This window comes from Podarcis melisellensis (assembly GCF_964234715.1).
Source record: "Podarcis melisellensis genome assembly, chromosome: 7".
NCBI lineage: Eukaryota > Metazoa > Chordata > Lepidosauria > Squamata > Lacertidae > Podarcis > Podarcis melisellensis.
Genome location: NC_138539.1, coordinates 40,062,837 through 40,134,925, shown reverse-complemented (window position 1 = coordinate 40,134,925; position 72,089 = coordinate 40,062,837). Strand labels below are relative to the sequence as shown.

The 72,089-nt window shown below is 41.8% G+C and overlaps 2 long non-coding RNA genes across 2 annotated transcripts; one reads left to right on the top strand and one right to left on the bottom strand.

Annotated features, from left to right (window-relative positions):
* Positions 1–15,437: 15,437 nt before the first annotated feature.
* On the bottom strand, positions 15,438–40,729 carry LOC309373460. Its single transcript, XR_014170053.1, has 4 exons — positions 40,567–40,729; positions 21,605–21,720; positions 17,544–17,634; positions 15,438–15,571 (listed from the first exon to the last, which is right to left on the bottom strand). It is a non-coding gene; the product is annotated as an uncharacterized lncRNA (long non-coding RNA).
* Positions 40,730–48,605: 7,876 nt separating this feature from the next.
* Positions 48,606–54,106, top strand: LOC309373457. The gene is made up of 3 exons (XR_014170050.1): positions 48,606–48,654; positions 50,340–50,383; positions 54,024–54,106. It is a non-coding gene; the product is annotated as an uncharacterized lncRNA (long non-coding RNA).
* Positions 54,107–72,089: the final 17,983 nt, after the last annotated feature.

Genomic DNA, 72,089 nt, shown 5'->3' with positions numbered 1-72,089 from the left:
ATGGGTCTGGTGGCTCCTTGTCTCAGGCAATGATGCTGAGAAAGCACAAATGAGCCGCAGTGGTGAACTCATGCAAATGCAATGCCCCTCAAGGCCACAGGAATTGTGGAAAGATTTGTGTAAATATCTCATGCATTCTTGTGCTGTAAGGTTTATGGAAATGAAAACCACAGTTGAAAAGCCAATGCCACATCCATTCCCCCTCCTCACTGCCTTTTAAAAAAATGACTAGAATAAGTTCACAGAAGATGTGATGAGTAGTCAAGAAAATAAGTTGTTCTTATTTCAGTACCAGGGAGGTAAAAAAAGAATGGAGTTTGCCATACATGAGGCAGGACAGGATGTGAGAGTGTGGAAGGAGGAGGCCATTTTGTATGTGTCGAATGAACTTCTGCCGAAGGCATGGAGAGAAGAATCGGGGCCACACACACACAAAGTGGAAAAGTTGTTTGAATGTGGATCACATGTATATGTCATTGTACTCTTATTCAGCTTAACGTAGGGTTAGTCCAAGACATCTTCCTGCTTTAGGCAGAGCATCAAGTGGTGTCCATTCCCTGAATCTCTCACCTCTCAAGTGAAGATTCATAGTACTCATGACTGGTCAAGTTACTTTGGTGACTGAGGCATAAAATTCTACAAGGGCCTCTCCTAGCAATAAGATATACAATAGTAATACATTAAATAACAAGTGGCTGCCCTTCCATGATAGAATTAGTGGTTGACGTGACCACTCCACATAAATGTCTCCTAAGAAGTAAGCACCATTGAATTCAATGGGGCTTATTCCATGGAAAGTGGGTAAAAGTTTGCAGTCATATTTCGGATAGAGTAGCCACTATTTTGTTGTTTGCTTTGTGTTGGCTAAACAAGGCCAGTGGTGTGACTGGTCAAGGACACATGGGACTAAGGGTAGATAAAATTGCAGGTATTTCTCTATGATGGGGTGCTGCCCAGATAAACAGGCCCAGAGTTCGGTAACAAATGGCAGTTATGGCAAACCCAGGACCTTGGGCAAGTCTGTCTTGCAGCAGTTAATCAATGGTACTGCACCTGAAGCAGGAAATACAAGTTTTAGTGGTGTCTTGGAGCAACTGACATTCCCTTCTAGTCTGAGCTACGTAGTCAAGGTGGAAGTAGACAGTTTGGACTACAGCTACAACTATATATCTGAGTTCAATGGCTGTTTTTGAATGACATAATTTAAAGTGCTTCACATGTATTTCGAAATCTACAAAGCTGCTCAGACAAAAAATCTAGGAAGGTCATCAGCAGTGAGTTGCATTATTTGTGGTATGAAGCAACTGCAGCAGACACTCTTTCATTGACCTCAGTTACATCACCTGGTTGCACAACGACTTTGATTAAACCAAAATAAGGTTGACAGCTCAATATAAGTATGGTCAATCAAGTGTCCACAGTGCATGTCTTAGTGGAGAAATGAAACAAAAGTTGTTCAAAGAACTCATTGGCAGTTTCTACGGCAAATATACTCCAGGGTCTGCTTATCATCTCTGAATTTTTCTCACCTGTTTGTTCTTCTGTGTCTGAATTTGGTATGAGGGTGGTCAACTTATGCATCAACAAGAAAGAAGATACCACCATGAAAGATCTGCATAGAATTTGCATATGCTGATTTATATGTACAGATGCCAATATAGAAATTAATGCTGGTTCCTCATCTATGATTTTTAGCGCTTCTCAGTCTGTATGAAATGCCTTGCTATTTTCCCTTCATACTATGTGCTTCTTGAAAAGTGAGCTTGCAAGGATTTTTTTTTTAAATAAACCCCTTCTTTGAGAATTTGCTATCAACTGTCAAATGCACACATGTTTTCCCCCCTTCTCCCCTGCGCTCATCAGTTTCTCTGAAGGAAGCAGATCTCTCCTGACCCTCCTGGAATGCTCTGTGCTTATTTTATCTCTGAAAACAAAGCAAATTTTGTAGTGTTTTGTTCTATTTCCTACTTGATAGAATCCTTTGTTTTCATCTGCAACCTCTGCAGCTTCCAATATTTTACTTTATTTTTCACTCCTAGCAGCTTGTCGAGACACCAGGTTCAATAGTCTGCCACCAGGCCCTGCCTCAAGGTCGAGGATTCCCTCCTTTTCCTTCCCAGTATTGTCCTGCATCCTGGAGGGCCCTTCTTCATACAGTGCAATGGCTGCTGTGACAATAAGGACTGGCACCAGGCACGCTTGCTGCCACGGTATCGGTGGCTGAGCGCATGCCAAACTCCGGTGACAATAGCATGACTTCAGATCCTTTATTAGGAAAGGAAAGGCCTAAATGGGAGGGTCCACTTACGAGCACAGTGCCACCTTGGTTCTGCCTAGTGCATTGTTCTTGTCAGCCTACAGTGGAAACTCCCTCCTTCAAAGCTTGTAGAGTTTAGAGACATAGATATATAAGCTTGCAAAGATTACACGCGCGCACACACACATCTTTCTGTTGGGCCCCTTAACTCATTCTTGCATTCATGGGTAGTCTAATACACCTGCACATTTATTAAGAAACACTTTGGATCTAAGAAGTGGATTTGTTGACAAGTGTACAGAAGGTCTAAAGCTTAAATTTGTCACTGCAGCAAAATTGCCATTTGGTGTCAGGCGAATCTCTTATGGAAGGGATGGAGAAAAGGTAGACCAGGATCTTCTGGCAGTAATGGAAGTAGATCACCAAAATGTTCTGACTCTCAGTTGTTTAACAACAATAAAAAATACACCCAAAATGATACTGTTGCAGCAAAGAAAGCTGTGTGTGATTATTGCATGTGTTTAACCTGAGGTGGCTTTTTGTGTCGAAGGACTGTAAGCTCAATACAGTTTTGAGAGTTTCTGGGCTCAGAATTTTAAAATTCCAAGTATGTTTTCTTTAGAAATACTGTAGTATTTATTGAAATTTTCCAATACAAAGAAGAAAAACATACATTGTTGGCTGCCTTCTATGGTAAGGCACACACACACACACACACACACACACACACACTTGTAAATCTGTCTGTGTTTGGCTACCCAGAGCTTAAATACATGACCTTTCACAGACCCTTTCAAACACATGCACTTGGAGAGGATCCCTAACTTGGCGCAGAAAGAGAGAGAGAGAGAGAGAGAGAGAGAGAGAGAGAGAGAGACCTGAAATACAGGACAAAACTGTAGCAATACAGGACACAGCATTTTACATAGAAATACGGGACAATCCTGCACTAGGCAGCCCCGTCTTGTGGAATATATTGACTACAGAGCTTTTCTTTTGTCCAAGCCTTCTTGCCTTGGACAGAGAATGCAGATGCTTATTTTTGAAGGTTTTTGAAGTAATGTTTCAAATGTTTAGCTGATGTTAGGGTTAGTGGTTTTTTAAACCATTGCTTTTAGCTTGATGTACTTAAGTGCATTTCTGCTGAACAACCAACTAACCTGCATTGTTATTTATTATTATTGTAATCCATGAAATGCTGGTAAAACAATGCATGCCACTTTGAACAGATGCAGCAGCGATGGAGAACCTGAAGCTTTCTAGAAATTACTGGACTACAGTTCCCACAATCCATGACCATTGGCCATGCTGGCTGGGGCTGATGGGAAGCTGGAGTCCAATTACATTTGGAGAACAAGTTTTCCATCCCGGCACTTTAGGCAAGTCAGTATATTAGCAGTTATGGAGATAATTTTGGAAGGCACACCAGGTGAAGTGTATATTTAGAACAGATAATTATAGTTCAATGAATCATTACGTGCCTTGTCTAAAGTCAATGTGGAAATAGGGACAAGCAGTTCTGCATCTCCCTGAATTTAGGGCCGATGAACGTTAGCTGAGTAGCAGTAAATCTATCACTTTCAAAGCTTGCCTCCGCTGATGGGTTCTGCCTTCCTGTCACAAGGAAGCTGTATCACTGTGAGGCATTTGACAATGCTTTCATGTCATGTTTGCATGCAGTTACCATGCGATACTGTGTCCCATGAATTGGCAGTAATATAGCTGTCACACAGAGCTATAATCATTTTGCGCAAAATGGCTGATAGCTCCTAAAAGGCAAGCGGGGTGGAGCTGGGGAGACCCTGGCTCTTCTCAGCTGGTGATTTATCCCACCACTTCTATCCCCCACAGCTGGACCTGTGTTTGTGTATTAGTAAGCAATGGCCAGTTCCCATTTCTCATGGTATATATATGTTTATAGTTGTAATGGCTTGATTTATAGTGTATGATCTATTGGTCCCCACAGAGCTTTTCCTAAGCCTAGGTTCTGGTGTGTGTGTGAGAGAGAGAAATATCTGTGTTCCTTTTCCACAGACTTTCCCAGTGTGAAGTGTAAACAGTGAGTGTTAGGGAAGTAAACAGCTTACACTCTTCCCACCCAAGCTGCTTCACATGAATATGTGGATCCCAAGGACTATCACACTTCTGGGAATATGAACATCAACTTAAGTGTGTGTGAGAGAAGGTGGGGGTGGAGGTCAGTGTGGTTCAGGAGATAGAATGGAAGCTTCTGACCCAGTTTTGAAATTTGCTTCAGATCACAGTCTCCCTTGGTATCCCTGGGCAAGCAATTATCTTTCATCCTTCACTCCACCACTCTAAAAAGGGAATAACAGCACAAGGGTCTGGGAGGTAAAGGCTGCAAGTCCTTTAAAAGAATGTCCTATTAATTGTTTTAAAAGCAGAGACGGTGTGATGAAGTGGTTAGCATGTCAGACTAGGACCAGGGAGGCCATGTTTGAAATCCCCATTGAGTCATGAAGTTCAAGGGGTGACTTAGGTCCATTTAATGCCTCTCAGGCTAACCCGCCTCACAGGGTTGTTGTGGGGATTAAATGAGGAGGGGGAGAAGAACCATGTGCATCACCTTCAGCTCCTTGGAGAAAAAGGTGGGATACAAATGATGTTTTAATTTGCTGGAAGGTGCCCAAGCAACCCAGTCAGATGGGTGGCATATAAATAAATCGTTATTGTTGTTACTGTTGTTGTAAGTAGATAAGTAAGCAAGTAAGTAAAAAATAAATAAATAGTTATGCCTTTATTCTAAGAAGGAAATCTGCCATCATCATTTAAATATACTGGCTTCTCAGTTTTCTTAAGCTGTTTGACAGCCAAACTAGAAACTGCATTAGGGCATATAGTAGCTGCCACCAAAAAAGGCAGCAGCTGCATGTTTAATTTCCTTCCTTCTTTGTAATCTCTAGTGCAAAGCTCACATGTCCCGATCCTCAGGCCAGCAGTAGCTGACAGTGTCAAGTGGAGGCAGTGAAATACAGAATATTATGACATCAGGGCATGGATAAACTTTACTATGTACAGTGGTACCTTGGTTCTCAAACATAATCTGTTCCGGGAGTCTGTTCGACTCCCAATACCATTCGAAAACCAGGGCACGGCTTCTGATTGGCTGCAGGAGCTTCCTGCACTCAACCGGAGGCCACGTAAGCTGTATCAGAGGTTCAGCTTCCGAAAAACCAGAATGCTTACTTCTGGGTTTGCGGCGTTCGGGAGCTGATTTGTTTGACAACTAAGCCATTCAGGAACCAAGGTACCACTGTATATTGGAGGAAGACAGGCATTTTTCCTTTTCTTTTTGCAGTTGTGTGTTTATTGTAATGTCTTGCTTGGATCTAGTTTACCATTTTCATTCAGGCTCTCATTGTTCCAGTTTCCTCCTTTCAATATGCAGTGCTTTCCCCCCTAAAAAAAATGTTTAGGGGTACTCTCATTTTCCTACTCATATTGAAATACTGCCCCTCAGTGAGGCCAAATCTAGATTCAAAAAATGTTTAGGGGTGTGCATCCCCTTGCGTCCCCCCAGAAAAAAGCACTGTCAGTATGTATCCATTTCCTTCTCTCCATACATCAGTAAGGGCCATAGCTCAATGGCAGAGCATCTGCTTTGCATACAGAAGGTCCCGGGTTCAATTCCTGGCATCTCCAGCTAGGACTGGGAGAGATCTCTGTCTAAAATTCTGGAGAGCCACAGCCAATCAATGCAGACAAGACTGTGTTAGATGGACTAATGGACTATTTTGGTATAAGGCAGCTTCTCAAGGATGGGGAAGTATATAATGAAACGTGCAAATAAATTATAATTTGCCTAGCCAATTTTTAACAACTCATGTCAATTAAAGCTTAACCCATACAAATGCTGGCAAAGTAGAATGGGTGGGTATATATGATGCTCTTAACTTCTTGCATAACACAAATAATCGCAAACACATAAAGTCTGCATTCCTGAAAGAGATTCCTGATTGTGTGACAGCCACCAATAACAGCTCTATATGGTAAGGTAAAGGACCCCTGGATGGTTAAGTCCAGTCAAAGGCGACTATGAGTGTGGCTCTCTTCTCGCTTCAGGCCAAGGGAGCCGGTGTTTGTCCACAAACAGCTTTCCGGGTCATGTGGCCAGCATGACTAAACCACTTCTGGTGCAACAGGACACCGTGATAAGTGCCAGAGCACATGGAAACACCGACACAACATACATAAAATAATTAGCAGCATATTCTCAGTAGATTTGAATATCTCATTGGAACATAGGGGTGGGCTGGGCCATCCTGTGACATAATGCCTTCTTCTTCTAATGTTTTAGTACATTTTCATTACTGCATATGCAATAATGATGTTTGAGCTTTGCTCCTTAGCCCCAGCTGTGTTAGACTCCCCTGCCCCCCCATCTTCATTATTAAAAATGTGTTTGCGGAGTTTTGTTTATAGGGTCAAGATCCAAGCTTTTGGAGAAATAAGTGTTGTAAGAGCTGTACAGGAGATCTGAAGTAACGCTGCATGGAAATTTCTTTCACTTCCTCTTTGCAAGAAAAGGCTCCAGCACTGAAAGCTGTAGACTTCCCATCAAGCAGCCATCTGTGCAGCACTTGGGAACAGTGGTGAGTGCCTGAATCATCAAGTTTGGCAGTCATTTACCCACCACTCTCTTCCCTTTGGGCAGCTCTTTAGTGAATTTGGAGGAAAGGGGGAAGAGATGAGGCAGGACAAGGGAAGGAAGGATAGAAAGAGAGAGAGAGATAAACTGCCTTTTAGCTTCATGATTTATGTTTGGTCCAAGCGTAGCCCTGCTTTATTTTTCCCCTCTTGGAATTTATCTTGGACATGTTGTTTCAATATGAGACAATCAGCTGAGCTCTCCTTGGAATGTCCCCAGAGAGGAGAAACAGCCTCCCAGTAGGGTAATATGTTCAGCAGAACACTAAAATGCATTTTTGAACATCTGCGTTCTATTTATGCCTCCAGAGTACTTCCCATCAGCTTTAGGGGAATCAAAAGATGCTTTGAAAGATGCTCACCAATTCTTCATGCTTCACTGTAATTTGCAAGAGAGCTTGCTCTTTTAAGCTGGTTTACTTAAGGCATGTGATTGCTGTAGACCAAACATTACAAACCTATGGTCCTTCATAATGAAAGGAATCCTTTTATTGACCTGCTATTTGTAGATGTCTTAATAGGTTCTACTGATTAATCTTTCAGATACATTTTTTAGTTGTCACTAAGGAAAAGCTGTCACCAAGGAAAACACATCTGCTCAGGATGTTCAAGGAAGGAGTGATATATCAGGTTTTATTAAGAAGTGATAATAAAGGCCACACTACATGTTAGGTGGGGAGTTCTGCAATTGGAGTGCCTTGTGAAATTTCTTCTAAAAAGTTGTGTGTGGTGTTTGTGTGATTTGGATCATTGTGTGTGACTTAAATTGTTCCTTTAATCTGCTCTATTTCACAGAGGAGAAACTATACAAGCACAACTTTGTGGTTGCATGTTTTTCCTTCTGCACTTGAGCGCAGCTCAGGGAAGAGTGATTTGTCTTGGGTCCATGATGCAGATGGATATGTGTGACTAGTTTTTGGAGAAGAAAAGTGCACTGGGAGATCCAGCCACAAAGCTATAATGTAAGATGGAGTCTGAATAAAAGAATATACTGTGAAATGCTAAAGAATGACACCAATTAATATACCACAGGGATGTTAATTTGTGATGGATGAATCTTGATCTGAAGCAGGGTGATTCATAAGGACTTGGGGCTTGCTGGAAGTAAAGGAGCATCTGTACAAGGCAGCATAAGTCAAATTATTTCTGGTTACTTGGTGATTCTGACATAAGAAAATGTTGAAGAGAGGCAACTAGCAAAGAAAAATTAAATGGCTCTAAGCTTACCATATAAGGACAAACACCTAAGTCAAGCGATGAGATAAGGGGTGACAAATATCCAGTAGTGGGGTGTTGCCACTCACCTCACCTCTGGTCAGCTGTGTCACTGTAGCTTACTAGGAGGTAGAGTGGAAGGGGCAAGGCAGCTGTGAGGTTGGCATGCTGCAAATGCACTGGGATAGCCAGTGGTGATCCCACCGGTGCATCTACACTGACCTCACTCCCACCTTGCCCTTGCCCCTCCCCCTCTATGTCCCAGTAAGCAGCAGTGACAGAAGTGACTGCAGGTCAGGTGAGCAGTGCCACCCCATCCGTGCCATCCACTATTGCAAATACCAGACAGGGGAGGGAGAGATCTGTTATGGTGTGCAGGTCAACACTGTAATCCAAGGGAATAATTTTACCTAGAAAGTTAATCCTTTTTAGTTCTCTCCCCCTGCAAATTCCATCCACTTCTGTCAAAAAGGGGGAAAAACATGATAGCTGTTTTATAAATTTACCAATAGTAAATGGAGTGAGGGGTATGGAAATGAAGTGGGCCCTAAATTTTATGAGCTGCTGTTACAGGAAAATCACTGTGGCTATCTTTTTAAAATTTGGCAAGCTTCATTCTCTTGGAAGAAATGATGAAAGCACTTTAGATCAAGGTGGGCTGTTTCCCAAAGTGTTAGATCATGATCTAAACCAAATTTTGTGGTCTGTATACACCCCTAATATTCATGCAAAGTTTCATCTGCCCTATGAAGAATAATGAAATCTCATTGCTGAATTTATCAGTCTTGAAGGTAACATTAAAGTCGATGAGCCATTTTTCTATGCTTCATGGCAAGTATCTCAGCCAGGGTGTTGGCTAGTTTAATTCTGCTTGATAAAAGAAAAGAAAAACTGCAAAAAATGGATTTTTTAATATAAAAAGAATACATTTTCATTAATTCAGTCAAATGTAAAACAGACTATTAAACACACACACACACACCTTGAACAAATAACCAGGGCCTTGACTTGTGAAATTTCATTCTCATACGGGTGCTGAAGAAGTTCCCATAGTACTGTTATGACTTGTTATCTGTCTTCACAGGATATACTCCCACACTCTTTCTTCCAGGGTCCCTGCTTCCTGTGGGTCTTCCCACAGCTGCCAGCATAGACAGCTTGCGTCTGGAATAGGCTTCATGTAAGCCTGAAGATGCTTATACTCTCTCACTCAACTGAGTGAGTCAACACACAAATGTGGCAGATGTTCAGCATCAGGAGGCAAAAAACTTGCATTTTGCACCATGCAGCAAATTCTTTTTTCTCTGATACCTTTAATTTCCTCTCCGCAGGATGTGGAATAATTTTCCTCTGCTGCTGCCATTCCTGTGAACTCAGGGGTCTGTGAATTTTACAAGGACATTTGCATTGCCATGTCATGTGTGCTCAGACTTAATGAGGCTAAGTTCACTGATGCGAGCTTTTCCTTGTTTTATTTCTTCCCCTCCCCAAGGCTGAAAGATGAATGGCAACTCTGATAATATATGACAATTGTGAATTACTTAAGCACTTTGCGTATGTGAGGTGGCTAGTGACTGAGAAGGCAATTTTTAAGCACCAACAACCAATAATCTGTGGATATTAATGCATGAACCAGTGTTACAGAATCCCACCCACTGTACATGGAAACGCAGTCAGATAGGCGGTTGTTGTTTTTTTAAAATTATTATTTCCAGGTATTTGAGTACTATCCTGTATAAGATGCTAGCTTTGTAGTATAGAGAATTATACTATGTGCCATATGGCATCCCACCACCATGTTGCTGACCACTGTTGAAACTTAGTGTAAGCTGATTCAGCTGGACACAGCTTATGGAACAACAGGTTGAAAAAAAAGACACATCTAAACCAAGGAGCATAAACTTTGTCTTTTATTCTAGCTTATTATTTTAAGTAAAGTATTCAGACATAGATTTATCCTTTAAAACACAAGTGATATATCAAACCAATAATGTAATGTATGTTATAGTTTCTTTGGGAGATTCATGCTTTGTTATTTTTATTTTAAAAAAACACCCCCCCAAACCCACTTTACATTAATTGTAAAGCTAGCTTGATGTTATGCCTTGGAGAATGAGTACTGAGACTTGTGCAAAGCACTTAGACAGTGGCCCCGATCCAAGTCAAGTTCATTAAGACAGGCAGATCAATCATATGCTCCCACTACACCACCAGCAGCAGCTGTGCCATAACCACACCAGCAAAGTGTAATCACAATTCTATGCACTCCCAGCAGAAAGAAAGAATAGTGATGTCATGATGGTGGTGGTGATAAAAATAATACAAAGAAAATATGTGATTTCATTACTTATTCATTCATTTAAATTATTTAGATAATTTTAAAAGTGTTACCATGCCCCTAGCTTCAGGTGATGGGGGATTCAGGGCAGGGCATCAGGGGTTGATGTTAGTATTTGGGCAAGTTCTTGTGGGAAAAGACAGTGTGTTAGGGCAAGGGTAGCTAACCTGTGGCTCCCCAGGTTTGTTGGATTCCAACTCCCATCTGCCCTAATGAGCATGTCCAATAGTAAGAGATGATGGGAGCAGGGATCCAGCATCATCTTGAGGACCAAAAGTTCACCGCCCCCTAGTTTAATGCTCCCTAGGTTGAAATTGTGCTTGGAAATGGGTTAGGAGCCACTATAAGAGTCTCAGTTCAGTGTCAAGAGAAAATTTGATGAGCATCCCTTCAATTCCTTCATCCAAGTCATTTATGAAGATGTTGAACAACAACAGGCCCAGGACAGAACCCTGCAGCACCCCACTTGTAACTTTTGTCCAGGATGAGGAGGAACCATCAATGAGAACTCTGGGTTCGGTCAGTCAACCAGCTACAAATCCAGAGAACTCCCCTGATTTGTCTGGCATGACTTATTTTTGAGAAACCCATGCTGGGTCTTAGTAATCACAGCATCCTTTTCTAAGTGCTCAGAGATTGACTGTGTAATGATTTGTTCTAAGATGAGTTGGTAGTTACCTTGGTCTTCTCTCCCCCCTTTGAAGATAGGGACATTTGCCCACCTCCAATCTTTAGGAACCTCACCTGTTTTCCAAGAATTCTCAAATATTATAGTCAGAGACTCTGAGATTACATCTGCAAGCCTTGAACCCCCTCTCCAGCGCCACCGCCGAAATAAAAAAGCCATCATGAAGCCTACTGCCAGGGCGCCTGCCACCCTCTTGGGCCTGGCGAGGCGCCCCCCCTGCAAGCGGAAGCAGCGGAGGGGCCTTATGCCCCCTCCCCCGCACCACAGCCACTGAAAAACAATCAAAGAAGGCTGGCAAGCAGCCTGTAAACAAACAACACAAAAGACTTACCTCAACCTGGTTGCTCAATGGAACACATCCAGCAACCTGGAAGATGATCCTGGAAGGAAGAAAACCAAGTGAGGCTTGGTTGAAAGGGTCAGCCTCTTTTCTTTGGCCTTAGCCCCGTCCATTGTCCTCCCTGGCCAAGGGCGGGTCAAAGGCCAACCCAAGCAGGTGGGAGGCACCCGTCCAGGTGAACCCCCGCTCGGTGCCGCAAACCCCACCCACCTGTAGGGAAGGGAGGGCGGAAACTGCCCACCTCCAATCTTTAGGAACCTCACCTGTTCTCCAAGAATTTTATAAGATTATAGTCGGAGACTCTGAGATTACATCTACAAGCTCCTTTAGTACCCTTGGGCACAGCTGATCAAGCCCTGGAGATTGGAATTCGTTTAAAGTAGCTAAGTGTTCCCTTATAGCCTCTTTTCCTATCTTGGGTCGCAGTTCCCTCCTTACATCATATTTTATGTTAACACTAGGTTGGTCATTGCTTTCTTTTCCCCTTCCCATTTATTTATTGCAAGTTAGATTCTGAACAACTCAAAAGCTGCAGATATTTGCTTCCATTAACATTGGACCAACCTCCAAAATACTAAAACACATGCATGGTACTTGACCCTCAAATCTGAAAAGGGAGCACTTGGCAATCACTTCTGCCACCTTATTTATGCATAATGGCAACCTACCAATACTATTCTTGGGTATAGTGTACCTGTCTTTGGCCAGAACTCCATAATCCTTATTTGTCCAGCCATTTTACAAGAATACCAAAAAAGAATTTGGCTACTCACATTAAGAAGGAAAGGATGAATGGTTAGGCTGGTTTTCTTGTAGCAAAGGATCATATTACAGGTGGAATTTTGGGGTTGCCTGGTCCAAAATCAGACAATTATTCTTTATATCTAATCCTTCTAACAGAACCTTACATAAAGTGTACACTGAGGAAGAGCTTTGCCAGGTCAAGCAATAGTCTGTAAATCACACATGCATGGCTTGAGCTCACACTTATTTTACAAATGAGTGGACCGCATATTTTTCATGTGAATTATAAATGTTCCCTCATAGTAGAAAAACATTAGCTTCCATGAAAGGGCAAGTGATCTGCATCTAACAGAGGTCCCTCTAGCATATGCATTATTTTACATTCAGAAATTATTTGCATCCCAAAGATTAGCTGCTGCTGAAGCCGCTTTCTCTTCTCAAGATGCTCCTGCCCTGTGAAAAAGAGAGTTGTTTTGATGAAGTCTCTCTGTATACAGGAATGTGGGCATTAATTAAACACAGACAGCAAGAGGTCTCTTCAGGTGGCATTTGAGTGAATGGCTTCCAGAAAGATAATTAACAAACTTCACATAAAAAAAGAAACTGTTTTCTCACACGCTGAGCTAGATTAGTAGATGAGGGCAGTAATGTCCTGGAAAAGGAGGTATGTAAACAAGAAAAGGTGGCAGTGTTAGGTTTGTGGTGAACTGGGTTTGTTAGTGACATAAACAGCATGAAGAAGACTTCTAAACAAAATCTCCAACTGATCAGTGGAGCCGACCCACCACAGGCCTTCGATGGTGCAGAGAAAATAACTTCACATTTTCAGAGGACACTAGTGTGTCTGTAACAGCAGGGATCCTCAGATTTTATTGTCACTGTGTAATTGTCACTGTTATTGCCACCAGGTGTAATTTTCGGGGGGGGGTAAGGGCTATAGATACATTCTTTCTTTTCAGCTTGTATATTGGAAGCAGTTTGGTCTGGCTTTCATGCTGTCTCTAACACTGTTTTTGCTAGTGATAATTGAATCCATTTGGACATTTCCCATGCCTGTAATTCCAGTGTAAAAACTATATTGCCTAGAATCAACATTCAGGTTAAAAAACGGAAGTAGATTGAAATATGATTCTTTACCTGGGCTTCTGCTAACTGCTCCAGACTTTCATCCTTTTGCAGAGCACTTAAGCATGAACTTAAGCATTTCAGAAGTCCATCTGAAATTGACTAAACCACATCTTAGGCAACAGAATAACATAGATGCTTTAAATGGGTCATAGAAACACATATTTATGACTAAATATGTGGCCTGTTTTAGAGACATCGTGTCTCCGCAGTACTGATCCAAATTGGCATATTTGAACATTGGATAACAAGAAGTGACTTCCTAAATAATGGATTACATGGCTGAAGCTAGGCACCCGCCACCAGGAAACATATTTATTTATCTGTTTCAAACATTTACATTCTGCATTTTACTAATAAATTCAAGGCAGTCTGCCAAAATTAAAACAAATAAAGCAACAATTCATACATTTAAGACAAACAGCATTTAAAGCACTATGATACCATAATGGACATGGCTTCCTTCAAAGATTTCTGGGAGGTGTAGTTTCTTAAGGGTACTGGAAGTTGTTAGGAGACTGCTATTCCTTTCACAGAGCTACAGTTTCCAGAGTTCCCTGGGCAGAGGAATTGATTGTTAAACCACTCTTGAGAATGCCATGACTGTTTAAAGTGGTATCTTGGTGCTTTAAATGTACAGTGTGAAAGTAGCCTTAGATTTGCAATTTTACCTCCATAGCTTTATGTCCTGTACAACTGGCATGTTTGGTAGAGAACAGGCCTGCTTCCTGCAGGCATTGGCTGTGTGAGTTCCTATGGGGACCTCTCTAGCAAAGATGATCCAGCAGGATTTGGCTCTGCCAGCCAGCAGCTGACTGGCAGAAGACCGAAAGCCTGCTTTCCCTTGCCAATCAGGGAGTGCACTTTAAGGCTCTTGATTGTGCACTGGCAGCTGCGTCTTTACCTGCCTCACACCTGACATTGCATATGATGTTAGATGTGGGGCAGGTGAGTGTGGTTTGGGGAAAACAGCCTCATGGGCCAAATTTGAACCTTGGGACAGGGCATATTTGGTCCATGGATGAGAGGTTCCTCACCCCTCTTGGACATCAAGAGAAGCAGGCTCACCACATTTGATCTGATCCAGCTAACTGTCATATGATTGTGGGAGCATGCTTCTGTGCTTCTATCCCTAGCTGAATGGGCTATTGCAAGTGCACAGATGATTTCTGAGCCGCATTGACCAGCCCCAGGCAATGCACACCTAATCTGATTTAAATTGCAATTGCTGTTTGGATCAGGGAGCAGGGTTAGTCTCCCTGCTCTTTCCTTCCTGCCAAAGAGCTGATAAACACAATTCAGAGTATCTGCATCTGGGTTCTGGTGTTTTGTAGCTTGTTCTTAGTTTTTCTGTGTAAGGCTTATTCTCTGCTTAGTTACCAGCACTGAAGCTGATCTGGGTAGAATGAAACTTAGTTCTGTTATACTGTATAGCTACTTCTGTTATATAGTCTGAATGCATAAACATAGCGTGGTGGTATATTTTAACAACTGGGCTGCAAATATATTAGGGAGATAGTCTTCAGATACCTTTGACATAAACAAAGGTATTCTGATGAGACTCTGCAAGCCAAGCATTAGTGTAGCTTTTCACCACCAATAGAATTACTGTGCACTGAAATAACCAAAAAAGGGAGATAGTAATAGAAAGAAAGCAGGCACCATATGTGATGGATTAGGGGTGTGTGTGTGTGTGTGTGTGTGAGGGGGACCAGCTTAGGAAGTTTAGAGTTCCTATCAGAGCGAGACCAGGAACTGAATCGGAAGCTGAAATGACTGTGACACTGAATTGAACTGGGTTTCCCAGTGGTTTACTGGCAGAGATGGAGATAAGGTACTATGGATGATGGTTCTGGGTTTTGCAAGAAATAAAATAGATTGCATCCACTTCTCTCTGTCTCCAGTAAAGCTAGGGCAGAAGAAGCAGCTAATGAATATGAAGAACCATCTCAGGGTTACTTTTGAGTTGCTATACCACTGATTTTAGCCATAGAGAAATTTTTGCCTCATTTAGGAAATATAAAACCCACCATATTAATGTAGATTTTTATTATGCTGTTATTTTGAGGACTAACAGACTGAAACACTACTAGAGCCTAGTGGTTAAGAAACTGAGCAATGAACTGCATCCAGATTCAGCCACGAACCCGCTGGGTGGCTTTCGGCAAGAGTCTTCTCTCTGCCTCTGACTGCCATCTCTGAAATGTAGATCACAATATCAGCCTAGTTAGCAGTTTTTGTAGGATACTGGAGATAATAGATACGAAGCACCTGAAGCACTAAGGGTGTGTGTGCAAATAATAGAAAAAAACTTATTCTTAGTGTTACTTCCATGTTGCAAATCTTTGAAGGTTTCTATAAGGTTTTAAAGTTAAACCTTAAAAAGGAAAAACAAATCTGTATGAAAAAAAATGTGCAAAGAGAAGAAAGATGGGACCTTTGCAGTCAGGATGACTGTGTTTGATGGAAAGATCTGTTTTTGATTAACATGCCAAGAAGTACTTAGGTTGAAAAATTTACTAGATGCTTTGAAAGGCAAACCATTTAGAAATATGTCATAGAGTCAGTCCTGGGAATGATTTAAAAGCCAGTGTTCTCTTCCCATTCAAAAATAGAGGTGAGTGTTTCTACCTTTTTAGTGTGTCATTTGCTTAATAGAAATAATAACACCAGTGCTCTGAAAACCAAAATACTTGATAAGCATTTGGTGAAATTTGTTAGCCTAGGCCAGTGATTGCCAACATGGCACCCATTTGCCCACAAAGGCCTTCTCTGGGTTCAAGGAAGCATTCTGTTGTAGTAAACAGAGTATGCTCGGGTGTCTCCTTGGTTGCAGTGTGGTGTGGTTCCCCCAGCAGTTTCTCTGGTTTGCAGATGTGCCCATGAGCTCCAAAAAGGTGGTGTCCCCAGTCTAGGCATTATAAATGTTTGCAGCGGCATATGGCAGTATAATATATTGGCTGGTTTGGTTGGCATCCCTCTGCCTTGGGAGACAATGGGGGAGTGTGCCTTTGGGAGTGAAGTCAAAGGACAGTATAAACTGGCATTTGCCTGGTGCTTTTGCCAAGTGCTACCATGATCAGCTGATGATTGGCACTTGCAGAGCCCTGTGCCTCTTCAGCTGCACTAGGGAGTTCTTGAAGGGGAATTCCTGAATGCAGCAGATCCCAGTGGAACAATCAGGGGTTCACTTTAAGCTCCTGATTCTTCCTTTTGAGCCATGTCCTTACCTGCTCCACATCTGACATCACATGTGGGCATAGGTTTGGGGGGGGGGGGAAATGACCCCATGGGCCAAATTGGGACCCATGCTAGATCTAAGCAGGCCACAGGTGGGATGCTTCCACTCCTGCAGAAACACTTGCAGATGCAGGTGTGTAGCAAAGGTGGAGGTATGAAGGCACCATTTGCTGTTCACCTGAATGAGGTATGAGAGACAATTGAAGGAAGATCTCAAGTTCTGGCCCCTGAAAACCACTATAAGTCATGCACTAGGGCTCAGATGTAGACTCAGATTCTCTCCTGTCCTTAAGACAGTATTTCTCAATTCACTCTAGATGCATCTTTTCCCAGCTTGGGTTTCCAGACATTGTTGTGGGCTTGTCATCTGCTTTGGTACCTCATCAACCAGAGCAGCTGAACTAGTTTAAGTTCTCAGCAGCAATGAGAAGTTCACCAGAGACAATAAATCATTGACATAATGAATTTCTGGCTAGTGTGTGAGGTGATTCAGAAATATATATCTCAGCAGATTGCAGCAATCTGTGGCATTCCCATCAGGTGATGAATACTCTGTTGGAACACACAATTCACATGAAGAGAACAAGCAAATGGAAAATAAGACATGCAGTATGGAAAAAAAATAGCATTTTAGTATATTTTTAGGACATTAAAAACATATATCTGTTTGGATTGTTCATGAAAGATGTAAGTGGCAAATTTTCTCTCAGGAAACAAACATTCCTGCACATCCCATAAAGAAAAGAGCTGATTGCCAGTGCCACTTAATCCTGCCTGGAATTAATATCAAATCCATACATATCATAAGAAAACTTATTTGAATAGTGTGTTTTGAAGTATTTAAAGCAAATGAAGTACTACAATTAGTGATCCCACAGCCACTCTCCTGCTGAACAATGAGCTGTGATTTATTAAAGTTATATCTCACCTTTATTCCATTATGGAGATAATGGTGATACACAACCAGTCTCACATCAAGGCACTGACCAGACCCCGACTCCTTAGCTCCAGCATGCATGCTGTTTGTGTCATAAGAATATAAGGAAAGTCTTGCTGAATCACCTCAAATGCCAACCTAGTCCAGCATCCTGTTCTCACAGTAGCCAACCAGATACCTAAGGGAAGTCCACAGGCAGGACCTGAGTACAATAGGCTATCCCCACCTGACCCTTGAGAACATGCTGTTGAAAGCAACCTAACACAAACTGAAGGTTTTCAGCAAAACTAGTTATGGGCCACCTTCCTCCATTCTTCTAGGCTTGGCTTGTAATTAGTTTTTTAATTGCTTTTTGGGAGAATCCTGGAAAACCCCCCAACTCTTTGGATTTTCTGAGTTCTTTTCAAGAAATTTCATGAAACAAAATGAAAGGGAGCTCTTAAGATGATTTAGCACTGAAAAGAGAACCTGGTGTAAGCTTCTCCTAACCCTAACTGCTTCCAATTTAATTGTATTGCAAGGGGTTGGACTAGATGACTCTTAGGGTCCCTTCCAGCTCTACAATTCATAGAGCATGGAAAACTATGTTTCCCACACCAGTAAATGCCTTTTATGAATTTAAACATTTGGTAAAAGCATCACAGAATCTTGTGGCACCTTAAAAGCTACCAAATTAATCTACAGTGGTACCTCGGGTTACATACACTTCGGGTTACAGACTCTGCTAACCCAGAAATAGTACCTCAGGTTAAGAACTTTGCTTCAGGGTGAGAACAGAAATCATGCGGTGGCAGCAGGAGGCCCCATTAACTAAAGTGGTACCTCAGGTTAAGAACAGTTTCAGGTTAAGAACGGACCTCCAGAACGAATTAAGTTCTTAACCCGAGGTACCACTGTAGCTGCACCTGATAAGGCAAATTCTGAAATGATGGAACCTTCTTCAAAAGGGGGCATCTGGAAGTCTTAGCAATGGGAACAACAGAATGGAGCATCAAATGCAATCGTTTCAAAATAACTATCACCTTAAAAAGGGGATTAAAAGAATCAGTACAGCACAATTGGATTAATTTAAACACACTTCTGGTTAGTCCTTAGCCCTGCTGGCACAAATCAGGAAACCATGATTGTTTGGGTCACCAAACTAAAACCATTACCCTCCCAAAACAGACAATGCTGTGATTCATTATTTCTTCATATGAAAACACTTGTCAGGCAGTTGGTAAATTGCTGTGTCTGCAAAGCTAGATGATAATCTTATTTTGAAGCTTCTTGAAATGCTTGCTCAAAAAAACAACAAAAAAACCTATATAAAAATATTTTAACTAACGACAGATTTCCCTTTTTTCGGAAGGGGAAATGGAGTGAAAATATTAACATCAGGCATAATAAAAGACTGCAGTGCTGAGCACGCTTACAAAATGGTAAATTCAAGTGCATTCAGTAAGACGTCTTCTGAGTTAACATCCTTCTTCTTCTTCATTTACATTTATTCCCCAACTTTTCCTGTTACTCCAACATACTCAATTCTCTCAATAAAAACAGATCTTCTTCCATGAGAGTCTGACTTAGGGCTAACCCAGGAGTGGGGACCCTTTGACTCACCAAATGTTATTATTTTTATTAGTATCATTAATTTATTAATCACCTTCTACCCAGTTGCTTCAAGGTGGTATACAATAAACACAATTTAGAACATTAAAAAAACAGCAGATACATTTTAAACAGTTCAAAAGCAATTCAAATGAATCACAACTCCCATCAGCCCTAGACAGCATGAGCAATGGGCAGGGATGATGGAAGTTGTTGTTCAGCTACATCTGAGCTAACCTAACCATTCTATCTTCCCTGCATGATAGCAGTTTGTGAATGTAGCTTTTCCATTTGAGAAATGTGTTAGCCTCTTTGCTTCTTTCTGTTCCACTGTATTCTTCTGCTTGTGGACAACTTAGAGGTGTCTGCTGAAATGCTTTGGCTCCTTAGACTTATCGTCTTGCAGTTGGAGTGGGTTGGTGAAATTGGGGGTGTAGCAAACATGATTCATTAAAAAAAAATCCCTCAAGTCCTGGGACAAATTCTATGGGATTCCCACGTTTATTATGTGGGAAAGTGTTGAACATCTTGTATGCATTATTTTTTTTCATGCTTGGACTCTAACTCCCCGCCTGCTATGCTATTGGTTCCTATTAGGTATTGCTGCAAGGGTGGGGAACCTCTAGGGCCACGTTGCCAATTTTAAATTGCCAAGCGACCCATGCCAAAAAACATACATGAGCATTGTTCTTCCTCAAGAACTCATGTAAACATGTGCATTCTCCCCTTCTCTCTTTGAAAAGAGTTGGAAATGGATTTGGGAGTATGAGGAACTAGGGTGGAGTTGCAGGGGGCGGGGGCAGAAAGAAGGAAGAGCCAGATTTCCCTGGCTGGTAATCAGAGCAATTACTTTATTTAAAAAAGGGAAATTTGGAAATTGTGAGCTGCTAGGTAGAAAGTGTGCCAGGTCCAGTAGGGTTGGGCCCTTTGGCAAGATGTCTTCAGAGGCCTCCTTGCTGCTGTTGCCACCACTACCCATTTGCTTGCCCCATTCCTTTAGGCCTGGTCCAAGGGAAAAGGGCAAGCCAAACCAAGAAAGCCTCTTGTCTTGTGGTTTACTCAGAGCAGGCAGTGACGGGAATGTGGTGGAAGAGGAGGAGAAGCAGGGCCAGGGAGCTCAAGAGACTGGCAGTGGGCCCCAGTGATACTGACTCCAGAGGCACACTCTATTTAGAAACATACTAATAGCCTGTGGTAGATTTTCACTCTTATGAGTGTGTGCACCTTTTGTATGCAGTGATTCAGCTATGCCTGGATGTTGGGACCTACCGTATTTTTCGCCCTATTGGACGCACTTTTCCCCCTCCAAAAATGATGGGGAAATCTGTGTGCGTCCTATGGGGCGAATGCAGGCTTTCACTGAAGCTTGGAGAGCAAGAGGGGTCAGTGCGCACTGACCCCTCTCGCTCTCCAGGCTTCAGGAAGCTATCCGCAAGCCTGGGGAGCCCACGGGGGTTCCCGCAGGGCTCCCTAGGCTGCGGATAGCAGCCTCCTGCACGGAGCATGGAGCGCGCTGAAGCAGAGCACCCTGCGCTTCGGGCAGACATCGGGCAGCCCCACAAGCTCGGGGGACAGTGGGGAGGCGCAGCGCCGCCATTCCGCTGTTCCCTGACCTGGTTTGGATTCCCCGACCTGGTTTTGGGGGGGAAATAAAGGAATTTTAATAAAGGTGCGTCCTATGGGCCATTGTGCCCTATGGGACGAAAAATATGGTAAGTCCCGGGCACCACTGCCTAGCCCCCCAGTGATCACTCAGAGAATGGCAGACAATGGGGGCAGTGGAAAGCACATCTGGCATCAGCCCTGGGCTGCCAAGCACATGCTGGAACCCTCAGAGGCCAATGCTGGTCAATGTAGCAAACATTTTGAAAATAAGAAGCATTTTATACTTGGGGGAGATGGGTAGCCAGCATGGCATGTGCATGCTTACAGATCCTTGTTTTATAATTTTTATTATCCTTTTTCTGCAACAAAATGGGGCTTATTTCCAAGTAAATTATGCTGGCTGTTTGCCATAATAAACATGACAAACATATTTACAAGTAAACAGGATCTCAGGGTAGCAGAAGCAAATCCTATTTTTTGGTATCATTATGGTACTATGCCTTAAGTTAATTTAAAATGCAAACCTGGGCATGCATTAAAACAAAAATCAGGGCTTGCACACTGTTTTCTGTTATTGCTCTAACAGGTCAGGAATGTAGAAGGAGTTGTAAAACATGGAATTGAGGAGGAGAGAGAAGAGAAAGGTTAATTATGTGCATCCCAAATGAAGTAAAATATATGGCTATCTAAAGCTCCCCCTCCCCATTAGACCATTAAGTTCAGGGTCTAAAATTACCTTTCTGCACCACTGTCCATATGCGCTCAGTGTACATTCCAATCTTTTATTTCTAATTCCATAATCATTGCCATCAAGCATTATGTGGGCAACATACTGATATAAGAAACCAATGATTTACCTATTTACTCTTTCCCAAGGGCAGCACTGAGTCTAAGAGCAATTGCTCTGCTCTCAGACATCTTGCTAGGTAAAAGGCAATCCATCAGTGAGTCATCCAGTTGACACCTGCTGGTCCTGCAGTGTTAAAAGTGACATTTCATGGACAATGGGGTTAAATGCTGCTGAAATATTGAATTCAAATTAACAGAGGAAAATGTCTCCATCCAAACACATAGCACTGGGTGAGGACTATGGTCATGAGTGGCATCACATAAGTTCTAAGACCAAAGGTGTATTCAGGACCTGATTTTGATTTAGGTGCCACTGGAGTGGTGACCTGATGAGCTCCAATTTTACATCTCTCAATCAGCTGGCTATGACATTAGTGTCAATAACTGATCAACATATTTTGTATCACATTGTGTGATACAAATAGGAGCTGATTGGTGTTTAAGAAGGAAGGACTACAGTATATGGGCCCCTACAACAGGAAGGCCAAACATTTCTCATACCTGTTTTATACCCTGATTTTAGACTTTGTCATCAAATCACTGCTCCTTGAGTCGTGCAAAAAGTTAAAATAAATAAACACAAAAATTAAAATGAACAGACATAAAAAATAAACATAAAGTACAATAAAGTTAATTTCGAAGACAGAGGTAATTATTTTATATTGTTAATGTAGTCCAGCTTTCATTTTGCAAGAAGTCTAGGGAACCAAACCCTTTATTAATAGAACTTTCCCATGTTAAGGGATCACCTGACACTATTTCCCCCTTGATATTGTGAAACAGAGTTCTTGGTATTGCTCTGAATGTATCATTCCCATGAAGCCCTGCCCTTTATATTAGGGTTGAATAATTAGATCACAAGGTTTAGCATCGTGATGCAACCTGCTAGTGTTGTGCACATATATTATCACTTAAGAAAAGGTCACCTTAAGTCTAGTGCAGCACCAATTTCTTTTTTTCCCTTGGGAATAGTTCTAAGGGTGGTGTCACTCTTTCGGTGTGTGACTTCTCTGTCATCATTTAACAAGCCTAACCTGAAGACAACAGGCTGCATTGTAAGACCAGGCTTTGATTTTGCAAATTCATACACATACAAATAAGTACACGCAAACACTGGCCTTAAGAACACTCCTTTTTACTCATGGGCAAACTACTGGCAAAGCAAAATCCAGCCCTTTTTTGTGCCCTCAAAGAATTTCTCATTGCAATACAAATAAATTAAAACACAAAAGAATAACCCAAACATACTACACACCTATATATTTAATGACACAGTCATACCTTTTGGGTTACCATTCACAAACCTGATGACATGCCAAAGGTTGCAATCCCAGCTGCAGTAGATTGGGGGACTCAGACAGGTTTTTTTTTTTTTTAAATGTACAGTAATCCCTCTATATAGCACTGAAATCTAATGGGAAAAGTCAGAAGTTAGCATCTTGTGTAAGGTAAAAGGTAAAGGTACCCCTGCCCGTACGGGCCAGTCTTGACAGACTCTGGGGTTGTGCGCCCATCTCACTTAAGAGGCCAGGGGCCAGCGCTGTCTGGAGACACTTCCGGGTCACATGGCCAGTGTGACATCGCTGCTCTGGCGAGCCAGAGCTGCACACGGAAACGCCGTTTACCTTCCCGCTGGTAAGCGGTCCCTATTTATCTACTTGCACCCGGAGGTGCTTTCGAACTGCTAGGTTGGCAGGCGATCTTGTGTAAAGCTGGCTGCAATTAAGCCTGTTGATTTTTCTGGGCCTAAACATGGCTCCTGGATTGTGGCTGGATAATTTTAATCATCTTGCCATGCAGTGTGGGCACTTCGTTCTGAAAACTAAAATTCATGTTGCTTGGGCACAATCTGTGGTGCAGTCTCAAAGTGCCATCATGCTGTCTCTATGGCAGAACATTGCCCTGGGACTGATCGTTCTGTGAACTAACATAACACACGAAAGTACAATTTTTAAATGAATAGGACTTCACCAGTTAATGTGACCCTTAAAGCACTTCCAGGACCCCATAACAAAAGTGATAGGATGTCAGTTCTTAAAACCAGCTTTTAGATGCCCACTTCAAATAGCAGGTGTGGCTCTTCAGAAGTTGCTGAACTACAGGTTCCATCACCTCTGGCCTTTGACTATGCTTGCTGGGGCTGATGGAAGTTGTAGTTAAATGTATAGTAATGCCATGACCTAATTGCCCTGAGATATTTTACCATCTCTAGAATATGTAAATTTTCCATGTTAGGACAAGTAAGTTCTTTGCTCCTAAATGCCAGAGTTGTTTAGCACCTGCACTTTTCACTAATGTCAAATCAATTCATACAGGTTAGAATGCCTGTTGGGTGGCAAAACATCAGTTGCTAGCATGGCTTTTGTTGTATGTATACTCTGATTCAGCAGCCCTCAATTCCCCACTTTGCTGCTCCCCAGTGTGTCCTGGGCATCTTTGCTAGAAGTACTGATAAGAGGATAAGCAATGTGCTAAAGAAAATACTCTAATATCTTTGTGTTGTTATTTATTAGGTGTTTTAATAGTCAGTTAAATGAACATTTATACATTGACCATATATTTGACACGCATCCATGTTTGCTGCAAGCTTAATCCCCTTTGGGCCATAGTAGCTGATCAGAGACCCCCAGTAGCTTCATGCACATTCATGGCATGTTGCTGAACTTTGATAACATTTGTCTCACTGTGTGGCCAGATGCCCCCGAGTTCTGGTTGTCCATGTGGTTGCATTCACTGTATGGTGGGATTATAAGTAACCATCACAGTGCAAATGGTTACAGTATATGAACCATCTTGAAAATCCCATTAATAAGGGATTTTATTTTAAGGCTGAGATGGATTAATAAAAACCTGGCTATTTGACCACCCCCTGTTATTCAAGAAGTTAGAATATATGGGTTATTATTATACTTGCTAACTTGTGCCTGTTTACAGCAGGAGTGGGACGCCATATGTTAAAGGCAAAGGGACTCCTGATCATTAGGTCCAGTTGCAGATGACTCTGGGGTTGCAGCGCTCATCTCGCTTTATTGGCCGAGGGAGCCAGTGTACAGCTCCCGAGTCATGTGGCCAGCCTGACTAAGCTGCTTCTGGCGAACCAGAGCAGCACACAGAAATGCCGTTTACCTTCCCGCTTTATTTTAAAACTTCTTGCCCTTTTTAACATTCTGCCTGTCATTTGCAGACTCATTTTACTTTGAAATAATAATGTAAGTCTACAGTCCTATACACATGTACCTGAAAGTAAGCCCCACTGATCTCAAACAAAACCCAAAACGTCATATTGCTGCTTCCTGTCATGAGCTTCTGGAATAGAATGTGACAGAACTCCAAATATGTAAATCTGTTCACATTACACAGTGAGACTGGACTTCTTAGAATAAAATTCCAGCAGAGATATTGAATTCCTGCATGACTCTCAACATCTTACTGGTTTTTTTTTTGTGTGTGTGTGTGTGGAGTTGTGTCTGTTACTTTTGCATATTTATAACCTAACTGCTAAGAAACGAGTGGTAGATATGGGGGGGAAACTGCTCTCCTTGAGGTCAGTATAAGGCTGCTGCAGTTCCCTAGCCCTGCGAAAAGGATGGCAAAAGTACCCTTGGTGATAAGCCAGAAGCAATGCTATAGACATTAGGAGACTTGCGCTAGGGATATAAGCTTTGAAAGAAATGAGGCTTTAATTGGTGAAGAATGTCTAAAAGTGAAGGCAGAAGGCCAAATGGAGCCCTGGGTGTAACTTGAGCGATTCAAATGGAGTTTGAGATGAATCGGACTCTGTGCGTGTGAGTGTGTGTGTATGTGTGGAAGAGAATTGACGTAAACTTCCTGTGAGAACGCTGTGTTCGGTGGCCAGGCTTTGCTGAGTAACAGAGAAAGGAGTCAGAGCTGTGATTATTTGCACTGACCAGGGCTTGTCTGGCCGGGGCTGTGCTGTCTCCGCACAGTTGGACTAGATCACGCTTGACACAGTCGGAGAGGGAGAGAGCAACTTGTGGCTCCAGCATGTCGGCCCGCTAGGCAGGTTGATGAATGTTCTGAGCTTTAAGAGCTTGCCACCCAGGCCAGGCCAGCCCATCCACAATGAGTTACAGTTTCCCGATCTCCCTCCCAACGCCTCCTGCCCCCCTCCTTTCCCTCTCCACCACGACTGCTCTCCACATAAACACTGCTACTCTATCTTCAAAGCCCAGTCATCATGTCACTGTGTCAGTTCAGAGCAGACTGGAATCACCCCGCTGGAAAGCACTGGCCAAGCCTCTCCAAATAAACAGGATTAGACAAAATCTTTTCTTTTCTGTTTTCCAGCTTGAGGGTGTTTCTCTCCTCAGTTCTTGTTGAGGTGGGGTGTTTTACCCCTGCCTTTTTCTCCCTGAAAAATCAGGTGGGGGGGGGACACAGGACAATGCAGGTTTGACGTGAAATATTTCACTGGTGATGGTGACACATTCCCTGTTGACGCCTCTTCCCAGAGGTTAGGTTGTGCCTCCTCCTGAGAATCTTTTCCGCAGGGGAGAGATGTCTGTGGGAAGGAAGCCTTGAGGGATTGCACAAGGCTGTCATCTCCCAGGGAAAAATGTGCTTTATTTCAATGTTGTTCCCACCAGCATCTTTCCCGTTCCATGCATCTGGTTTCATTTTCTCCACAATGGTAGTTTCAAGCTATTTTCTCTTCTTTTCACATCTCCCCCCACCCTCTGACCCATCCAGAAACGATGAATTTCATCTGTGCTTGAAACAAGCTGAGAAACAATAAAAAAGTTGTGGGTGCCAGGGGAAGATTGCGCTACAAACCACCACTAATTCCACAAGTCTTCTCTGCAAATAATTGGCAATAAAACCTTGCATTAAAACAATTTCTATGATGTGAAAACACTGCGCACCACACTCAGATGAGTGGATGAACTCAGGATGTGGCTTTTTAATTGTGTGAGATAAATGCTCACATTTTAAGCTGGATGGTGTGGTTGATTCAACAAGGATAGATTTCCCTAGTAAAGTTTAGTGTCCCCCCTACAGATTCCTTTCTTTCTTTCTTTCTTTCTTTTTAGTTTGGAAGATTATCGTCATTATATACTTATTTAGCAATATTGGTTAAAGAAGACACATACCAGTTGCTGCAACATGAAATAAACTATTGGTGTTGATGCTGACTATGCTTGTTCAGTCCTGAAGAAAACTTTTAAGTGACAAAAGGTTGAGTCATTTCTGAATGGTTACAGACATCGCTGTTACAGTCATGTTGAATTTCCTAGCCTATGACAATTTTGGAGTACATCATGTCAGGCACCTGCCAATGAAAATACAGGTGCTTCTCAGATCTTTTTGACAGACTGAGTTGTTGAAACTAACTTTTGATAGATATAGACTCATTTTTAATTGTTTGCTTAATTGTATGTTTTAATTCAGGATGTTTTAATGTCATTGTGTATTTTAACTGTGGTTTTTTTTTAGTTGTAAACCACTAAGAAACTATTTTGACATATAAGTGATATAAAAATTAAATGACAACAATAGGCTTGCCATACATTTGGAAATTTATGGACACGTAAGGAAATTGGATGCCTAAAATGGTGTCTAGTGGAAATCTCTTTTCTGGGTTTTTCCCCCCAATCAATCAATAAAATTAACAATAAGCTAAAACCAAATTAAAACAAACGACAGCTTCTATATGTTTGAATAGGTTTGCCTAAACAAAAATGTTTTTAGCAAGTGCTTAGAATAGTACAGCAAAGCCACTTGTCTGATATCAGTAAGCAGGGAGTTCCAAAGTGAGTGTGCACACTAAAAGATCAATGTCTTAAGAGCATGGAATGAGTATTACAGTATGTGTTGCCTGTAACCTTGCCAGTTCTGCAGACAGGTGAGCAAATATTTGTAGCAACCCCATCCCCATTCCATCCCAGGTCCCTGTATCTCCACATCCTGGCACCATTCTCAAATGTTAGTGTTTTTCTTTATTTCTTCCAGCTGTTATGACAAAGCTTTCCCTGCTGGGTAACATAATTACATTTCTGGTCACCACTGGTATTGGAGATCATATATTCACTATGTATGCAGAAGGAAGAAATGTAAAAATAACAAGTGATCTTTCTGACTTCTGGTCATAATCTTAACTATATAACAGTGTAACATTTTGAGAGCAAAAACGTGATATTTTCATTCATGTATGTATTGCATCTATTTCTTAAAAAACCCCTCCCCCATCTAGCAGGATTTAGTTCTATCTAATGCTGAAATTTACTTGTAGCAGGTCTCTTTAAGTATTAGTTGTTCATTATTGCTACTGGGGTTCCTTTTCATTGCTAATGTTCTAGGTAGAAGAAACCACAAAAGGATCTGATTAAGCAAGTGTTTCCTCTTCCCTGGCTTGGACTGGTGCTAAGTGCAGAAAATATGAGAGAATATTTAGCTGGCCTAAGAAAAATGTGCAAACTTAAACTAATGGCTTTTCAGTGCTGCCTGTCTGCCGTTATTGTGTGTTTAGGACACCCCAATAAACTGCAATGTATTTTCTGGGTACCAGGAATTACTTATTTAAATCTAAGCCAGCTATAGTTCAAAAACACCTGCTCACACACTATTGTACCTGACATGCAAAGACAAGTTGATTTCCATCATGTCCGTGTCAGTCTCCCAACAGGTAAAAACTGGCATCATTCCTTGGCATGAGTTGCAAGCTAAATTATTGTTCTGGCTGATCCCTATGCTGAAGCGATCCCACACAGGCTTTTTCTACACCCTGGAATAATCAGCAAAATTGCAAGCAGTTATTACTGTAAATTCATCTGGTTTTGCAGAATGACTCATTAGATTTAGGCTCTATGGCATTGTGCTGTTCGAAGTATAACAGGTGCATCTGAAGGCAGTTCTCACCATCTGCAAAGAATGCCTTGAAGGATTAAGGCGAGCTTAAGCACTGTGATTTTCATGAGCATTGGTGGTAGAAGGATAGGGGCTGGGGACTCCCAAAGGTATTTGAAGATTTATATACTTGTTCAAACAACTGAGCCCAAACAGGTATGAGGCATGATTCAGCTAAGTCAGGTGCTGTTGAAGACATGTTGATTTCCAGCTAAGATTTCTTACCTCTCTCTCTGAAATCAGTTGCACTCTGAAATCAGTTGGCTGAATTGCACCAAATAATGGTTAAAATTGTCTTTCAGCCGAATAATGTTTATTAGTGTGAATTTCTCCAACTAGAGAGTCTTTTATGAAACTTTGCACATTACACATTTTTTGCAAAGCAATTTCCCATTATATAATGCTTTTTCAAGCGTGCTATTTCCACTAATATATGTGGTTTTATGCACACTTTATCCTAGTATGTGCATTTTTTGTATACATTACTTGGCCAGAGAATTGCCCTGAGATGCAAGGAAGTGTCCATTTTGAAGGATGTTTGTCTTTTTGGTTTACAAACTGTTTCAAAAAGTATGAATTAGGTAGGTTCAGCTATAAATGCAAACTGAGTTGAATTTCTCATCCATCTCTAGTGTATTTTGCATAGATTAGTGACCACCAGAGACAGGGCCTTCTCTGTGGTAGTCCCATGGCTTTGAAACTGTTCCAGTAGCAATCTGTTACTCTTCAGGATTTTTGAAAAGCTCCAAAGATTTTGACTGGCCTTTCCTTGAGTAGGCGCCATCTATTTGCTGGAGTGGATTATGGTATAAAGGATTTGAATGGGTTTTATTATTTTGTGTGTGTTTTGTACTACTTTGTAATATAAATGCAGCTTTTATTGTTGCAAACTGCTTTGGATAGACTTTTCACATAGCAATCATGACTCTTTGCCAATTTGAACTGAGATGTGATTAATGAGATTACTCAAGAGCAAGCAGTCTGAGGATGAACCTCTCATTTTATTGGAAATAAGTTTCCAAAGAACTCTGTAGGTATTTTTTCACCTCCAAATAAATGTGTTTAATCTGGGCTCCAGATATTTAAGTGGAAAAGCCACTTCACACCTAACTGTGACTTTTTCATTTTGATTCCTCCTTGAGCTCTGACTGTGTATGACTGGCTGTGCTTAACTTAGAAAGAAGGTGTTGCAGCGTTAGACTAAAGCAGGGTTATGGGCAACACTTTGAATTTGAAAATATGTAAAGAAAAGATCAAAGTCTGTTATGTTAATTTTACAGCAGCTATAGTTAGCTACCAGTCAGCTGCTTCAATATGCATTTTAGCAATTATTGAAGAGTGACATTCCAAGAGTTTCTTTCCTCCAGCCAGTGTATGAACTGGTCTCTTAGATTACTTTTTAAAGCATGGTTAAAGATATGATCAGAACCACAATGGTTATGCAAGCTAGGGAGAAGAGGTATGAGTGGCATTTGGCTATTTATGGCTAACAACATTTGGTTCTGTCTGATTCTGTGGAATAGCTGCCAAGTCTTCTAAATCTGACTGACCATTCAGGATGTCAATTTCATGACGATCTTTCCCTTAAATCTTTTATTGCTGCTTTCATTGCTGTATGGAAAGAGGACCTTTTACTGAATAATGGAAGGGACAACCAATCAGGTGCCTTGCCACCGTCTATTTGGGGGACTGTAGAAGAGGGTGAATAGTTATTGTAAAAATGGTAACTCTTCTTTCAAATGGACCTGAAAACACTGCTGTTCTTTGTCACAGTTGTGACAAAGCAGAGAACTGGCACCCTGATCCTACTGAATTATTTATTGTTTCATCAAAGTTTTTCAGAATGCAGTGTTTTCCAGCACCCACTCTGTTGTTGCAAATCTAGAGTTAGTGAACGTTAGAAATTAGTAAAATGGCAGAATTTTGATGACATTTGGAGTATTAAAGGGAAGATGCCAGACCAGTGGAAAAAAGTACAGGCTAAGTTTCCTTTTCAAACCAGGGCGGCACTTGGGATTGAGGCCATTAAGCATGACAAAAGGTGTTGATGGCTCATCACAGAGAAGTCCTTGGGTCCCTTGGCAACAGACGGTTGCCAAGGTTATGCTGAGCGATGATGCAGGTTACAGAAAAATTGTCACCTTTTAATACTAGGCTTGGGATAGCAGACAGAAGGGGAGGAGTTGTTTGGCAAGGGGTTTTCTGGGAACAAGAAGGAGGAAGTTGGTGGAACTTGATGCAGGGGCTGAACGGCAGAACCATCCAGGCAGGCTGGCAGGCAGGCAGGCTGGGACAGAGACACGGAAATGTCTGGGAATCTGATGCTGCACTCCTGAGGGGAACAAGCCCCTCTTGAGATGTGAATGCTGTAAAATCTGCACTCCATCCATTGAAAGCTTCCAGTGTAAATATGTGTAGGATAAACTATATTTCTTAGACACAACAGTCTGCACCGCGTCTTGATTTCCTACAGAAACACAACCCTGGAATCTTGCTACCACTTGGCAGAGATTGGGGATGGCACGAAATCTTTGTAACACTATTTATCTTTACACGTGCCTCTCTAAACCCATGTTCTAGAATACAGGCAACTCTCTACTTATGTTGGGCTTACATTCCAGGCCCCCCGTGAGCAGAAGAGAAATGTGTGTTAAGTTGGGAGCCTGCTGCAATACATGCAACCTCCCACCCAACAGCTGTTGAGTTGGGTAGCATGGCAGCAGCAAGAGATCCCATGTGCCATTTTGGAGCCCTTGGAATCTCCCCGCCCCCCGCTGGACATTTGGCTCACAGACGTTCTACAGAATTAGGCTTGCAATGCTGAATGCTTCTGGTGGATATGAGCCATGCATCTGAGCCATGGGAGACCACTCACAAAGCCTCCCTAAAGGTCAGTATAATAGTAGAAAGGCAAAGACAAACTCTGTTCACACACAAAAATAAGAAGAAGAATGAAATTAACAGCAAGTTTTAGAATTATGAATTAAATTACTTTAAAAACAACAAAGGAAGGAAGGAAGGAAGGAAAGAAGGAAGGGAGAGAGAGAAAGAAAGAAAGAAAGAAAGAAAGAAAGAAAGAAAGAAAGAAAGAAAGAAAGAAAGAAAGAAAGAAAGACTATATCATTGGCACAGAGTATATTGGCTGTTGTTTTAAACTCTGTCCCTATCTCCTAAATTCTTTGATTGCATGCTAGCGTGAGGTAATTTCTCCTGTTGTAAATCATTGTGAGAAAAGCCAAATGGAGAGGAGACAGCAGAGCATGGGAACCTTAGAGTTGTACTCCGCAAAGCACATAATAGTCTGTATTCTATATACACTAACTTGCGTGTAAGTCTCATTGAACCCAGTGAAGCTTTCTTCTGAGCAGACGTAAGAATATAAGAATAACACTACTGAATCAGGCCAGCGGCATATCTAGTACAGTGTCCTGTTATCACAGTAGCCAACCATACACCCATAGAAAGCCCAGCAGCAGGACCTAACCAAATAATCCATACAAAATAGCCCATTGCTCATTGTACGGAAGGTCCAAGTAAGAAATCAAAAGCTCTTCCTCCAGAGTTTCCATAGGATAACCAGTAAGTGAAGCAGTATGCTTTTCGGCCTTATCATGCTGTAAAATGGACACTACAAGGGCTTTAAAGAGCACCAAATTGGTATAACAACAGCTGGAATATCCCAGTTGATTACATCCTCTGGAGGATCATGCTCTTCCTGTACAGGTGGTTTAACTCTGGCTTTCTGAATGCTGGCTCCCAAAAGGAGTGCACTTCCCAACATTTAACAAAGGTTTCTTTATATTGCCATAAAATACTTGAGATGGAACCACCCCATATTTACATAATACATGTTTTTTTCCCCAGGGATTAAAGCTGGAAGCTTTGTTGTTTTGAAAAGTTAAATAGGATCTCTTTACCCAAGCTCTACCCTGCAAACTCCTTTCAGCGAGATCTGTTCTACTTTTGGGTATCCCAAGAAGGTAGCTTACATGGTCAATTGCCAGCTTCCTTGAGTCCCAGTAAGGGACATTCCTCTTGTAAGGAAGAAAGGCCAAAGCCAATTTAGAAGGCTGCAATACTAAACCACTCAGGGCCCTTTTAGTTAACTGACCCAGCTGTTTAGGTTTTCCAAATTCATACAGCTTCATAGACTGATCTTTTTATATTTTCACTTCCCCCTTCCATCCCAAATGATTTTCATTTATCCTATTGATGCACTTGTTTCTGTGATTTCTTCAGATGGTTTTGGCCAAACAACCAAACTCTCAAGCTTATCTTCTGTATGGTTTAATTGATGGTAAATTTGCAGGACAGTTCTACTAACTAATAGAGTTTGTTCTTCTAAGAGGGAATCCCAAAACTGCTATGTTTTCCTCAAATGGGCACCAACTGGCAATGCCCTTTGACCCTGCCCAAGGCTTCTGGCTTGCTGGGCCACACTCCTTAGGACTGCAGATGGACAGAGTTGCTACTCAGCATGCAGGCAGTTGCTCTAATGGGCATGGATGTCTCAGCCCCTCACCGACTAAAAGCAATTAAAAGATGTCTCAAATATTAATAAGCATGAAATAACATGGGAGACTTCACCTGGTGTGTACATGATCGTAAATAATACATCAAGTGCACATGTTGGAAGAGGGAATTCCATAGCCTGGGTGCCACCAATGTGCTGGTAGCACAGACCAGTTTCAAATGATAGGGACATCTGGAGAACTCAGCTTTCCCCTGTTCTGGGAATAGACTGATAGGAATCAGTGAAACTGAGCAGTTTATTAGGCTGATAACCATAATATTTACCTTTCGTGTACTTCCAGAGGAGTAGCTGTGTTAGTCTGTTGCAGCAAAATCAACAGTGTCTTGTGGCACCTTAAAGACAAACAAATTTATTCTGGCATAAGCTTTGCTTGAGTCCCTGGAAGCTTATGCCACAATAAATATGTTAGTTTTGCATGCACTGCAGCTGATCTACTTTCAGTGTTTTCCTTCTTTATGTCAGAGATTGGGTACAGTAGGGTGTGTGTGTGTGTGTGTGTGTGTGTGTGTGTGTGTGTGTTTGTGTGTGTGTGAACTGTGCTGGAAGTTCCTTCCTCTCATCCCAGGATTCCCCAGAGCCTTTTGTGCTTTCCAAAAATACCCCACTCATTTCCCAGTTCTCTGCAGCCATGATTGCTGTAAAACTCTGGTCTTGTTTAGAAGAGAAAACGGATTCTTAAGATTCTCCTGTGGAAGCTGTAACAGCAACCAGTTCATGTTATGTTTTTAGGCCACATGGATTCCTCAGCTAAGACTGCAAGCATTTCTTTGCTTTCATGGGAGTAAATCCCATTGAACTCAACGTACAAGACTGTATGGTAACTGGCTCACAGTAGGCTGTTGCTGCATTAAAGGGAACAGTGCAGAAAAAACTGAGTCAACGTGCTCCATACAAGTCTGAAAATGGGAGATATGTAGACATAAAAACAAAAGAATGAAGACATGTTTTTATGCTAAGATTCTTGCTGCCCAAAGCATTCCTGGAAACACAGCTTCTGACTGCTTTTGGTGGGATGTGAAGAAACTGCCCCCCCATCTTTTTTTAAATGCAGAGTTGCAGGTTAAAGAAACCACATGAATACCATGCCTCAGCATTGTAGACATGGCCTGTAGCCCCAGAAATTATAGCTGCTTGTTGTATGAATTACTTCTCCCCCTCCGTGCTCACTCTATTCGCAACAATAATAGCAGAACTGTTATTACTTTTGGCCCAACAAAACAACACTGTGGAAATGCTGCTCCAAAAGGAAGTGTTTCCAGTTCCACATCTCTTTCAAGAGTTATTTTCCCATGTCGTTTCTGGAAACTTTTCAGGAAACCACATTCCCTTTCTTGTCCCTATCCAGCAGCCTGATCTTTTCCCACTCAGAGTAATGCTCGGACCTCTTCATCACAAAGAATGAGCTGGAATGAAAAGCTAAAGCAAAAGTTTTTTTTTTAAAATATATATAAAGTGCTGGGTTTCTAGCACTTATTCATAGAGTTTATTTAAAGAAGAAATATCCTAATGAGAGTGAATGCTCTGCCTTGGGAGATGAGGATTTACATCGCTTTCTTTTTTAAGCTGCCGGGTCTTATCCCCATTCTTGAGCAACTGCTGTAGCCACTTAGGTCAGGCTGACCCCAGCCACAGCTTAACTGTGTGATTGTTGGGGAGCTGTTTTCTGTGTTGTTCCATAGTGCCCCCTCCTTTGGTTTTACTTGGCTCGAGTCAATTCCCTGCTTCTCTTACAGTTCTCAGAATGAACCTGGGAAAGCAGAGGTCCAGACACTGCCACTGATTCAGCTGTCATGACAAACTACAGGTTGGCACTGTGTGAACGAGTCATGTGCTTATGTATTCTTTCCTTCCTGTGTACCCTCAACTTTAGCTCAAACTGTGTGAAGCTAGCTTGCAGGCTGTTTGGAGGGCATCTGCAAATCAGGGTTGTTGGGTTTTTTTGCCTGGATGAAAAGGTAAATTATGAGGTGAGAGAGGAGGAGGAGGAAGTAACTGAGTGCTTAGATTGAGAAGGTAGTATGAGTATGAGTGGCATAAGGAGTGCGAGGAGGAAGCATGCCATCTTGATACTTGTTCCAGCAGTGAATTGGCCCAGTGAAACAGAATGGAAGGGCATTTGTGTAAGGGCTCATCCACACTCACCTTTGGTCCTGTGCTTTCTAGACACGGGGGTCTGTGCTTTAAAGCTCCATATCCTGCTCTTTACTGGTGAATCAGAGCAAACTGCAAACTGCAAACTGCAGACTGCAGAAAATCTTAATTGCTGTTCATACCAATTCAGTGTTTAAGGGTGGGTTTTCCTGGGGGAAACAGCAGGGAGAAAAAAAGTGCTTGGGCGTGGAGCTTTAAAGTGTGGACCTGGGCCACAGGACAAAAAGAGTATATGAATGAGCCCCCTGTCACTTTCTCTGCCTACTGTGTATGGGCATGCGCTATCCTCTAATTTTGCTTTCCTAAATGTGCCTGAAATAATTTTCTGGGTTTCTATTCCCCCCACCTCCGAAAATGCACTCTGAAAGAAAAATGTAAAACAATGATTTAATAGAGGACATTAAAAACTGTCACATCAACACACTGTACTAAATAATTTCTGTAATGCTATTTTAAAGTAGCATTTACTGTCAAATACAAATGCAATTGTAATTGCAGCACTTAATGTGCTAAATATTGCGGTAAATATAAAATGCATCTTTTCTTCCTTCCTTTTTCAAAAAGGAAGATGAAGAACTGGATGACTAATGCTAGCTCTATTATGCAATCTTCAGTGGCAACTTTGAAAAGGCGACTGCAAGCTTAATGACTATTGCATGGCCAATTAAAAGCACTCTGTTGGCCTTGTTTCATTATCTTGCTATTCTTCAAGCCCCTTTTCCACTGACCCCATTATTCAGTGCTATGTTTTGAGAGGGCCCTGGGCAAGAAATTCTCACTTCCACCAGCTTTCAAGCAGCCAACACTGAAATCAAAGAATCATAGAATTGTAGAGTTGGAAGAGATCACCAGGCTCATCTAGTCCAACCCCCTGCAGTGCAGGAATCTTTTGTCCAATGTAGGGCTTGAACCCACGACCCTGAGATTAAGAGAGTCGTGGTCTGCTGACTGAGGTATCCTTGTGGCATAAAAACCTGGGAGCTCTTACTCTGTATTTTATTCTGTTACTCAGTCAAATTTCAGTAAGGTCTGGAGTTTTAATTTTAAATTGACATGGAATATCAGATGGAAATGAGGTTTTACTTTATGTCTGTTGATTGCCATGTGTGATGCCAGGATGGAATTTTGCCCAGGTGAGACAACTAGATCATTTGCTTCCTGTGCTGGTCCCAGGGCTAACCGAGAGGCGAGGTCCGAGTCCAGTCTGAGGTTGAGGGTGCAGTATGGAGACAGTCCGTCAAAGCTGAAGCTGGGTCCAAGGCAGGGAGTTGGGTGAGTTTAGGAGCTCTGGCAGAGAGGCAGGACAGGGTGCAGGCAGGAACAGGCTAACAACGATGTTGCTCCCGCAACTTGGGACTGGGGCTGGCTGGCTTTTATCTGCTCCAAGGCATAGGGCGGCCCTGGTCCACAGGTGACTCGCCTCTCCTGGCCTGGAGGCGAGCACTCCTCCTGCGGGAACTTAGTTCCCTCCGCCTCTCTGCCCTGAGCCTCTGCAGCTCAGGAGAGGCTGGAGGGTTACCAGACCCAGAGGCAACCTCAGCTTCCTCTGATGGGGCTGGGGCACCTGCAGGCAATGGGTCAGGAGCCAGAGCCAACTCAGCTGGTGCCTGCACCTGAGGATCCAGCACAGGTGAGGACCCTTCAGGCTCATGCCCCAGCCCTGGCTCAGCTGGTTCTGGAGGCGGGGATTCCTGTGCAGGCTGAGATTCCTCCGGTTCAGCCTCTGAATCCGATTCCCAGGCAGGAAAGGTTAAATGTGAATGCCCCTCAGTTAAATTAACATCAACAGCCAAACAGGCAACATGCTATAACAGGCTAAGAAATGTGGACTTTTTTTTTTACTCATTGTCTGAGAACCTCAAGAGACACACACATTGCCATTCTAATTTTTAAAAAATAGTCTGATCAGTGCTTTTGTTATTTTACCTACCAATCCAGTTTGGGGAGTGAGCCAGTGTCTTTCCATGAAATGAGAAAACAAGGATATTTCTGCCAAGTATGTTAATTTGTGCAGAGTTTGGTTATTGAGCAATACTTGTTGTAACAAAGAGCAGTCGCTTGACGGCTTCTGTGCCATAAGGACAGTTAAGATTTTCAAGATGCCTTTCCAGTTATTGGGATGATCATGCTGTTTTGAATTTCTTTCTTACACTGTTTTGATTGTCCTGTGTGTGGGAGGTGAGAATTACACGAGTAAATCCCTGCACCACAGTTCCCTCCAGGCAAATCCAGCCCATAAAATGCCACCTTGGATGGAAGGGACAAAAGTATATTAGATGTCCACGGGTATCAGCCATTCAGTAAAATCCTAGTTTTGTTTTATTAAATGTTTTGGTGAGAGATATTTTAATGAAAGGCAAGACGTGCTAAATTTAAACTTTTGGTTTCAAAAATCTACTGCAAGGAGTTAAGATTTGGAATCGACCAAATCTGTTACCACTTCATCAAATCCATCTCTAGCTATGCTAAAATGTAGCCTTCAAGAAATGGAAGTAGGCATATCAGTAAGTTTAGCCAAGAGGAACATCTGGTGGAACATCTGACAGCAGGGCCTACAGATCTCTTTCTTCCCGTGCAGAATATTAAAAGGAAGTTTTGTGTAATCAGAGTCAGTTTTACAATGAAGCAAAATGAAGCAGTTTTTTCAAACAGCAGAATCCAGAAGTAATGCCAGTTTCCTGCATCTAGGCCCTGATCCTGAGCAAACGGGCACCATTTTGACTGTGCATTTAGGTGCAAAAGGGTCTAAGGCTAGCACTGAAAGTCAAAGGGCAAGTATCAAAGCAAGATGCTGAGAACTACTTTTAGAGGAAATTAAGAATATTAAGAGCTTTTGTTGGAGATTTTTCATTTGATGACAACTTAGTGTTAGCAACACAGAAAAGGTAAAGGTAAAGGGACCCGTCTTTATTTCTATATGCTTACAGCTTGGGTTCTGTCCAACTCTACTTTGCCTCTTTCCATTCACTATTGGGAAATGTAAAACATGCTATAATTTGTTTTCTTTATGACAGAAGTAGGTAAAATTTGCAGACATAGTACCTCTCCAGAGTGGATAAAGCTTGCCAGATCATAGCTAAATCTGTTCAGGACCTTCTGAGTGGGGCACTTTTAAAATATGAGTGCTGCTGGTGATTTTTTTGTTTTTTGTTTTTAGAAAAAGAAACATCTATAACTTCTTAATTGTTGAGCAGAATTGAATGAAATTTTCAGGCAACGTTGATCCTTCTGAAGGCTCTGCCAAATGTCAAAAGCATAGATGCAGTGTTTTCCCAGAAGGGCAGCTGTGTGTGTGTGTGTGTGTGTGTGTGTGTGTGTACTGTATGTGTATGTATGTATGTATCTCATCAGACCATAATCCCTATGTGGTGCATTGCTAGTTCAGGATTTGGGATTTGTAAAAATTCAATGTACAATCCTAGTAAACTGCTTTGTTCCTTTGGCATGCACATCTAGAACATAGTACCATGGTATAACACAATTAATTTGTACAACCTATGGGTTGATGATAAATATAGCTGATTCCATTCAGATGAGTTGTAGCAATTCTGATGTTAGAAGAGCAGGTCTGCAGCTCTTCCTTAGTGGCCTATTCTTCCTCTCTCCAAGGAACTCAGGATGGCGTACACAGTTTTTGATATCTTTTTATACTCACAACAATTTTTGATTTTTAAAATAGTGGTTTTTAACTGTTTTTACTGGTAATTTTATTGTTTTATTCTCTTTGTAAACCATGTTGAGGTTATTTTTTTTAACATATAAACAAGCAGTGGAGGAGTTTGGATTTGATATCCCGCCTTTCACTCCCTTTAAGGAGTCTCAAAGACACATTCTCAACATTCTCCTTTCCCTTCCTCCCCCACAACAAACACTCTGTGAGGTGAGTGGGGCTGAGAGACTTCAGAGAAGTGTGACTGGCCCAAGGTCACCCAGCAGCTGCAGGTGGAGGAGCGGAGACGCGAACCCGGTTCCCCAGATTACGAGACTACCGCTCTTAACCCCTACACCACACAATTTGCAGTGTGCAAATTTTATGAAATAAACACACCAACAGGATCTCCATGTGTAATTGCATATGGTTAATTGCCCAACTCCTGTGGGGAAGCCTTTTGAAGGATGATATACCGTATTTTTCACTCTATAAGACGCACCAGACCACAAGACGCACCTAGTTTTTGGAGGAGGAAAACAAGAAAAAAAATATTCTGAATCTCAGAAGCCAGAACAGCAAGAGGGATCGCTGTGCAGTGAAAACAGCAATCCCTCTTGCTGTTCTGGCTTCTGGGATAGCTGTGCAACCTGCATTCGCTCCATAAGACGCACACACATTTCCCCTTACTTTTTAGGAGGGAAAAAGTGAGTCTTATAGAGCAAAAAATACGGTAACTACCTAATTAAAATGAAGCAAGCTGTGCTACGGTCACTGCTAATGGTGAGCTCCACTCATGAGAACCTTTTGAATAATTTCTCTCCCTGGAGAAATTTGGCAAAATGGTGCCTCTAATTTTTCTGCTTACAAATGGCACAGCGAATTTCATTTTCATTTATAAATTGCTTCCTACGAAACTTTTCAAAGTGATTAAGCAATTTAAAACATCAACAAAAAGGACACATATAAACATTTTCATATATATAAACAATTTCAAATCCAATACTGTACAGATACAGACTGATAAAAACCTCCACTTGTAAGGCTTGTTGGTGGCTCGCAGTTGCTTAGGTTACTCAGACAAATGTCTGCTATCAGCCTATGTATTTGACTGAGTAGTGGCTGAACTAAAAGGAGCAGAAACAGAGAACAAGCTAAGAAATGTACTATCTCCCATATTAATTTGTCATAAAGTTGCAGCTGCAATTTGCATGCATACACCCATTGATTTCAAGAGTAATTTTCCATGTCTTCTCCTGAGTGCAACATTTCATCCTGTGTGGCTAGACATCTCCTTTGCAGAAGCACAATATCAATTAATAGTTTATCTGGTTAAAGCAGCAACATAGCTTAACCATCAGCCAACCATCTGCGATTGTCTTTTGAAGTTTAAGAAAAAAACAGTTTGCAAAGAACAGGTGAAGAATGGGATTCAGTGGAAAGCCATGCCTATTCTTCAAGTCCCCATATAGGCAGCCAAACAGGATTAAGTCATTCAATATAAAACTAAATGCATTTATAGGATTTCCAAACTCTATACCCACAGAGTCTGGGATTTTGCCAGTAAATGGGTGTCCTGATTCCCTCCCTGACCTGATTAAACTGATTACACAGCATTTCCCTTTAATACTCTGCATGTGAACAAAGAGATATGCAAACCCTAGTGTCAGATGTTCCACATTAAACAGAACCATGCATTTTAAGAACCCTGGATTAATTCATGAAAGGTGCAGCTCTCTGGCTCCCTTAAGAATTTGTATCTGAAAACTCACAGTGTTTTTCTGCAGACTCAAAGAAGATGCTAGCGGAGAAGCAGGAAAGCTGGGAACCTCACTACCATTAGCCCCAATATGCCATGCTCTTGTAAAATGAGCTGCCACTCACTTCAGCACCTTGCAAACTGTGAGCACAAAATGTATACTTAGGACTAGAAGAACACACATCCCAGATTGGTTGCACCATTGACCTTTATTCTTTCCCCTGAACTGTAATTTGTGACTTTGTGAATAACAGGTTTTAAATGTGAGAATTGTTCAAACATCTGTCATTAATATTTACGACTTGCAGGCTCAGCCAAAGAAGTTGCGAATGACTTCAGATAAAGATGTAAAGTTCAGCCCCTCTTTCCTGCTTCTTTCTCCTCCTTGCCCTCTTGGCTGCCTGGAGAACAGTCCCCATGTTTCCCTATCTCCTCCACCTCTTGCCCAGCAGCATACCAGCTATCTTGTCCTGGGCCATGAATAACCTAAGAGAGCTGCCGCATTATAAGGGAGCCTCATATGTTCCAGTCCTTTCATGTGGATGAATTAGGTCAGCTTCATAAATGCAGCTCTCTATATGGATGGTTTGAGTAGGAGTAATTTGGCAAACCTGGATGGTTTCATTCTTTTCCCACAGAAGTATAGGTGGTATCTCAAGTATAGGAAGTGTTATTAGATCTGGTGATCTTATAGGTAAAAGCAGAGGCATACCTAACGGATGGTTCAACAGCAAAATAAAACGCACTTTTTACAGAATCAGAAAACTAGTTAGCTATTGTGAGGGGCAGGGAAGAGAAAGCGACATGTGCAGTAAAAAAAAAAAAATATTGTAATGTAGCTCACCACACTTTGGTCTTTTCTATATAACATGACACCACTGTATCACATTTCTCTCTGAGCAGAACTGCAGCATCCAAGCCACTGTGATGAAACCTTGGTTGATGCTCTGCATTACTGAATTGTTCCATTTAGTAATGGAAGTGGGAAGGAAACACATCCTTAAGTACTTTTTGAAATGTACCTAAAGCTTAATGTGCTAATTTGCTAGTGTTGTTGTTGTTGTTATTTAAATTAGTATACTGCTCTTCATATGATGATCACAGATTGGTTCACAATGAGAACACAAATTATATAATAAAACAATAGCAAAAGCAGACCAATAACCCCACTCCCACAAACACATTTCAAAGGCCATAAAATGTTCAGGAGAAATGGAAGAGAAATGTTTTCAACTGGTACCTAAAGATATGTAATGAAGGTGCCAGGCGAGCCTCCCTGGGGAACGCATTCCACAAACAGGGAGCCATCACAGAAAAATCCTGTTCTCATGTTGCCACCCTCTAGGCCTCTAGTGGAGGAGGCACATGAACAAGGGCCTCAGATGATGATAACAGCGTGCAGGTTGGTTCATATGAGGAAAGGCAGTCCTTGAGGTGACTATGTTTTATATTTAAATATTTTCTTCCACTTTGGATCATAAAAGCCTGCAAGTCCATACATAGGACCATGTGCCTGCACATGAACATGAATACATGGATAAATAACAGGAACTACAAATATATGGAAAGCTAATGAAATGTGGGCAACAAGGTGCACTTACACATTTTCCAAAGCTGTTACATGTGAACTTAGACTAAGTAAGTTACATTTAATTACCATAGAAACCATCTGGGATAGTTAGTCAGGACTTAATGCCCATTGATGTTAATGGAAGGTAAGTTCAAATAACATAAGTTTGGATCCAATCCAGTATGCTGTCCTTTTCTCCTCTTTTGCTCCACTCTCGACACAAAGGTCTCGGAATGAAAATAAAAACAATGCAACATTTCAAACCTGTACTTAGAGCAATTGTCTACGCCCTTTGTCAAGACATTTTGGGATGTAAAACTCTCCATGTCTTACTAGCTCTCCTCGGTGTTTCTCTTCATTAAATAAGACAAAGAACACAGCATGAATTGCTTGGGATAATCAGTAACATAGACTTAAGGACATCAATCTGCAGTGCTCTAGGAGAGCAGACTGTGCCCACAAATGAGTTTTAGAGGAAGTCTTTTCAGCCTGTCAATGGGAGCTGCTTCATATTGTCTTTATGGAAGGTCACATTGCTGGTCAGCCTCCCTCTGTGCAGAAGAAATTCCTCTACAGATCCTCTGAACAGTCCTCACATGATATATCAGGCCCTGGTGTGAGGGGTCAGGGCATTTACAAGATCTCCTGTGGTTTCAGAGAGGTGACCAGAATACAGATTCTTGGCCCTCTGGGCTGAAAAAAGAAAGGCACTGATTCTGAGGAGAATACAAACCAGAAAGCATATCTAATTGATTGAGAGGGCTTTGACTGCTCTGTGTAAACAGTGTTTTCCACAATGTAGATCTTTTACTAATTAAGCATCTTGAGGAATGAGTTAATCAACAAACAAGTGCCAAGAGCCATCAATGTTCAACGATCAATAAAAGCTGCAGATACCAAAAGCCACAGAGAAGTCTGAGACGGGTGAACTTTGGGTTCAGATTGTCAAAATAAAGGATCTAAAGCTGGCTTCCAAAGTCCACATTTAGCTGCACAAATTAATGGCCTGGTTTTTCTAAAGCATCTTACATTGTGAAACTATTGCTTGACAACTACTGGATGCTAAATGTATGAAACATGAGATTGCTTGCCAAGTGCCTAAGTTAGGAATTCTAAGACAGTGGCTAGGGAACATTGGATGTTCAGTCAGAATCAACAACATTGGGAGCTGAAGACCAACCTCTTAGCTGAATATTTTTAAGGGTACGTTTGGAGCATGACCCTCTCCATTGTACATTAATATTTGCAGTCTTGTGTATGGTGGATTCAAATGCATGATGGATTCAAATCTTTACTGTGAAGAAGATTTTAATCCCAATTATTAAATAGATTTTCTATTCCATAATTTATTCAAGGAGTTCAGTATAGTGTATGTAGTTCTCTCTTCTCCCATTTTATCCTCACAACCCATGCGTTAGGTTAGGCAGAGAGAGTGACTGGTCCATGGCCAGCCAGTGAGCTTTGAGGCAGAGTGGGGAATTGAACCTCCAGTCCAACTGTCTTCTCATTATACTACACTGGCTCTTATTTCTGATTATCCTGGCAGATAGTCCAAATCCACATGTACTTCTTGGTGACTACTTGCTATCTAAATCACCCTAAAACATGTATCTGTACAATCTAGTGCAGTATTGTCTACTTTGACTGGTAGTGACTCTCCATGGTTTCAGGCAGGATTCCCCCCCCCCCCAGCCCTACCTGGAGATGCTGCCAGGGATTGAGAACTGGGACCTTCTGCATGCAAAGCCAATGTTCTGCCACTGGGCTATGGCCCTTCCCTCAAGCTTTTGCTCAAATGCTGGAAGGTACAGCAAACTCAGGCAAAACAGCAGCCCTTAAAGCAGGCTGGTTTGAAGCTTCACAAGGAATTGCATCTTAAAGAGATGAGAAGGCAAGGTTATCAGGAACATAGGAAGAGTGACACATGATGACTTGGTACTACAATGGTTCTTCCAACACAGTGCAGCCACCAACATAACCTTCAGTTCAGACTGCATGGGCTGTATGCATACAACTGTCCAGATGCCTAGTGCAGATTGCCTGAGTCTACATCAGCAACATGTCTGATGTGTAAACAACCTAGTATGGAGTAAAAATGCAGCCTCAGCTCTAGCTAGTTAAAAAATCAGCATCCTCTTTCCTTTCCCCCCCAAATTTCTATTTATAGCTTTATAATGAACTCTGAGGTTTGAACAATGTGCTTTAACTGCAACTTGAATCTTGATTAATAACGTATTTCCTTGTCATGAAGAAATTCTCAGTGTTGATAAATTGGCTCAAATAATTTGTTTCCTTAACAGGGCTGATGTTGATGAGTTCACAATACTTTTCCTTATTTTATTTATTTATTTACTTAGTTTTAAAGAACACTTACAGGGAAGCAGCTTTATAAATTGCACACCAGTAAATATAACAATCTAAGTCTGGCACATCATCAAGAGCCTATATTTTTAACTTCTTTTGGTAACATCAACAAAGAGCAAGACTGCAGCAGCCAGATGTTTTGTAACTCTGCTGTACTACCTAATAGTGTTGATGCAGATTTTATGCCACTTAGCTTTGCAGGTGTCAAGAGCATACCACTAATTGGACACTGGACAACGATTGGGAATGGTCTGGTTTTTATACGATGAACAGTCACTGACAGATTTTATGTTTAGGTCATTGAAATGCACTAACATCAGCAACAAAGGACAACAAAATTGTAGGGTCTCCTTGGATTCCTCCAAACAACCTACTTATTGAGCTCTCACCCTGATCTGCTTACACAAAACGTGTATGGAGGTTAGCCTATGCCACGTCTTTCTTGAACATTTGTTCCAATTTGTTTGTGGGGATGGTCTAAGCTTGTGACTGGACAATGAGAATTCATCCTGATTTGCTTGTGTGGTGGTTATACATCTTCCTGTTAATAATTTGTTCATTCCATACTTCTCAGTGCATTTCTCCTATTTTCTCCTATTTTCTCCATTTTGGAAAATAGTGAATTTGTTGCACCACGGCAGCAGAGCACATTAATTCATTTCAACTGCCAAACCTATCTTTCCTGTATGTGCCTGAATCCCTCCAGAAAAATACTGACAGTCCGGAGGTGACCCATTGGTCTTTGTAGAATCTTATCAGGAGTAGATAAGAGGCTGGATCAAACTGACTGTTGTACTATAAAGCATGCTGTTGCTTTTTCTTGTGGTCTGGTACATGAAGGATATCCAGTATCATACTTCCATGAGGCCTGCACTGTGGATTCTTTTTCCTGTTTAAATTATTTACTCAGGTGTGAGTATGTGTAAGAGAGCAGCGGGCATAGGGTGCACTAATTCCTCCCTTTGTATTAAACATAACCTAGAACCGTGACTTTGAATGATAAAAATTGCTTATTTCAATTGTCAATACTGGGCAATATCATCTCAGCAAATTTAATTTACATTCGCAGAGTATAAAATCTGTGATCGGAAAATAGAACAAATGTCCCTTAATTATGTTAGACACTATATTAATGAGTTCACTTTCCTAAAAGCATCATTACTTTCTGGCAGCAAGGGGGCCAGAAAGTAAAGTGCATCTTATACTAAAGAAAACAACCTAGATACTTTGTCAGTCTCCAAAGTAACAACAGATAAATGTTGAGAAGAGAAATCAGATTTGTGAACAGACCCAAAAATAAAGAGGCAAGACACAAGTGATGGGTTGAATTAGAGCCACAGTTTATTTATAGTAACTGCAAATGAGAAGAGTAGGAACCTAACAATTTCTACCTTGGGTGAGCCAAACCCTGCCCATTCCAAGAGGCGAAAAGCCTGGGTCCTACCTTATGGCGAGTAGGGAGGCCTACCGGCCCCAACCAATCCTGGACCCCACAACTTTGGGCAGGTGCAGCAGCTGAGCCTCAGGAACATTTCACATCCAGGCTATGGGCACGGCAACCCTGAACAGTTGACCTCTGGAAACACCGTTCGCTTTCAAAAGTGCCTAAGGACGCTCACCTGTTACCTGATCTCCACCTTAATCTTCCTTGCACCTTCGTGCCAACAATGTGACATATTTAACCATGCAACCAAATCAATCCATTTTACAGCACTGACTTCTAAACACCAATATTTCCCAAATTCAGTACAGAGCAGGTGAATAAAAGTACTTCAGGGCAGGCAAAAAAATTCCTATTCAACCCCGACATGGCTGGTGATCCTATAGGGAAACAGAGGGCTGGCAGGAAGGGTGCAAAAATAAAGCCAAGGTACATAAAGTCTGTGACCATACCAATGTGTGCTCACTGCATCCTGGGTCCACTGCAGCAAGGTTCCCAAATGCAGCATGGCTGGTGTGAGCAGACATAAAGGATTAGGTTAGAATCAACACATTTTAACTCGTGCAAATGACCACATTATCATTAGTACAAAGCACCTTGTTCTTGCCACTTTACTCCCACGATGTAAATGAAATGTATTTCTATATATATATCTCTTATTATACACACCAAAACGCAAATGGTTTGGAGCCATTGCTTGCTCTCCCCGCTCTTTTTTCACCATTTTACATTCTACAATGTAATGACTAATTGGCTGAGTTTCCCAAGCTATTTTATGTTTCTCTTGCTCTGGTTACAAGTCGTACTAAACCAGCGTCTCCACAGGGACCTATAGACGGCCAACAATTCCAAACGCTTATATAGCATTCCCCTTTGCTTCTAATGCGTAAAACATTTACGAGTAATTTTGCAAATGCATTAAGGAGGACCACCTCCCCAGGAGCCCTCCCCGTCTTCTGTCGGGCACTAACCCCTCACCTCTCACACACTGCCGGCGACCCAGTCCTTCCTGCCTGCTCCTCTCCCTGCCGCCCCCCCCCCCCCGCGCTCCTTCACCAGTTAGCAGCACAACTTTCTGTTTGTGCCAGTGGGGCGGCCTGGCGAGACCACAATTGCTCTACTCCACAGATTGACGAGCCCTCAGATGCCGATTTACTGTACATGGCAGCCACTCTGGAGCCGAGGCACATCTGGAGTGGAGTAAGCTTACCGAGAAACAGGGGCCAGCTTTAACTGGAGCCAGTGGAACTGAGAGCAGCCGATGAAAGGCAGCTTTCCCGCCTTCCCCTTCCCCTCAGTCCCTGGGTAGATTTCCTAATGTAAACAGAGTCGATGGGGGGAAGAACACAGTAACTCTTTGCAGAATGTTTGTTGTTTAATGTGCTTTATCTACTTGAGGTCAAAATAGTGCCTTAGAAAAACAGAAGCTTTGCTTTTCATCTAAATAGCTAAAAGCTTGCGTATTACTATAGTGGTTTCTTTCTTTCTTTCTTTCTTTCTTTCTTTCTTTCTTTCTTTCTTTCTTTCTTTCTTTCTTTCTTTCTTTCTTTCTTTCTTTCTTTCTTTCTTTCTTTCTTTCTTTCCTTCCAAGAGGCTGGAGTGGGAAAAAGTGACACTTTTGTGTTTATTTGTTCCTTTTTTATTATCATTTAGGGGCATAATTATCCCAAACCAAATGAAAAACAAACGGTTTGTCTCTGCTAAAGTTCTCAGTGCCTCTTTTTTAATGTATAGGAAGATGCTTTAACCCACAAGAAGGGTACATATCTGTTTATTGTATGTACCATTTAAACAGTAAAAATCTAAAAGAACAAAAAGATCTGCCAAACTCATCTGTTCTGATTTTTAAAAAATAAATCCCTCCAACCCTCCATTTATATTATATGAAAACAGAATAAAAAGATTATAGATGGAAGCTTTGTTTTACTGAACTGCAAATAACTTGTGCATCCTGGTGCCAACTGCAACTCGGGGGATTCTTAATTTCTTTTCTACATCCAGAGGACATGGTTGTTTTAATCTGTATGGACCGATTTCCTAACTGAATCTTTGCGTTATTTATTTGCTAACAATATATGAGGTTTTTAATAGCAGAATGAGAAGTTTGCATGGAATGAGAAACTGACATCTTATTTCATAGTTAATTAAAGGGGAAGGCATATAAATGAAACAGAGGATCTGTGGGTAGAAGAGAGAAATTGTGATAGGGGTTTCATATTACACTTCATAATCACTAAAATGAAATGGGTCGAATTTTTAAAACACTCAGCGGGCCTTTCAATTTTAATCCTACCGTATTAAAGGTAATGATACAACATAAGTTTAGTCGGAACATGATTAGGCTGGTGTTGAGAGCTGGAGGATATGGCATATCGACTGCAGTATGGAGCCCCACACAACAAATCTCGAGACCCACACAGGCATTCAGAAATCTTGTTTTTCCAATGTACCTGTTTCCTTTGCTCGCCTTTCAAATCCCATCTAAGGTTTCTCAAATGCAAAAGGATGCATTAAAAGTGTTATTTGGACCACAACTTGCTAAAGGTTTCTGAGCATTGCTGCCTGACTCTGGTGAAATGTCCTTTTAAATCAGCAATCCTGTCTATACCCACTTACCAAGAAGTAGGCCTCAGTGAATTCACTGGGGCTTTTTCTGATTAGACGTGAACAGGATTCTGCTGCCCTACAGATAACTGCTTGTGACTTGGTGGGAGGACCATCTCGCAGTAGTTAGACTCTTGCACTTAGAAGAGCTGGTGGGGCTAACAGGGATGTGAGAAAAACATTGTTTTGTCCTCATCAAAAAAAGCACACTTATTCCAGAGGGTCCTGCAATGCTGCGTGGAGGACACTGATGTGTAAAATGCTGAGTGTGGGTGTCTGAAGAGGAACCTCTACATGCAACCAGGACCCTGTTTGTTCAGGCATCTTGATGGTGAGGAGCAGCGAAGTCTCCTCTTCAGAGGTCCATGATCACCACAAGGATGTCAGGGGGTGGGGCTAAAGTGGTCATATGATGGCAAGGGCAGGGCCAGCAGCACAGCCTTGCTCCTTGGTCTACACATGAGTGCCTCCTACATGAAAAAGATGTGAATAAGACTTGTGTTTATGAATTAATATGATGGGTGTGTGACCTTTCAGCCCACATGGTTTAAGCACCTCTGTCTCTGAGGTACCTTCTCTTTTCAACAGCTGAAGACTTGTTCAGTCTGTGAGCACTTGTTCTAGCTCTTCTAGTCTCTGCATTTGTATTGTTTGTTGAATCTTGCTCAATACTCCACAGTGTAACCATTGTATTGGATAGAACAATATACAGCACCCTAGCAGCATGCTAGAAAATGCTTGCTGGTGCCCCATTTCTCCACTGGCCAAACCAGAAGTGGCAACATTTACACAGTCATCTATTGTGTGGTTTTTAAAGAGGAAGTAGCACCTGTGGATTAGGTTCCTGGGCCTCCTATTTGCCTTGTGACAAAAGGGTTAATGGGTGCTACCAGGGTCCCCTACACCTGTTATTTACTCTAAGAAAATAATGGTGTCCCATCTAGTCTGGTCCCTAGTTGGAGGGAGGTAAATGGCTAGGTTTTTCTTAAAGGAGCTGTATGCAGTTAGTTCACTATCCCTAGATACAAAACACAGGGCACTAACACAAATATTCTTATGAACCTGAAAAGGCTGCATACAGATCTGTGCTTGTATGCCCACTGAATAAACAGTACACAGCAGCACAGACAGCTTTGACAGTACCAAACACCGTTTTGTGTGTTGAGTGTGTGTGTGTGCGCGCGCCTGCTGGATTTAAACTACCCCAAATGGGATTGGCTCTGTCAAAGCAGACAATGCCAAAAAAAGGTAAAAGAATGCTTCGGTAAAATATTCACCCCTGCCAGATATCTACCTTCTACTGCATACAGAGCCAAAAAGAAAGAAAAAAAGCTGAGCAGCAAGAAGATGAATGAGAAAAATGCTAAAGATAAAAGCACAGATAATTAGGAAATATGTTAGATTTCCTGTTAGACTCTGTAAGATTATTTAGAGCTAATCTGTGTATGTACCATTCAAACCGGCTGTTCATATGACAAGATGCTTTGAATGGATCATAGGGTGAGATAATTACCTTAAAGGACAAAAGTGATATACTGTATTTGCTTAAAAAATGGATTAGATAAGCATCTAAGCCGAATGATTTATCAGAACACATTTCTCTCTGGGAGTATCTTTAAAATTGTCACCAGTACTTTCCAGCCAATATGCTTTTCTAAGCAGAATGGTACCTCTGAAGCAACAAAAAAAAGTAATTATTTGACTCCTAATTTACATGTGGGATTACTTGAAGATTTACACAACTGAAACAACATAGTATGGATTGATTTACAGATATAATTTTCCTTTCCTTTCTTTTTCTTGATAGGTTTTCTACTTTAGCCCACACAATCTTGGGGGTCTGAATATAGAGTAAGAATGCATTTTCCTCATAAATTGCAGACTATTTATTTCTGTGCAGTTAGATTAATAACATATATCCAAACTTAAACAGTAGGTTTATGCAAAACCACGCTTTAGCCACAAATACTTGCGTTACCTGATTTTCCCCTCTCCAAATGGATTATACTTGCAGAAAATCTGGAAAAAAGCCATTTGCAGCCCCCTTTCCTTGAATAGGTATGCAACTCGAAATTGATATAATGCATGTAACATAAAATACCAAACAGGAAAACTGTAAGACAAGAATAGTAGAGAGACAGGCAATAGTGATTATTCCATAAAGACTTATATTAATAGAAGAGCAGGACTTCTGAAAAGGTTGTGTCAGCCGTTCAAGAACAGATATATAATTCCTCTTCCAGACACATGATATGGAAGTACTATGACAACGCAGACACCATGGAGCCATTGATTTGGAAACATATGAAACTACTATCAGAATTTGGTTTAAGACCTCCAGTCAGTTAAATGTTTAAACATGGGTTTCAGAGTGTACAAAAACGGGAAGCATTTGCATAAATTTTGTGGCTTACAGCCATGCAAATTGACTTTGCTGAAGGCAAGTCTCCAATACTGAAATGAGCCAATTTATTTTGGATTGAAAAACCTTATTTAGTTGCATGGTACAGGTGTTTATAAACTTTATAAACATAGTTATACTTTGGAAGAGATTCTGTACCATAAAGGTACACGTTCCTTTTTAACCAGGCCTTTGGTTGATTCGATTGATATCCTATGCCCTTTTAAAATGTGTTTTTGGTGGGGAGGGGGTGTCATTGGGTTGTTGCTTTTATTTTGATTATGTATTTTGTGGTTTTACGTTTTGATTTTATTCTGTGAACCGCCCTGAGTCCTGCAGGTATAGGGCGGTATATAAATTCAACCAACCAACCAACAAATAAATAAATAAATAAATAAAGCACACCAAAATTGTGATGAAATGGTTGTGTGAAAGTGTGCAGATGTATTATAACTGCTCTGCATACAAATTCAGGTGCTTGAGAAGATTAAGAAAATGTGAAGATTGGCATATTTGTAGGACAAATACATCCTATAAAAACTTGAAACAAATAATTTCTGCTTTAGAAAAAAACCTACATGTTCATTAGCCCAGTTATGCCCACCTGAGATTTTTGATGCAGCTATCAGGAATGGTGCTTACCTCTGAGTAGACATTCATAGGATTGAGCTGTAAGTCTCCATAACTATCATTGTTGGGTTTTGTTTTTGTTTTTGTTTTTGCCTGTTTAGCAGCAGAGTAATTGAATTACAACTTGTCAACTGTAAACAGTATTTCAAAACAAAACAAAACAGACAGGGTAATATTTCTCCAACCAAAATATGTACTTATTGCATAAATTTTCAGACTATAATTCCGTTCCAAATATAAATATCCTAAAATAAACCACGGTACATTTTAGAATAAGCACGAACTAAAACAAAGAAATTGAGAGAACCACTAGAACAGTGTTTCCCAACCTTTTTTGGGCAAAGGCACACTTGTTTCATGAAAAAAATATCGAGGCACACCACCATTACAGCCCCGTGACGTCAGCGCGCAGCGTCACGCCGGGAGGGACGCACGAAAGTGTAAGTTTCAATTTTTCCCCCTCCCCCTTGCCTTCCTTCTGTGCCAACCGCCAAAAAGCCAAGAAAAAAGCCAAGACTTTAGGGCAGCAGGTCGACACGGAAGAAGCTCCTACCTAAGGACAGGTGCGACGGCCGTGTCCTCTTCTGCCACACTTGGCAGCCCTGCCTCACGGTCGTGACTCCCACCCTGATTTCTCCCCGCAGTCTGTCCCCCGACCTCTTCTGAAGGCTGGGGGGGGGGACAAGGGCTTTTCTTCCGACCCCCAGCATTTTAAAAAACCCCGGGACAGCGGAGGCGGGGGCGAAAGCCTTTGCTCCCCCCTGCCTGCCTTCCCGGGAGAGGCAGCGCGTTTCTCCGCTGTCCCGGACGGCTTTTGAAGGCAGGCTTTTGAAAGCCGTCCGGGACAGCGGAGAAACGCAGCGCGTCCTTGCCGCTGTCCCCCGACTTGGCTGGAAGGCTGGCGGGGGGAGAAGCCTGCTGCTTCCCGTCGCCAGCCCCGCAAACTCGGGGGACAGCGGGAGAGGCGCAGCGCGCCATCCCGCTGTCCCCCGACTTGGCTGGAAGGCTGGCGGGGGGAGAAGCCTGCTCCTCCCCATCGCCAGCCCTGCAAACTCGGGGGACAGCGGGAGAGGCGCAGCGCGCCATCCCGCTGTCCCCCGACTTGGCTGGAAGGCTGGCAGGGAGAGAAGCCTGCTCCTCCCCATCGCCAGCCCCGCAAACTCGGGGGACAGCGGGAGAGGCGCAGCGCGCCATCCCGCTGTCCCCCGACTTGGCTGGAAGGCTGGCGGGGGGAGAAGCCTGCTCCTCCCCATCGCCAGCCCCGCAAACTCGGGGGACAGCGGGAGAGGCGCAGCGCGCCATCCCGCTGTCCCCCGACTTGGCTGGAAGGCTGGCGGGGGGAGAAGCCTGCTCCTCCCCATCGCCAGCCCCGCAAACTCGGGGGACAGCGGGAGAGGCGCAGCGCGCCATCCCGCTGTCCCCCGACTTGGCTGGAAGGCTGGCGGGGGGAGAAGCCTGCTCCTCCCCATCGCCAGCCCCGCAAACTCGGGGGACAGCGGGAGAGGCGCAGCGCGCCATCCCGCTGTCTCCCGACATGGTTTGGAGGCTGGCGGAGGGCTTCCTCCTCCCCCAGCCCCGCAAGCTCCCAGAGCGATGCCAAAGCTGCGCGCAGCTTCGGCATGGCTCTGGGTCCCGTTCTGGGGGAGGGGGAAGCTCGGGCTTCCCCCGCCCCAGCCCCACGCCTGGCGGTGGGGGAATAATTTTTTTCCCCTTTATTCCCCCCCCCCCTGCCAATTTTTCCCGCGGCACACCAGGCAAAGTCTCGCGGCACAGTAGTGTGCCGCGGAACACCGGTTGGGAAACACTGCACTAGAAGAAGAACAAAAACATAGGGAAAGGAAACCACAAAAATGGGGGGGGGGGAGAGAGAATTGGAATTGCAGGCATTAAGTAATATGCTGAGTAAGCAAAGAATGCTGTAAAGTACAACTAGGTGAGGAGAACGGAAGAAAAATACCACAAGTTTACTGTCGAATCAGAAAGTAATAAATCCCTTTAGCTGAGGCAGATTCTGTTTCCTTATTCCAGTGGATTCAGATGTGGAATTGTAAAGTGTGGTGTTATGATGCAACAGGAGTTTGATTTCTGGAAATACTGTAACTAGAGGTGGTGAGGTTGGAACTCTTATCGCTATATAAGGAAAGATCATCTGGATGAAAACCCCAGACACATTTGACCAGTGGCTGAAATGTGGATATTTTCTATGCTGTTGCGGTCAAAACCCATACATTTCAAATCCTCAGCTTAACATGGCTCTCTTTTTTCCCCATTTAGAGTTAAGATATCAGCCTCTTCCTACCACATTACTACAAAGAAAACCTAGCAGTGGCTGCTACTGAACTCTATAAATACTTGTAATATCTCCCCATTGATCTTGATTGCAGAAATAGCTTTAATGGAAGAAATGCAACTCTATTAATACAGAGAATGATTTTAAATGAGAGTTTCTTTGATTTCAAGATGCCTCAGCCTTCTGCAGGTCTGCACCAAGACACCTATCAACACAAGCTCTGCTATTCTGAGGAACACATATTGTAGAGGGATATGAATAATAGGTTAAACAGGCCACAACTTTATTGAAGGAACATGAAAGGCATGTATCAATTAAGACGAGGAGATGGTTCTTGCCCCTTCTGAAGAGTTGCCTAGGAGGACTAGCATGGATGGATAGCCAACTCACTGTCTCCCTTGCGTCACTGAGCAGAACTCTGAGCTTCACTGATGAGCTGTAACCAGAGGCATAGCATGGGAGGCTTTCTATATTGTTGAGACTATATTGTGTGGGACCCCCTACAGAAGATGCATACAAGGGGGGATGAAGATTGTCACTCATAATAGTTTATTTGCACCTAGAAAATTTGAGTCCCTGATATGGCACATTTGCTTATTGTGGCCTTGCACTGAAGCACATGAAGCCAGAAAGAATCGGGCAGGATACTAACAAATAGACCCCCCAAGGGAATTGAAAAGGTCTAGACTTCAGTTTTAGTGAAGCTCCTTGTCCCATGCATATATGGCTGATTTCTTTATTTTCTAGGTATGCCTTTGCTTCTTTTTCAAAGTAAAGTTTGGATTTCAGCAGAAGCAATGCTGTACTCCTATCATTTTGTGAATGTTGAAATACCATAACTGTGGGAAATCAATTCAAGAATGCACAACACAACCAAAGGCAAATAATTACTGTATTTTTTGCTGTATAAGACTCACTTTTCCCCTCCTAAAAAGTACGGGGAAATGTGTTTGCGTCTTATGGAGCGAATGCAGGTTGCGCAGCTATCCCAGAAGCCAGAACAGCAAGAGGGATTGCTGCTTTCACTGCACAGCGATCCCTCTTGCTGTTCTGGCTTCTGAGATTCAGAATATTTTTTTTCTTGTTTTCCTCCTCCAAAAACTAGGTGCGTCTTGTGGTCTGGTGCGTCTTATAGAGCAAAAAATATGGTACAAAGAAGCATGTTTCTCTTTTTTGAGTGAAAAGACTTTGCAGTACAGAACGTTGACATAGAACGAGTTTTGCTTTCTAGTGGGTATTGAAAAACCACGATAACAGTGAGAACCAAGCAACATGTAGCTCCAATCTGGTAGTCTGTGGTTGAAAAAAAAAATCACAGGTTATTGCACTGCATGATGCCTGTGGAACACAGAGAGTATTAATAATAGAATCAGAGAATTAGAGAATTGGAAGGGAACAAAAATGTCATCTAATTCAGCCCCCTGCAATGCAGGAATCATGTATAGTAACATTTTAAAAATGGCATTAAGAAATAAAAGTTATCAAATGACAATAATGTGGCGAAATCGAGAAATTCCTAGGTAGTATAATAAACCCTAGTGTTCTTACCACAGGGATGTATAGCCTTTGCTACATCCTAGGAACAAAGCCTCAACCAATCCAATTGTGAAGTTAAGTTTTATATTTGCAAGAATATTTACAGTATCTATGCTTCAACTTCTTTATCATCAACTTTGTACAGCAATGGTTTTGAATGAGTGCAATAAATAATGTACTGTCGCTGACTTTGGGTTGTTACCACAGACAGTTTACTTGGCTTTTTCAGCATTTGGAAATGGTATTTCTCACCTCCTCCACACAAGTCTTTTCACCCTCCTGCCAAGATTTTGAAAGGGAAAAATAACTTCATTTTGGTTTGAGGTGTTTCAGAAGTTATTTGAGGAGAAGCATAGCTGGCTACTTGCAGGAACATTAGAAGTCAGCTATGTAGTTCATTTCTAAACACATTTTGGGATGAATTTGTACAAACCCTGGGAAAGAGATGCTATCAAAAATGGACACATTTTGAACTGTCCCCCCCCTGAATTTAACAATAACAGCCGCATTCCCAGGTGTCTATGCAGCATATTAAATAAATATTTAGTGGATGGAAAAGAAACAAATATATCAAGCAGACAGATGGATTACGCATCTATATGTTTAATGGTTTGATTTCTTTTAACATTTAGTTTAGAAACAAGTTGCCATTCATGTATTTGTAACACAGATACAGAATTACAGTGAATAGTCGATGTGCTTCATTGTTACTAGGGTGAAATTTAGCAATTCTCTATTAGCTTTTAGATGATAGCTTGACAGGCAAAGACTTGATGCTTTCATATTATAGCTCTTTAGTCTGGAATTGTCATCTATTATTCACTCTTTTTAAATGAGAAATCCAGATGACACTATTCTAGTGTTTTTTTGGGGAAAAAATCAGGCTAGTTTTTTAAATAATTTTAAATAATTTTAAATAATTGTTCACTTGCAATGCAATTGCAACACCAGTTTGCCCAGGCTGCCCACACAGGCTGCCCAGTGTGGATTGTAAAAGTACTATTTAAAGTTTTCAGGGCTACTGTACCATTAATTAGTAGCTTCCTCCTTGTGGCATGTTTCAAACTGCTCCTGTTCAGCTAGAGAAAATAAGTGAAATGCTCCCAGTTTGAGTAAAACAGTATAGAGGGGGTGTTTCTCCAGTTTAGTAAAGTGAATTGCAGTGCACCACTGGTACACACAGGACTATAGGAAATGTCTGCAATTAGAAATTAGGAAATGGACGTAACATTCTCTCCCTGTCTGATCTTCTTTAAAGCCAGCAGTGCTGGATTAGGATTTCTGCCATGGTAGCAGTGAAGGAGGAAGTTGCTTCAGTTACTTGAAGAGATTTATTTTTCTGTTTGTGTGGGACACCATCCCATTACGTTTTATGGTCTGAAAGTGGCACCATTTGTTGGGCTGCAATTTGGTGCACAAAAAAGCGCATCTTTATGTGCCTACACAGTCTGAAATAATAATGGGGCACAGAAAACATTTTTAAAATATATATTGCTTTAAAATCCATCTTATCTAACAACAGCTGGGAAACTAAAGAGTGGACTGTGGGGTCTTTGGTGGACAGAAAAAGAACTCGTGCACCTGAGGTATGCAGTAAAAATAATGTTTTTTATATATATACTTGTATGCCAGTTCTCATTTACTTTACCTTTAAGAGCCACCCCCACCATTTTTGCAAAGCTGAGCAGGCAACTCTAATGAACAGCAGCAATAAGTAGCCTGTGGCAGTAAAATAAGGCAGACTTCACCCCATGCCCTTCTCTTTTCTCGAGATGAGGAAGTCACTTGTTTGCTTCTGGTGCGTTCCATCCCTTCCCTGGGCTGAAATATATTTGGGTCTGCTGGTGAGCCTGGTAATAACTGTGGTGGCTGCTGAATGGGGTGGGGTGGGGGAGCAGGGAAGCAAAGGGAGTAAAATAAGTGTCAAGGAATTCATTGTCTGTCCTCCACCTGTTGTTATTCTGGTCCCAATCAACCTGCTAGCCAGGCTGGAGCCAGTGGCCATCTGGAAACACTGCTCTGTTTATAAACTTGGCATGAAGCAGCACTCCCGGGCCCTGACCTCCCACACAAATCTGGAAACAATTAGAGCAAGATGATAGGCAGGCAAGGAGAGCGAGAGCAAGAGCGAGAGCAGGACGGAGAGGAGACTGCAGGGGAGAGAAGAACAGAGAGTTCCTTTGCTCTTCGACTAAGAGGGGATTGTGGATGTTTCTGATCGAAAAATATATTCCTATCGTTCCTGCCCAAAGGTTACCCCATGATTTAAGGATACAGTAATGATGGCTCTTCTGCTGCTTTAATCTGGCTTTTCCAAATTGCCTCTTCTATTTATTAAGTTTCAAAATTTTCACCCGTACAACGAAGGAACGGAGAGAAGTAAGTTCAAACCGCAACCGCAACTCAAGGCAATCTTTCTGAAAACCAGATCATATGATACAGTTCCTACTCATTTTTACCAGCAGTAAAATCTGCCACCCAGAGAGCTCATATTTGTGTGCTTTCTATGGGGGGGGGGTGGTGGCTTCCTCATCCTGCCTTCTAATAAAATATGGGACACTTTGGGGGGTTCTCTTCATCACCAAGCCCTCCTGGCAGTGATTCCCTTGAAAACGTTTGTTGTGTTTGCTCCAATAAAGCCAGGCCTTCATGCATGCACCCAGTTCAGGTTCTGCCTAATGAAGAATTAGCCAGGCAGGTAGCTTGCCAAACATGAATCTGATTAAGTGGAGACTCAGAGAGAAGGAAGCTTTAAAAAGAACAAATCAGGCACTTCCCTTTCTAGAATAAATTGTACAAGCAACTTTGTTCTTCCTAAGTCTGAGTAATTTTACCATGGCAAGTACAGATGCCAGCATGTTGCTTCATTTCTCACAGTTTGTCCATTTAGTGGAAAAAAAGGCTGCCAGATGAGACGATCTTACAGTAACTCCTGTATGAGTAAAGGGAAGTTAAGCAGAGCTCTTGCTTCTCTATCAGAACTTAAGGCATCTTTTTCAAGAAAGATGTTGTAGGCTACAACTCCCACCAGGACCAGTTGTTTGGGATGATGGGAGTTGTAGCCCAACAACATTTGAAGGCCCAAGGTTGAGAAAGGCTGACTTAAGAGTTCTTTTTCTGCTGTAGTGTCTGGGGGGGACTATACCACTTGCTTTTTCTGAATTTGAAGTTTTCCCTCAGTTGCAAACAAGTAGTTTGTAGAAACTGTTGCTTGGATTCACACTGATATGAAATGTAGTAAACAGGTTGTTGTTATATGTAGTTTTGTTTTAATGTGGGGTTAACCGTTAAATCAGTTTTGCTACTGATAGTTGACATGGAAATTGTGATAATATGCACAGTATCACATTGCTTAAAGAAAACTTGTTATTTATAAAGTATGAGTACGAAATAGGGTGGACTCCCAAAAGCATTTTGCTATGCACTGAAATGCATTTTGCTGTTTAGAAAATATGCTAGGTTGCAACTCTTCTGTTTCTATCACATCGTATGGGTATTATTCTTATGGAATTCCTATCTGATATTTGAAATGGTTGTTGCTGTGTTGGTCCAAGAGAACACAACAGGCAAACTAAGTGAGGCTTGTCTTATTGACTGAACCCTTTGGGAGAGAAAGTGTGGATTTCAAAAACATGTGCTCCCTGCCCCCTTCAATACGAAGGGGCTTGAAAGGAGTGCAAATGGGAGAAGAGTTTAATTTGGCCTTCTTTGAAGTAGCTTTATGACTAAACGTTTCTGTGGGAATGCAAGTTACACAGAACCTTGGCACTGGGGTGGATTTTGCCCATAAGAAAGAGGATATGAGGGAGCTTGATAACTGAGAACTGGATCCTGTGAAGTGCTGAGCACAATATTTCAATCGTGAAAGCCCATAATTTTAAGGAATGTGTGTAGTGCTCAGTGGGACGACTTCCAAGGTGCCAGTTAATCATGTGCTCTGTTGGCGCAGATTCCTTTACAGAATAAAGTTTCAACTGCAGGGACCTCTGTTGTGGGCAAATAAAAAAATAGAAGGCTCCATTGCTGTTGATCTGCTATCTCTACCAATAGTTTGATATCTATAGAGTCTCCCTCCATTAGTAGAAATATGTTTCGTCAGTTACTTACTGGTTTTGTTTTGTTTTTTGCCTGAAAAAGTATCATGTCAGGGTTGTTTGCTGGTGCTATTTGAAAATCTCACCATGGCAGCCAACTCGGGACTGCCTGTATTCCCTCCTTCTTCCTCTTCCTCCTCCTCCTCCTCTCTTCCTCCTCTTACAGAGCCTCTGCAATTTAAAAGAACATAGAACGGAGTGTAGTGCAAAAACAGAGAGGGCTTCTTTAATGCGTGAAATGGCAAAGAGGCAAAAAGCAGTTCATCCACAAGGCTAAAGCAAACATCTTCTTCATGAAGCTCTAGTTGTTTGGTAGCTGCAATTTTGAAATGATATGAGTAGTAACATTTGTTAAAAAATGTTCAGTCTGGGAAATTAGTTCTGAAACTCTTATGCAGCATTGTTGAAATTGGATCAAATTGAACTGTAATATATAAAATATTGTGCTTACTTAACCCCTGTAAACTTATTTCATTTGTCTTTGTGAACTTGCTGGGCTATTAAGGATGCACATTCCTTCCACAGTTAATAACATTTAATATTTTTCTCTGAATTCATAAATTTAATTAGACTTGGTTAATCAATCTCATATTTTTTAAAAGGTTGAAAGACTTTTGAGAAAACTTTTGATTTAAGAACAAGCAAGTATCAAGTTCATGCATTTCAGCTGGTTAATAGCATGCTTACATTATCTTCTAATGCATAATATAGGCCTGAATTGACTGGCTTCTAATTATACTGAAAAGAGTTTCGAAAGCAAAGCCATTTTCATGACTGATAATAAGGCAGCCCAAACCACTCCCTTGGTAATCTCTCACAGCGTCACGGCTGTAAACTATATGGGGACAAGGAATCCCGTTCTCTCCTACCTACCAAGCAAAAGACATGCCACTTTGTGGTAAAAGTAAACAAGAAGGAACTACTTTTAGGTGTAAAATATGTTGGGAGGAATGTCCACGCCTTTGACCTTCAAGCTCTAAGGGTTAGGGAAGCATTTCCAGGCTGAGGGACACATTTCCTCATGGACAACCTTCCAGAGGCCAGTGGCGGGTGGGGACAGAAGCAAAAAGTGGGTGGGACAACAATTGTACCTTTGTACACTGAGCTGCATTCCAGCCACACAGAAGTCAGAAGTTTCCAACCCACCTCCTGTCACATTTCTCTCTCCCCCCCCCCCCCATATTCATCTCTTACTCTTTGGGATGCTGGATGGAACGATCTGTCAATTTCAGTTTTCTCAGTTTATTTTTCCAATCTTAAACCCAATTTCCCACATTTCTGTGGCAATTTTGTGTGTGTGTTTTTTTTTAATCTTCATGAAATTTTTTCAGTGTTTTAATTTGAATTTCTGCATTTTTGTGTGCAGTTTTGACTAAGGTACACATTTTTGCAAATCATTTCTCCCAATATAGTGGATTTTTATATGTTATTTTCAAAAATACCTTCATTTTTATGCATATGTTCCCCTAATATACGCATTTTTCTAAACATTGTTTGCTTGGAGAACTGCATTACAAAATTTGGTACTCTTGACGGGGGGACAGAAAAGGGGTAATGTCAGTTGCAGCCTTTTAATTTATTGTGGAGGCACACTAAGAAATTATTATGATTCTATATTGTGAGTTACAATTACCCCTAGATAACAGGATTTCCCATTTACAGAATGTGACACTGGCTGAAAATTTGGAAACTACCCATCTACAGGGGACCACTGAGCCTAGGGCTTGCCGATCAGAAGGTCGGTGGTTTGAATCCCTGTGATGGGGTGAGCTCCCATTGCTCAGTCCCTGCTCCTGCCAACCTAGCAGTTCGAAAGCACTTCAAGTGCAAGTAGATAAATAGGTGCCGCTCCGGTGGGAAGGTAAACAGCATTTCTGTGCACAGCTCTGGTTCACCAGAAGCGGCTTAGTCATGCTGGCCACATGAACCAGAAAAACTGTCTGCGGACAAATGCCGGCTCCCTCAGCCAGTAAAGTGAGATGAGCGCCGCAACCTCAGAGTCGTCCGTGACTGGACCTAATGGTCAGGGGTCCCTTTATCTTTACCTTTACCCATCTACAATAAAGTAAAATAAGTTTTCAAAAGAGAAAAGGAGCACAATATGAAGATAAAATGCCATGCTTTGGTTTTTTAAAAATTCCCTAACAATGCTCTTGTTGATAAATATGTACAGATTAGGGCTGGATCAAGACACTTCAAAGAAGCGTTTCAGTTGAAAGTGTTGTAAATTTAAACAGGGAAAACAGGTAGAGAAAAACGGGACTCCACGTTGCCATTTGGTGGCACAATGTTATATCGCACATGCAACGCATATAAATCGCTGTTTCTTTACCAGTCTAGCCGAGTCCTAGTTTGCAATAATTATTCTTAGCAGTTCTTTCCTTCCATTTTTCAGCAATGTACTATGAGGCCAAGGCCAAGAGTTTATGTCAGGATCTGTCCAAAGCACTCCTTGAACGGGCCTATTAGTTGATATTTTTGAAGTGGCAGAAAGGAAGCACCAGGGCAGTGTCCTTCCTGGCTCTGCCGGGCTTCCTGTACGCTTCCCTGATGGAATGTTAGTCAGAAGCCTTGTTACAATTCAGACTCAGTCTCTCATGCCATCACCCGCCTCCTGGCTTTGATTTTCTGAGCCTGTGTTCTCCGCCGGCACACTGTCTCTACCCTCTGACTAACACATGAGTGTACAGGTGGCAGAGGAAAGGGTGAACAGTGATGGAAATTACCAGTGATTCAGATTTGGAGAATGACATGGTTATTTCCAGCTGGAAATACACCTGCTTAATAATTCTGCAGCAGACATAGTTGTGTAACATGGCCAGATTACAGTCTGCAAGGTTTCTTCAATATATACCCGCTGTGGTTAAAAATCCAGAGGCAACTGCCTTTGCTGGCTTGTTGCCAGAAACATGTATCATATCCTTCATGAAGTTTTCCCAAACTTTGAAATTCCCGTTCCCTTTTGGCAAGGCTTGCCTGTTGTTGGTGTTCCTTTAATCACTGTTTTGTGGAAGGAATAAAGCTGAACCAATTGGGTTTCTCTGTATGTGCATTTCTATAATATTCACCAATGAATGGGGCTATTTTTTACCCAGATAATTCCCAATATATGGCAAGGAGGGTTGCTAGGCAAAGAAGCCTACAGCATATGCAGGGGAGGGGGGAATTCAAAATCTGAGAGAGAGAAAATTGAATGAAGGTAGCAATAGGCATGTATTAAGTTATTAAGGCTGCAGTGTATACAGCCTTACTTGGGAGTAAGACTAATTGGATTGGTAAGATTTGTTTCTGAGTAAAAATGTATAGGATTCCAAAATCCACAGCTGGGCTGAAACGAACAAAAATGTCACAGTTTAGGACTGTGCTGTTAGTACATAAAATTTCTACATTTTTAATATTAGATATTTTTGTGCATGTAGACTGATAATTCAGTCCAGATAGGGCACTGATAAGTCTCCTGTGTTGAAAGAACTATCTTAATTAAGTTGGATAGTTAATCCTTGTACGTCAGCACCCAACAGCACGGAGGCCTCTTTCTTTGCTTCAAAAGGGCAAGAGGGGGAAATCATGTGAATCTTGCTTCTGTGCTATTGAGTTCTTATTCAGAGGGTGCAGTTTGCACAAGGGATCACCTGAACAGTGGAATGGAGAGGATTAGGCCAGTCCTTCATCACACTGACGCAGAACAACTATATGAAGTGTGGGTCATACGAATCTCCTAACTACTGGGGCGGGGATTTGCTATAATGTATAACAGAGAATTATACTGGAGCTAGAATGCAGTCAGAATAACTGTGACGATGATGGCAACAACAACAACAATAACAGGTGATAAACTGGCAAGGCTGAGTTAACTGATATCTGCAGGCGAAAAGGAAGCCATTGTCTTTATACAGGTCCAAATGGATACATTTGAACTTCCAGATGAAGTTCCATTTTTCAGCTTCATGCTCACCCTCAGATTGGCAGAGTGTCCCAGAAGATGGAAAATTATCTTACTAGTTTATGAATATTGCCCTTTCTGATGTCAGATTTGTGTCCATTGTTTCTTTTGTATAGAGACCAGGTGTTGCTGGCATATTGTTTTGTATTTATATGGTACATTTTCAAAGTGGTCATACCCACTTTGTACACGTTTATCTCAGTTCTGCAAGGTCACCCAGTATTATCCTCATGTCATAGATGGGAGGCTAAGAAAAAGTGGCATGCTCCAGGTCATGGGTAAATTCCTAGCGGAGGCAAAATTTCAAGTGAGGATTTCCTGGCTTAAAGCCTATTCCCTTATCTACCATGCCAGACTAGCTCTCTTTTCTTTACTAGAGTTGCATTAAGTAACACAGATTTTACAATCGGGTTCCAAACTTTTTATTCCCAAACTGATGACCCATGGAATGAGTCAGGGTTGCAGACTCTGTTAGGCCAGGAGTTGAAGATAACAGCAAATATTTTATGCTAAACTCCTGGAGATTATGCTGGCTGGCATGGTGGGCTGAGCTTTGGTCCTAACAAGGAAGTACACTAGAAACAATCCCATAGCTGCCACCGCTATGTTTGGCTGACAACACTTCTTGTCCTTCACTTCATGGGCTAACAGAAGTTAGCATTTGTAGAAAATGGGTTGAAGCTGGCTAAAAAAACCCCTCTGCAAATGATGGCAGTTACAGCCTTTCCTTCCTGCAGAACAGAAGTTTGGACCTAGTATATTTCTAATATATTATATACCCTGAGAGACAGCAACAAATTGGCATTTCTCAAAGCAGGGCTACCCTGGCTTCTATTAATAGTTTATGTTCCATTTTATTCAGCACAGACACAACTTCTATGATAGTCAATGTTTTAAAAAGCTTATTCAGTTTCATTGCTGGAGTGTGTTTCTATAATCAAGTCACGTGTACCCTAGCATTACAGGGACAACTTCTGCCTGCCATACCCAGTTTTGTGTTCTTGGAATTTCTTTCAGGAATGGCTCTGTGCAATTGTTTCAGCTTTCATTACACCAATAAAGCATTTTCATGACTTTTGAATATCCACCAAAATTGGTTGGGGTTTAAAAGAAAGTAGAGTCTTGACTCTGAAAAGTATTTGGAAGGAGAGAAGTGGAATGTGTATAGAGTTTGCTCCATTGCCCTTTCAAATTCCAATTGCTCACGAAGCACTTGTTCAGTGTCTGGTTAACAACCACCAGAATAATAGAATCATTTTTTGGTTGCTGGCATCCATCTGTCTCAAGAGACAATGGAGTGCACTTCCAGGGGCGAAGTCAAACCCCTGGAGAATCACAGCACCTACTTAGAAAATTTCAGCTGCAATTAACACATATGAGGTTAGCAACTGTGGTAGAATTTGATTTTTTATTTATTTTAAAGAATCATTTCTCAGTTTTTGTTGTCCTTCCATATTACCTCTCTAAATGTTGGTGCCTGCCTGTGCCCCCTTCTAGTAGCTCAGCCTCAGAGTAGAATATATTTCCCAAAGTTAATGTTCTATCACACATGCCTTAAGAGTCTCCTGTGTATTACCAGCCCCTGTGCTAATATATTACTGATTGTCTGCTTGGAAAAAAAATAAAAGCACAAATGTCAGGCTGGCATATGAGAAAAATAAATCATGAAGAATTTCTGGTGGGCTTCTCTTTTTTCTTTTTTGCATGAATGTTGCATTCCTGGTTCAGGAGACAGAGCATGTTTCCTGACCACTAAAGCACCTTTTCCGCTTCATGTAAGTCAACACTTCAGCTGTGTGTGCAATGCCAAAAAGACTGAAATCAGCCCCTCAGGAAAGAAAAAAAAATCAGTTTTAGTACTTCACAGGGACTCTGGAGTATAGATAACCTATGCATCATCAAGTTACATAGGATTTTGTTTTCAGTGCTACCCAACTTATTGCCTTGGGCAGTTAATTTTTTTTTTAATTTCCCATGGCAGCCCCTGTATTGGCATTCCATGTTATAGAGCAGATGTGGGGAGTCTGTTGCCCTTCGGGTGTCCTTGGACTCCATCTTCCATCAGCCCCAGACAGCATGCCTAGTGGTCAGGGATGGTGGGAATTGATGATCTGGAGGGCTGCAGGTTCCCTGTTCCTTTTTGGAAAACACCCCACGTTAAAATTGTGTCCCAAGAGAAGGACTAGAAGGGAAGAAATTCAAATTAATGAAGCCACAAGTTACCTATATTCTGGTTACAAACACAGAATATATTAGTGTCTGAAGAAGAACTTTCTCTTTCATTACCCAACTTCTCCTTGGCTTGAACTTATAGTGAAGTCATGTAGTATTTATGACACAGAAAATGTTTCCAGAAAAAAAAAAGTTATCACAAATCCACTGGGGTCAGGGGAAAGTACTTTAACTAAAATAGAAACCACAGTGAACTTCTGCCTAAATAGTAATCTCTTTTGAAAGCAAATGCGCCATCTTATATTCAATATACATCTACCTCCCTTCTCGTGATGGTGGTCTTCTTTAACTATCCTGTCCATCCTTTAAAATCCCCCCAGTCACATATTTTGCTACTAAAACAATTCAGTTCCTAAGATTGAAACCTTTAGGCATTAAGTGATGCCTCAGACAAGAGAAGGTCTGAAAGCAGTTTGAGTAGTTTGATATTAATGACAAATAATGCAAATAATTAACAACGCTAATGAAATTGAAATCAGGGACACACTGGAGAGTTTAAGGGTGGTGACTTCTCTGAGAATGGAAGTTTCTCTGAGCTTTGCACACACCCTACAGTGTAGCCGTGTGGGAAAGGTTACACTGAACTTGCCCTTTCATAAGAATCACTTTAGAGCAAATAGCAGTTCCAACATGAGAAACAATTCTGTGGCACAAGAAGCTGAAGTCTGATTCAAGGGCTCATTAAATCTGTTCTTTGCATTTCTTTCTCCATATATTATGGCTTTGATAATATTTATGGTTTTAAAAACTTTATTGGCTGTAGTGTTCACTTTAATCAAACTATCACACATTGTATTATGAAGCAATGGCTCTGTTTTGTATCCTACACCAAGGCTTTTGTAGCACAATCTACCCTGGTTCTCAGAAATTGCACTTGCTCTTTAATCACCCTTTCGCCTTCCCCTGGTATTAATTGCAGGCCAATTGTGAAGAAGCAGATCTGTTCCCTATTTAAAAAAAATATCTGTGCATCATTACATCAATCTCTTGTCTGAAAATGCTGTGACCTGAAAATGTGGACAGGCTAATCAGTGCTTCAGAATGGTTGGCACTTATTGATAACGAACCAGGTTGTGCCCTTAAATGTTTTTCACCTTTCTTAGGGGAACACTGAATGCATCTTATGAATGCATTTGTGCTTTCCCGTGTACCACAACATCAGGGCAAAGCACCTTGCTTGCTTCCATTGAAGAGAAGGGTGGCAGCCATGGCTTTGCCTATTCATGTGTCAGAGTCTGATCAGTGATCTCTTCCATAGCCTATTCAAGGATAGGTTGGCTGAGTTTGTCCAGGCTGTGTGATGAGACTGTTTTGAAAAACTACGTTATTCAAGACTGATGCTCTGCTTCTCCACTGCTGTAGGAACTTAGCATGACATCCCAATAGCCAGTGTGAGACTAGTTGAGTGCCAGTTCTGGGGTCAAGCAGGGATCATTTTCCCCCTTGATCCATATTAAACGGAAGATAATAGTCTTCTGCCTACTGCCTCTGCAGCTTCTACAGGTTCTAGAACCAGATGGTTGACTGGACTTAGGTAGAGGTAAGGCTTTGGGATATTTGGCAGAGTTGCAAATATAAATAGTTGCCAATACAGGTTTGGGTTAGGGCACAGTTTAAAAGGCTACAAGGATGAGCAGCTCAAGACATTGTGCTGGTGAGGGAACTTTCTCATCACCTCCAAAGAGCTTGTGGGAAGATGGGCTGGTAATTCCTCATGAGGTTACTGTCACAGCGGCTCACAGCATTCCAGTTTATGGATAGTGATATTTGCTGGTCTCCCTCAGAATACCTTCTATGTATGTAAACTGGGAATAGTGGAGATATCAAGTCTGGATGAGGGTCACCGAGAGGTTATTGGAAAAGGCCAACACATACTTTCCTCCTTGAATTAAGAAGGTATAGCTGCTAATCCTGAAAGGGTGAAGGTTGCAGGCAAATACATAGGAACTGTTAGGCATGTTGCATATCCTTTGCATGCAATAAAGTTTACTTTATTTCACCCACTCTTCATATAGGGACAGTGGTTGGAATTCCTTTTGACCAAAATGAGCACTGGATGCTATAATGAGGTGGGTGATTTGCCCACAAGCTCCTGTTTCACTATGGTAGACCAAGCAGCTATGCCAAGAATCTGACTCATACTTTCCAAAACTGATGAAAAGGAAAGATAACATAAATGTAACTGAGGCAATATTGACACCACTATTTCTTTAGTAAACACCTTATGAAAGATTCAAAAAGGAGAAACATCCTTTGAGCTTTATGAATGAAATGTGGTCATGGGATCCCACTAAGCAGGAAACTGTGACACAATTTCTTTATTTTTTTAAAAAAATACTGCCATTTTGGAAATTTTCTTTATAAGTTTCAATTACTTACATATTGTATGAATGGAGATCAATAGTATTTCCCCATCTCCCTGAAGCCTACTGTCATTCATTTTCTTTTTAGAGTACAGACGGCGACGAGTTTAGGTGTGTCCAATTGGTGTATGACCACTGACATGTGAGTCCTTTTGAACCTGGAAGAGGGAAGAGTGGGGTGGGATGGGGTGTAACGGGGCAGGGCAAGCTTATGCCTGCTCTGCCAACACATGCTTTGACCCAGAACGCAACCCCCATGGAAACAGGGAGTTGCCTGTACTGCACATGACCCTGGTCAGTGGTTCTTATTCTTTGATTCTATCTTGATGATCAGACTTTTCATGCTGTGCACAGGTGCTCAACATTTATAAGTGGCCAAGCTGTTCGGCTATTCCTGGTAATTTTTTATAATGACTGCTGGCTCAGAGTATTTACCGAGACTTCATGTGCTAGTCCAGAGACTGCTAGCCATATTCATGTGAGCTATTTATGTCTCCTAGAATAAATTGACCTGAACTGTTTTGTAGAGTTGGTTGAATAGCAATTACTATGGGTGACTTTATATGTCTAGCCTCCTATGGCTGCAGTTCAAAGGCACTTACCTGGGAGTAGTTCCCACTGAGCACAATGGGATTTAGTTCTAAGTAGACATGTATTGGATTGTACTGTTAAAGGCTCCTTTACCTTTCCTTATTTGTCTTCTCAATATTTTTGGATTAATTTGCTTTCAAAACTTTCTGTTCTCTTATCTCTTCTGAAGTTAGCATGCCCCAGAGGGTCTGCTTTTGGATTTGAATTGAGGAGACCAGATTGGAAATGTCAGTTGACTTTTGAATTAAATGAACGATCACAGGCAAATCACACCCCATCCCAATTGTGGAACATGATTCCTCTGATCTTTCTTAGTGATGCTACATATATTGTCACAGTGGGAATAGAAATAATATCTTTCCTAACAAGAGTGTTCTGAGATAAAAGTTGCAAAGAACATTGTCTGCTAAAATGACTATATGGAAAATAATTAATAACATTCTTGTGGATTGCTTTGAGGCTGATATTGTGCCTTAGGTTCTTTTTCTAGGGATTTCAATTCCCTATTAATTATTTTTCTTTGTCACTTTGATTTTCTGAACCCAAAGCACTTTAGCATTGTAAATTTTATCTCTGTTTCTTAAGCTACAGTGTTCTTTTCTCACTTCACATATAACACCCCTACCTCTCATTACAGAAACTGTATACTGGGATGGGGAACCTGTAGCCCTCCAGATGTTTGAGTCCCACCATTTCCATTGGTCTAAACACAACTAGAGAGCCACATGTTACTCACCCCTGCTCTTTATGTTAGTTGTAAAGAAGATCTTGGCCAGTTAATGGCTGGCTATTTGGTTCTGAGAAATGTATCATTTTTTAAAAATAAAATCTCACCCTTACCCCAAATGGTTGTTGTGAAAAAAAGAGAAGGATGTTGGTTTAGGTTTAAATTAAACCAGGTTCAATTATGTCTGTTGAATGGTAAAGTATGGTAAAGTCCCACTCAACTATTAGCACAGGTGTAGTAAAACAAGGTGGAAGTACTGATGGTAGGAGGGAGGGTTCAACTGGGTTCAATATGTTCTGTGGGCAGGGGTAGACTTTGGTCTTTCAAATTTCAGCAGCGGCTTGTAGAAAGCCAAAATTAGGTGCCCCTTGCCTCTTTTCCTCTGTTGTACTCAATTCACTATGTTATAGTTGCAAAACACCCTAGACTTGGCACCCAGTGTGATGGAACCACTTGTACTGCCCCAGATCCACATCTGTTGTGGGCACAGGTTTAGTTTGGGGTGGTCCTGAACCCCATCCAGTGTTGTCTTTGACATATTGGAGAAGGTTATAACCAGAAGTGCTTTTGCCCAGCTTTACCTGGTCCACTAGCTATGGCCTTTCCAGAGGAAGGCTGATTTTGTGATAGTTACATGTGCCCTGGTCACAGATGGACTACTGTAATGCGCTTTACATGAGGCTGCCCTTGAAATGTTCAATTGGTGCAAAACACAGCATCAAGATTTGCTGACCTGAGCTTGTTTCTTTGACCATAATTTATCATTACGATAGCGGTTGGAACAGTTCCTAGGCTGTGTCTAATTGAAGGTGCTGGTTCTTTGTTTTAAAGTCCCCAACCAGTTGGGGCCTTCACCTTCCACATGACCTGCATGCATACTGTGGACATCAGGAATTATATGCTCCTCTAACTTGTGAGGCACAGAGACCATGAACATGAGCTTGAGTCTTCTTGTCTGTGGAAGCCAGGTTATGGAATGCACTCTCCCAGCAGATCTGGATCTTTTGTTTATTAAACAAGTTGTAGGAAATCACAGTTTTGAATATGTTAAAACTGTCCTGCAAGTCAAAAAGCAGCACAGGAGGCAAAGAATTGGGTTATCACAAATTCCCCTGATACGCTAGTTAGCTATTTACAGCTAGCCATTTTCTTTTTGAATGGGGAGCTATACAGAAGTGATACACCTGCAGTCTGGAATGGCACAGTTCATTCAATTAACTCATTTCCTTCTTAGTTTGCTGCATGTGTAGATCAAGCTTCAGTTAAGAGTGACAAACATCTTGTGTTCCATAGTGAACCTGATGGCAGGTCTGAAGACTTTTCTGGTTAGGAATGTTGTCCAATTCTACTGTTTTCCTATACTTGAACCAATGGTATATAATTCTAGTCTCACTGATCACCAGGGTAAACAAACGCTAACAGAATAAATACCCTGCTAGTGCCACAGGCATGGATATGGACTATTGTAAAAAGATAGCCTTTGCAATCTGTGCTAACAAGTGACAATGCACATGTAGATCAAATGGATAAGGAACACACAATTCTTGTTTTCTGGCAGTATGGAACTAAGACAGCCCTCCTGGCTGGCTTGTCAAGAGTTACGGCATTCCACACACTGGTTGACTAATCGTTGTCAGGTTTTCAAATCAGTGTCAGGATTTGATGCTAAAAGGGAAAAAAGCATCTCATTTCAAGAAACTGTCATTCTTTTTCATGGGATTCAGACTCGGAGACATTTTATTTCTTATGCTTACTTGATTACCACCAATTTGCTGAGGTTTTCTCAGCATGTCTTTGAAACCACTTAAGTATTTATGTGTCAAGAAGGATGATAAATTATCTAGGTTATAGAGTACTGGTGTTCTGGATCCCATCCTTCCTTCAGCTGAACCTGATGCTTGGGGAAAAACATGGCATAGTAATAATATATAGAAGTACAAGTTCCACAGTTGCTGGTGATAATGGAAAAAGCTTTAGCCATGTGTTGGGTTTCCATAGCTGGAAAAAGAAACACTGTTAGAATTCACAAGATGAATCACAAGAATGGCTTAGCAACATCCGGAAGAAAAGATATTCTTTATTTGGATTTATTGAATACGTAAAAATTGATTCCAGAGACGTTTAGATGATAAAATACAAGTCTGAGTAGATCTAAGATGGAAGTAGATATAAGATGTAAAAGTATGACACACATCATTTTTACATGACATGGAACTGATGTAACCCTACTTCTGTTAGTCTACAATAATGCTTGCAAGATGGCTTTTCATAGTGAGAACATTATAGAGTTTTGCAGCACCTTGAAGACCAAAATATCTATTATGACATAAGCTACTTCATCCATTGCAGCGTTCTGACTAGGGAGGTTAAATTCAAATGGAATTTGGTAGGTCAATAAAGAGGCATTTTTTAAAATAACACTCTTTGAATAATTGTAAAGAATCAAGTGGCGCTGTGGGTTAAAGCCTCAGCGCCTAGGACTTGCTGATCAAAAGGTCGGCGGTTCGAATCCCTGCTGCGGGGTGTGCTCCCGCTGCTCGGTCCCAGCGCCTGCCAACCTAGCAGTTCGAAAGCACCTCCGGGTGCAAGTAGATAAATAGGGACCGCTTACCAGCGGGAAGGTAAACGGCGTTTCCGTGTGCAGCTCTGGCTCACCAGAGCAGCGATGTCACACTGGCCATGTGACCCGGAAGTGTCTCCGGACAGCGCTGGCCCCTGGCCTCTTAAGTGAGATGGGCGCACAACCCCAG